Raw genomic sequence first — 72,089 nt, 5'->3', positions numbered from 1 at the left:
ATTTTTACAGATCATGTATATGTTGTTATGTATGGGATTCCACAGGTTTACAGGAGGTATGTAGGCTTGCTACGGGTCCCGGCGGCCTTAAGCCGATCTGGATCCTAGCGCCGGTAACGGGTCGGATTTCCGGGTCGTTACAGAGTGGTATCAGAGCCCTAGGTTCATATGGTCGGACCTAGAGTGTCGGGCTCATAGATGTTCTAGAAGGTCAAGCACACTAGGAAAATCATGTCCACTAGGATAGGATGTAGAGTCCTGTCTATATGATGATGTGATATGCCATGATGATATGCATGTGAATAAATGCTATGATGTGATGCTATGTATGTGATGAGGGTTCATGTGTTTCCACATGAACCATATGATGCTAATGACTGCTTATACTATGTGCTGTTTTTCAGAAGATAGAATGAGAGGAACTCGTCGATCTGCACGATTGACTGGAGTGCCACCTCAGGACGAGGGCGCTGATGCCCGTCCTCCAACATTGCCTAGGGCAATGTCCAGTAGGTCCAACAGAGACAGAGTAGCTAGAGACCCTAGAAGGTCTTTGGATCTGGGTAGAAGCAGATCAGTAAGGGGAACAGTGCAGGGAGGAATGTCTGAGGATATGGAAGTAGATCAGAGGAGGGATGGCAGTCTCGGTGTGAGCATGCCGGAAGAGGGCATGGGAGAATCAGAAGGAGGCACTCAGGCCTCGAGTTATGTCCAGCCAATCACTACCCACCCTATTCACACCATCCAGGGTATTCGATGGGAGGTACATCGGATTACCCCAGTTTTAGCCCTTATCCTCCACATATGCCATACCCACCATACTCTCAGTACCCCATGTACCCACCTCCACCTCCCTATACCAGTACAGCAAACCCTACCCCAGGGGATGTTGCACCTCCACCACCACCAGTACCTACTGTCCCGAAAACACAAGTACCCAAACCTACCTCATCTGGAGGGAGCAAGGTCAAGATGACCGATTACATGAAGTTGGGTGCTCCTCAGTACAGAGCAGGTGATGACCCATTTGAGTATCTGAGCAGGGTCAAGACTATTACAGATGAGATAGGGGCTGATGACAGTAGAGCCATTCAGATGGCTGGGTTCACACTGGAGTGCAAGAAGGCACGTGGTTGGTTTAAGAACTATGTGAACCCGAGAGCGGACAGTATGTCCTGGGAGGAGTTCGCAAATGAGTTTGCAGGATGGGCTTTCCCTGATAGCTCTAGAGAGCAGAAGATGATAGAATTCGAACAGTTGAGGCAGACTGAACAGATGAGTGTGGAGGAGTACACAGACAGGTTCCTGGAGTTGTTGCCATATGCTGGGCAGAATTTGGACACAGATCAAAAGAAGTCAAGTAGATATATTATGAGGCTGCACTCCAGGTATTCCTCTTTGATACAGTCAGCAGAGAGGGAGAGTTTCCATGCCATAGTGGATATGGCTAGGAGAATGGAGGCTAGTGCTATCGTTGAGGGGAAGGTAAAACAGTCAGTGGCACAGTCTTCTGGTTCCAAGACCCCAGGTGGGGAAAGGTTAGACTCTTCTTCTCTGAGTGCAGCAGTTGCAGGCAGTAAGAAGTGGGACAGAGGCCACAGAAAATCTAAGAAGAATAAGTTCTGGAACAAGATCAAGTCAGGTCTGGGTTTAGGCAGTGGCTCAAGCTCTGGCGCAGAGGTTACAACATGTATGAGATGTGGGAGACCACACAAGGGAGTATGTCTGGCAGGGACAAACACATGTTTCAGATGCGGACAGGCGGGTCATTTGGCTCGAGACTGTCCTAGAGCAGCCTTTGCAGCACCGTCTCAGCAGACAGCCTCCGGCAGTGTGGTGCAGCCAGTGGCTCCAGCCGCAACACAGGCCAGTGGCAGAGGCAGAGGGAGAGGGTCAGCCTCTTCATCAGCAGGATACAGAGGTGAAGGTCCATCAGCTCCGGCACAGATCTTCACTATGACTCAGCAGGAGGCCAACACATCCAACACTGTGGTGGCAGGTAATCTCATCATTGGTTGTTCTGATGTGTATGCCTTAATGGACCCGGGTGCATCTCATTCTTTTATTGCTCCGAGAGTAGTGGAGAGGGTAGGATTGATGGTCTCTGGGTTAGAGTGTCCCCTATGGGTCAGTGGACCCAAGTGTGACCCGTCAGTGGCAGAGGCAGTCTGCCAATGTAGTCCAGTTTTCATAGAGGGAAGATGCCTTTCCGCCGACCTCGTGGTTCTAGATTTGACAGATTTTGACGTCATTCTAGGGATGGATTGGTTATCGACCCATGGTGCTACCTTGGACTGTAGAGACAAGGTAGTCAGATTCAGAGATCAGGATGGGTCAGAGGTCGTCTTCAGAGGAGACAAGAGGGGTACACCTAGAGGTCTGATCTCAGCTCTTCAGGCTCGTAGGTTGCTTAGGAGGGGATGTCAGGGGTTTCTAGCTCATGTGAGGGAGTTAGATAGTCATGTCAGAGAGCCCGCCTCAGTGCCTGTGGTGAGTGAGTTCTTAGATGTTTTCCCAGACGAGCTGCCAGGGTTACCACCTGCTAGGGAGATAGAGTTCGAGATTGAGTTAATGCCCGGTGCTAGACCGATCTCTATCCCTCCCTACAGGATGGCACCAGCTGAATTGAAGGAACTGAAGGAACAGTTGCGAGAGCTGGTAGATAAGGGTTTCATCCGACCGAGTACTTCACCTTGGGGTGCTCCGGTTTTGTTTGTGAGGAAAAAGGATGGATCCCTCAGACTTTGTATCGACTACAGACAGTTGAACAAGGTCACTACCAAGAACAAGTACCCTTTGCCGAGGATCGACGATCTATTCGACCAGCTAGCAGGAGCAGGTTGTTTCTCCAAAATAGATCTGAGATCAGGGTACCATCAGTTGAGGATAAGGAATGAAGATGTACCGAAGACAGCTTTCAGGACCAGGTATGGGCACTATGAGTTCCTTGTGATGCCGTTTGGGTTGACCAACGCCCCTGCAGCATTCATGGACCTCATGAACAGAGTATTCAGTCAGTACCTGGATCACTTCGTTATTGTCTTCATAGATGATATCTTAGTGTATTCCAGAAATGCAGAGGAGCATGCCCATCACCTGAGGACAGTTTTGCAGACCTTGAGAGAGCATGGCTTGTATGCCAAGTTCTCCAAGTGTGAGTTTTGGCTTAGGAGCATTTCATTCTTGGGGCACATTGTGTCAGAACAGGGTATTGAAGTAGACCCCAAGAAGGTAGAGGCTGTAGCTAACTGGCCTAGACCCACCACAGTGACCGAGATCAAGAGTTTTCTGGGTTTAGCAGGTTACTACAGGAGGTTCGTTCAGGACTTCTCAAAGATTGCTGCTCCTATGACCAAATTGACAAAGAAGAATCAGAAGTTCATATGGACCGATCAGTGTGAGGAAAGCTTTGAAGAGCTTAAGAGGAGGTTGACTTCAGCACCGGTGTTAGCTCTTCCAAAAAGTGATGATGACTTCTCAGTATATTGTGATGCGTCCCGTGTGGGACTGGGTTGTGTGCTAATGCAAAATGAGAGGGTGATCGCTTATGCTTCTAGGCAGCTGAAGAAGCATGAGCTGAATTACCCCACACATGACCTAGAGATGGCAGCAGTGATCTTTGCACTCAAGATGTGGAGGCATTACCTTTATGGGGTAAAGTGTGAGATCTTCACAGATCATAAGAGCCTGCAGTACATCCTGAGTCAGAGAGAACTGAACTTGAGGCAGAGGAGATGGGTAGAGCTGTTGAGTGACTATGATTGCAAGATTCAGTACCATCCGGGTAAGGCGAATGTTGTGGCAGACGCCCTAAGCCGGAAATCACTCGGCAGTCTATCCCACATTTCAGCAGAGAGGAGGCCGGTGGTGAAGGAGTTCCACAGACTTATGAGTGAGGGATTACAGTTGGAGTTGTCTGGCACAGATGCCTTAGTGGCTCAGATGAGAGTGACACCCATGTTTCTGGAGCAGGTAGCTCAGAAACAGCATGAGGACCCAGAGTTGGTCAGGATAGCCAGAACGGTTCAGTCAGGCCAGAGTAATGAGTTCAAGTTTGATGATAAGGGGATCCTCCGCTACGGGAACAGATTATGTGTGCCAGATGACATTGGTCTGAAGGGAGATATTATGGGGGAAGCCCATAATACCAGGTATAGTGTTCACCCTGGAGCCACCAAGATGTATCAGGATCTGAAGAGAGTGTATTGGTGGCCAGCTATGAAGAAGGACGTGGCACTGTTCGTGTCAGCCTGCGATGTGTGTCAGAGGGTGAAACTAGAGCATCAGAAGCCGGCTGGAATGTTGAATCCACTACCGATTCCAGAGTGGAAATGGGAGAATATAGCTATGGACTTCGTAGTGGGGTTACCGGCGACGTCCAACAGATTGGACTCCATATGGGTGATTGTGGACAGACTCACCAAATCTGCTCACTTCATCCCTGTCAGGAGTGGTTACTCTGTGGACAAGTTGGCGCAGGTGTACGTAGATGAGATTGTCAGACTGCATGGGGTCCCGGTATCTATAGTGTCAGATAGAGGGCCCCAGTTCACCTCCAGGTTTTGGCGGAGTCTGCAGAACGCTATGGGTACCAGATTAGACTTCAGTACTGCCTTCCACCCACAGACAGACGGACAGTCAGAGAGGACCATCCAGACAATAGAAGATATGCTCAGAATGTGTGTGCTAGATTTTGGCGGTTCTTGGAGGCAGCATCTACCTTTGGTGGAGTTTGCCTACAATAACAGCTATCATGCTAGCATAGGGATGGCTCCATATGAAGCTTTGTATGGGAGGAAGTGCAGATCACCTATCTGCTGGGAGGAAGTAGGAGAGAGGACTCTTGCGGGTCCGGAGTTAGTAGAGCTTACCAGCAGGGTAGTACCCATAATTAGAGAGAGGATCAAGACTGCTGCTAGTCGGCAGAAGAGTTATGCAGATACCCGCAGAAGACAGCTAGAGTTTCAGGAGGGGGATTTGGTTTTGCTCAAGGTGTCTCCTATGAAAGGAGTGGTTCGGTTCGGGAAGAAGGGTAAGCTAGCTCCACGGTACATCGGTCCTTTCGAGGTGCTTCAGAGGGTCGGTAATGTGTCGTACAAGCTAGACTTGCCTGCTTCGATGGAGAGAATCCATCCGGTTTTCCATGTTTCTCTGTTACGGAAGTACGTGTCGGATCCTGGAAAGGTTCTTAGTGAGCCTGATATGGAGATCCAAGAGGATCTCACCTATGTAGAACAGCCAGTGCGGATCCTAGACACTCAGATCAGAAAGCTGAGGAACAAGGAAATCCCGATGGTGAAAGTCCTTTGGAACCACCACAATATTGAAGAATGCACCTGGGAGACACGGGAGTCCATGCTCCAGCAGTACCCCCATCTGTTTTGAGGTGAGTGTTAGTTGTTCTATGTGTTGCATGTATGATATATTGTATGCTATGTTGTATGTTATGATTGATGCCATGCTTTGTATGTTAGTTGAGGAACATTCGGGGACGAATGTTCTTAAGGGGGGGAGAATGTAATACCCGGCTAGACTCCGGTATCGGAATCCCTACCGTCCGGTGGGACCTCGGATGTCGGAAACCTCTAGAAGGGTAAAACTATGATTTTATGAAATGTTTTCATGTATTTCATGTTTTTAAGTAAGAAATTAAATGAGTTTTTGCATGAAAAATCTTTGGAGGAAAACCCAGGTTCGGCCGCCGAACATGCATGCTTTCGGAGGGACTTTAGGCGCCCGAAAATTTTGAGTGAGGGAAATGCAGGTTCGGCCGCCGAACTCCAAGTTCGGCCGCCGAACCTTGCATGCATGCGGAGGCACTTTCGGCCCCCGAACGTGGCCTGGCCAGCCACCTATAAAAGGGGCACTTAGCCGAAATGGGAGAGTTTTCTCCCATTTTCAGCCGCAGCAAGCTTCCGACCTCCCTCTCCCAAATCTTGTGTTTTTCCTTCAATCCCCACCATTTTCTTTGAGTTTTAAGGTTCCACAAAAGTTTTTGAGTGTTTTTAAGCAAGTTTGGAGCTTGGAAGTCTTGGAGCTAAATCCCTCCATTTTTCCGAGCTAGGGTCGTTCTTCCTCTCGATCTTCAAGAGGTAAGCTTCGATCAATGCTTCTTTTATGTTTTATGAAAGTTTTATGCAAGTTGATGGGGTAGAATGCATGTTTAGGCTTGTTGTTAGGTTTATGGGTTTATGTTGTGATTTGAACAATGTATGTTGGAAATGTGTTGTTTGGAGTGTTGTAGTTGGGGTATATTATAGTTTGAGACCCCTAGGTGTGATGTATGATGTGTATGCATGTGTAGAAACAAGTTTATGCATGTTTTGAGGCGTTTTGGAGGCTGTGGACACAAGGGAGCCAAGTTTCTGCCCTTCGGCAGAAACTCAGGTTCGGCCGCCGAAGTGACTTTCGGCCGCCGAAGTGACTTTCGGCCGCCGAACCCCCTTGTGGAGGCAGTTTCGGCTGCCGAAGCCTGCCCCCGAAACTTAAGTTTCGTCTCTGTCTGGGAGGTTCGGCCGCCGAAAGTGCCGCCGAACCTGCATGACTTTCGGCTGCAGAGGGACTTTCGGCCGCCGAACCTGCCGCCGAAAGTGCCCTGTTCAGCCATTTCTTGCATGTTTTCATGTGATGTTTTCAGGATGTTTTAGGGGGTTTTTGGGGAGTATTTTAGAGTCATATTCATGTATGTTTGGTCCCTCATTTGAGTCCACCTGTGTAGGTTCGGACCCGAGGAACCGAGACCCCCAGCAGTGAGTGTAACAGCCCGCTTACCGGACCATCACTGGCACTAGGATCCAGATCGGCTTAAGGCCACCGGGACCCGTAGTAAGCCTACTGTCAACTCTGTGTACCTGATAAATCCCATACATGATCATACTTAAGCTTAAAACTGTTACTTACTCTTCTCTTTTTTTTTTTTTCTTTGCTTGACTATCTTTTCTTTTCTTGAAACTTTTCTCATCAACTAAGCCTGGACTATGCATGCTCTGTCTGTATGCACTCGAAGAGTGATACCTGCTATGGTACCATACAGTAACTACAGAGATAGAAAGACTACCATGCACCAAGCCTAGCGCATCATAACAACATTATCTCAATCATAAAATGATCATGTGTAAAGGGATAAACATACACTAGGGCCAAGCACAATTCTATAACTCAATACATAACTTGCTATTACATCATTTCTATACATTACATGAACTCTGTACTGTACATCATTCTCATGTCCACTATTCTATACTATTACAGATGTCTTTTACCCTTGCTATCTCTTTCTCTTTCTCTTCTCTGAGGCCCTGAAAAATGGGGTTAGGGAGAGGGATGAGCTGCTAAAGCCCAGTGAGCGGAATCTATAAAAATCACATTTAAAACATGCTATCATATGATGATGCGATCACTGCACAAACATTTCACATCTCGGATTGGACATGATCCCAAAACTCCCTCTGTCAGTGCCCGGCCCCCAAAGGAGCTCACACAGGTCTTTCACTAACTACTCATGGTGCCCGACCCTATAAGGGCTCTCACAGGACTCATCCAAGGTAAATGCCCGGCCCCCAAAGGAGCTCACACAGGACATACAATCATGACAGACTTATGGGCTATTGAGATCGCCTCGGTCCAATCCACATATACAAGTAATAATGCAATGCATCAACTTGGTGAATACTAATGCAAAGCATCCTACATAAACATGGCATTAATGATGCATGAATCATGCTAAAACAGTTCTTAACTGTTCAAATAAAGTTCTGTTCCACTCACCTCTGTCAACTGCTGAGCAGTCTCTGTAACTCTAACTCTGTGGGCCTCCTTGGTCTCTCGGGTCCGTACCTACACAGGTGGACTCAAATGAGGACCAAACTTACTTAAACATAACTCTTAATATCTCCCCAAAACCCCTCTAAAACATCATAGGCATGCATAGAAAAATGGGCAAAAGAAGGCTGGACTGGGCACTTTCGGCGGCTGGTTCGGCGGCCGAAACCTCCCTCCAGAGACGAAACTCATGCATGTTCGGCGGCACCTTCGGCGGCCGAAAGTCTCGTCCAGAGACGAAACTCATGCACTTTCGGCGGCCGAACTCCCTCTTTCGGCGGCCGAAAGTCTCTTTCTCACCCAAAAGCCTAGCTTTCGGGGGCAAGGTTTGGCAGCCGAAACTGCCCCCACAAGGGGTTCGGCGGCCGAACCTTGCTTCGGCGGCCGAACCTGGATTCTCCAGAAAGGCAGAATCCGAGCACAACTCATGCTCGCAGCCTCCAAAATCCTATCAAACACCCATAACAGGCATACCAACACTTCTCAACTAGCATATAACTATCTCATGCATATAGAGGCCTAAAACCTAGCTCAAGCCTCAAAAACAACAACAAAACTCATCAAAACTCATATGATCAACATATGCTCAAACTCATGCTTATACCCCCAAAACATGCCATAAAACTCTCTAAAACTCTTAAAACTTGCTTGAAACATAAGGGGAGGTGAGGATCCATGCTTACCTCTTGAAAAACTAGAGGTTTGATGATCCAAGCTTGGAGATGGGGGAAAACTCAATCAAAATCTCCAAGTGCTCAACTTTGCTTCCTTTGGCTCAAAACTCTAAAACAAAACTCAAATCAAGTTAAAACATGCAAGATTTGAGGAAAACATGAGAAATCACACCAAGGAGAGCTTGAACCTACATTTGACCCAAAAACAGAGTGTAACACTCAAATCTCGGGCAAAAGGGGCTTTTGTAGTGGCCAACCGACTCTTCCTTCGGCGGCCTAACGTGCATGCGAAACCATGCAACTTTCGGCGGCCGAACTTCACCTTCGGCGGCCGAACCTGGCTTTTGTCCCCTTGGCCTTTTCATTTCAAAACTCAATTTTCTTTACTCAAAACATGCAAACATGATAAAAACACTTAAAAAACATCTTAAAAACCTTTCTTATACCCTTAGGGCAAGCTCCGACATCCTCGAATCCCGACTTCCAACGGAAAATCCGCCGGAACGTAGGAATTCCGATACCGGGGTCTAGCCGGGTATTACATTCTCCCCCCCTTAAGAACATTCGTCCTCGAATGTTCCTCTCTAACTCAAAACAAAGTACAAACAGAACAGAACATAAAGCACATAAAGAACAAAAGAAGCTAACACTAACCTCAAAAGAGATGGGGGTACTGTTGGAGCATAGACTCCCGTGTCTCCCAGGTGCACTCTTCTATGTTATGGTGGTTCCAGAGGACTTTCACCATCGGGATCTCCTTGTTCCTTAGCTTTCTGATCTGGGTGTCAATGATCCGCACTGGTTGTTCTACATAGGTGAGATCTCCTAGGATCTCCACATCTGGTTCACTGAGAACCTTACTCGGATCTGACACAAACTTTCGTAGCATAGAAACATGGAAGACTGGATGGATCCTTTCCATAGACATAGGCAAATCAAGCTTATACGACACATTTCCAACCTTCTGTAAAATCTCAAAAGGTCCAATGTACCGCGGAGCCAGCTTACCTTTCCTCCCAAAACGAACCACCCCTTTCATTGGAGACACCTTCAACAAGACCAGATCCCCCTCCTCAAACTCTATGTGCTTCCTGCGAACGTCTGCATAGCTCTTCTGCCGGCTAACAGCAGTCTTGAGCCTCTCTCTGATAATGGGCACCACCCTGTTCGTGATCTCTACTAACTCAGGCCCTGCTAGGGACCTTTCTCCAACCTCTTCCCAACAAACTGGTGACCTGCACTTCCTCCCATACAGAGCTTCATATGGGGCCATCCCTATGCTAGCATGATGACTATTGTTGTAGGCAAACTCCACTAAGGGTAGATGCTGCCTCCAAGATCCGCCAAAATCTAGCACACACATTCGAAGCATATCTTCTATGGTCTGGATGGTCCTCTCTGACTGTCCGTCAGTCTGTGGATGGAAAGCAGTGCTGAAGTCTAATCTTGTGCCCATAGCCTCTTGCAGACTTCGCCAAAACCTGGAGGTAAACTGGGGTCCTCTGTCAGACACTATAGAAACAGGAGCCCCATGTAACCTCACAACTTCCTCAACATATACCTGCGCTAGCTTGTCCACAGAATAGCCACTCCGGACAGGAATGAAGTGAGCAGATTTAGTCAGTCTATCCACAATCACCCATATGGAGTCTAGTCTGTTGGACGTCGCCGGTAACCCCACTACAAAATCCATCGCTATGTTCTCCCATTTCCATTCTGGAATCGGCAGTGGGTTAAGCATTCCAGCCGGCTTCTGGTGCTCTAGCTTCACCCTTTGACATATCTCGCAGGCTGACACAAACTGTGCCACTTCTCTCTTCATTGCTGGCCACCAATAAACTCTCTTCAGATCTTGATACATCTTGGTGGCTCCAGGGTGAATGTTATATCTCGCATGATGAGCTTCCCTCATAATGTCTCCTTTCAAACTGATGTCGTCTGGTACACATAGTCTATGCCCGTAACGGAGAATCCCTTGGTTGTCGAATCTGAACTCTTCGCTCTTGCCTGACTGAACAGTCCTGGCAATCTTGACCAACACTGGATCCTCATGTTGTTTCTGAGCCACCTGCTCCAGAAACACGGGTGTAACTTTCATCTGTGCAATCAAAGCACCTGTACCAGTTAACTCTAACTGTAGCCCTTCCTCGACTAACCTGTAGAAGTCCTTCACCACCGGCCTCCTCTCTGCTGTAATGTGAGATAAACTGCCTAGTGATTTCCGGCTCAAGGCATCGGCTACAACATTTGCCTTTCCCGGATGATACTGGATCCTGCAATCATAATCACTAAGCAATTCCACCCACCGTCTCTGCCTCAAGTTTAACTCTCTCTGACTCAGGATGTGCTGTAGGCTCTTATGATCTGTAAAGATCTCACATTTCACCCCATAGAGGTAATGCCTCCACATCTTGAGTGCAAAGATAACAGCTGCCATCTCAAGATCGTGTGTCGGATAGTTCAGCTCGTGCTTCTTCAACTGTCTAGAAGCATAAGCTATTACTCTGTCATTCTGCATTAACACACAACCTAATCCCACTCGGGACGCATCACAGAATACTGTGAAGTCCTCATCACTAGTAGGCAGAGCTAAAACCGGTGCTGAAGTTAATCTTCTCTTTAACTCTTCAAAGCTCTCTTCACATTGGTCAGACCATGTGAATCTCTGGTTCTTTCTGGTTAATCTGGTCATAGGAGCCGCTATCTTAGAGAAGTCCTGAACGAACCTCCTGTAGTAGCCTGCCAAACCCAAGAAACTCTTGACCTCTGTCACTGTGGTGGGTCTAGGCCAATTGGCTACAGCTTCTATCTTCTTGGGGTCCACTGCTATACCTTGATCTGACACTACATGCCCCAAGAATGAAATGCTCCTTAGCCAGAACTCACACTTGGAGAACTTGGCATATAAACCATGCTCTCTCAAGGTTTGCAGGACTATCCTCAGATGATGGGCATGTTCCTCTGCATTCCTGGAATACACCAAGATATCATCTATGAAGACAATAACAAAGTGATCCAGGTACTCTCTGAAAACTCGGTTCATGAGATCCATGAATGCTGCAGGGGCGTTAGTCAACCCGAACGGCATCACTAAGAACTCATAATGCCCATATCTGGTCCTGAAAGCTGTCTTAGGTACATCCTCTTCCCTGATTCTCAGCTGATGATAGCCCGATCTCAGATCTATCTTAGAAAAACAACCTGCTCCTGCTAGCTGGTCGAATAGATCATCGATCCTGGGGAGAGGATACTTATTCTTGGTAGTGACTTTGTTCAACTGCCTGTAGTCGATACAAAGTCTAAGGGATCCATCCTTCTTCTTGACAAACAACACTGGAGCACCCCAGGGTGAGGTACTCGGACGGATGAAACCCTTGTCTACCAACTCCTGTAGCTGCTCTTTCAACTCCTTAAGCTCTGCTGGTGCCATCCTGTAGGGAGGAATAGAGATCGGTCTGGTACCAGGCACTAACTCAATCTCGAACTCTATTTCCCTATCAGGTGGTAGTCCTGGAAGCTCATCTGGAAACACATCTGGGAACTCTCTGACTACGGGCACTGAACTGGGGTCCCTAACCTGACTGTCTAGCTCTCTCACATGAGCTAGATACCCCTGACATCCCCTCCGGAGCAACCACGAGCCTGTAGGGCTGATATCAGACCTCTAGGCGTGCCCCTCCTATCTCCTCTGAAGACAAACTCAGATCCATCCTCATCTCTGAACTTAACTACCTTGTCTCTGCAGTCCAAGGTAGCACCATATGCAGATAGCCATTCCATCCCTAGAATGACGTCAAAATCTGTCAACTCTAGAACCACAAGGTCAGCTGGAAGGCATCTACCATCTATAAACACTGGACTATGTCGACAGACTGTCTCTGCCAACGATGGATCACACTTAGGGCCACTGACCCATAGGGGACACTCTAACCCAGACGTCATCAAACCCACTCTCTCTATGGCTCTGGGAGCAACAAAGGAATGCGAAGCACCAGGGTCTAACAAAGCATACACCTCAGAACACCCAATGAGAAGATTACCTGACACCACGGTGTTAGAAGTGTTTGCCTCCTGCTGTGTCATCGTGAAAATCCGCGCCGGAGCTGACGGACCTCCACCTCTGGGACCTGCAGATGAAGAGGCTGACCCTCTCCCTCTGCCTCTGCCCTGTGTCATAACTGAAACTGGTGGCTGTGGCATGCTAACTGGAGCTGTCTGCTGGGATGGTGCCGTGAAAGATGCCTGAGGGCACTCACGAGCCATGTGTCCCTCCTGGCCGCACCTGTAACATCCTGTAATCCCAAAGCGACAAACTCCTCTGTGCGCTTTACCGCACCTACTACACACTGGAACCTCTGAACCTGAACTCATGCCACTGCCTAATCCCAGACCTGCTTTAATCTTGTTCCAGAACTTATTCTTCCTCGACTTCTGAGTGGACCCACTCCACTTCTTACCACTGGAAGTTGCTGCACCCTGTGAAGAGGGATCTGACTTACCCCTACCTGGGGTCTTAGAACCAGAGGACTGTGCCGGCTGCTGTTTCACTGTACCCTGTATAATGGCACTAGCCTCCATCCTCCGTGCTAAATCCACCACGGTGTGGAAACTCTCCCTCTCGGCTGCATGGATCAAAGAGGAATACCTGGAATGCAGTTTCATAGCATACCTCCTAGCCTTTTTCTGTTCCGTATCATAGGCCTGTCCTGCATACCGCAGCAACTCTATAAACCGATCAGTAAACTCATCAATACTCATATCCTCTGTCTGCTTGAGCTGCTCAAACTCTATCAGCTTTAGCTCTTTCGAACTATCTGGGAATGCCCACCCGGCAAACTCATTAGCAAACTCCTCCCAAGACATGTTATCCAACCGAGGGTCCACATAGACGCCAAACCATTCCTTCGCCTTCTTACATTTTAAAGTGAACCCTGCCATCTGAATGGCTCTGGTATCATCTGCCCCTAACTCATCTGCTATCATCTTGACAGCTTTAATGTACTCAAACGGATCATCTCCTGATTGGTACTTAGGAGCATCTAACTTTAGGTAATCAGTCATCTTTACCTTGCTCCTCACAGATGGGCCAGGTTGAGGTGTTTGGATAACTGAGGCTTCTGGTTGTACCACTGGTGGTGGTGGGGGAGGTGCAGAACTTTCTGGTGTAGAGTATGCTGGACTGGGGTAAAAAGGCGAGGGTGGATACATGGGATATGGTGGATATGGGGGGTAATACGGTGGATAAGGCATATATGTGGGATATGGGTGAAAACTAGGATAATCCGATGTACCTCCCATCGAATATCCTGGGCCCTGTGGGTAGGGCTGATAGTGGGGTGGATAACCATACCCCGAGGCCTGACCGCCTCCCTGTGATGATCCCACATCCTCCTCTGTAGTGCCAACACCTAACCCTCCATCCCTTCTTGGATCCACATCCATCTCTTCCCTTGTATCACTAGATCTTCTTCTCGGTTCTGTCTCCCTCCTGCTTTCATCAAAAGACCTTCTAGGGTCCCTTGATAATCTTTCTCTGCCTGCCCTTTGGGACATAGCTCTTGGCAAAGCAGGGGGACGCCCTTCCATACCCTCATTCTCGGGCGGAGCTCCAGTCAATCTAGCTGATCGACTGGTTCCTCTCATTTAGCTTCTGAAAACATAACAGACACTTTAGCATCATATGATCCATGTAAAAACATGAACCCTCAACTCATAGCATAGCATATCATAGCAAGCATTAAATGCACATGCATAAAATCATGGCATTACACATCAAGACAGGACTCAACATCCTATCCTAGTGGACATGATCTTCCTATTGTGCTTGCCCTCTAATACAACCTCTTTCCGATGTGAGATATCTCTAATCCCTGAGCATCTTAGCTCAGCACACCGTACTCTAGAGGCCCTATGCTCTGATACCAATCTGTAACAGCCCGCTTACCGGACCATCACTGGCACTAGGATCCAGATCGGCTTAAGGCCGCCGGGACCCGTAGTAAGCCTACTGTCAACTCTGTGTACCTGATAAATCCCATACATGATCATACTTAAGCTTAAAACTGTTACTTCCTCTTCTCTTTTTTTTTTTTTCTTTGCTTGACTATCTTTTCTTTTCTTGAAACTTTTCTCATCAACTAAGCCTGGACTATGCATGCTCTGTCTGTATGCACTCGAAGAGTGATACCTGCTATGGTACCATACAGTAACTACAGAGATAGAAAGACTACCATGCACCAAGCCTAGCGCATCATAACAACATTATCTCAATCATAAAATGATCATGTGTAAAGGGATAAACATACACTAGGGCCAAGCACAATTCTATAACTCAATACATAACTTGCTATTACATCATTTCTATACATTACATGAACTCTGTACTGTACATCATTCTCATGTCCACTATTCTATACTATTACAGATGTCTTTTACCCTTGCTATCTCTTTCTCTTTCTCTTCTCTGAGGCCCTGAAAAATGGGGTTAGGGAGAGGGATGAGCTGCTAAAGCCCAGTGAGCGGAATCTATAAAAATCACATTTAAAACATGCTATCATATGATGATGCGATCACTGCACAAACATTTCACATCTCGGATTGGACATGATCCCAAAACTCCCTCTGTCAGTGCCCGGCCCCCAAAGGAGCTCACACAGGTCTTTCACTAACTACTCATGGTGCCCGACCCTATAAGGGCTCTCACAGGACTCATCCAAGGTAAATGCCCGGCCCCCAAAGGAGCTCACACAGGACATACAATCATGACAGACTTATGGGCTATTGAGATCGCCTCGGTCCAATCCACATATACAAGTAATAATGCAATGCATCAACTTGGTGAATACTAATGCAAAGCATCCTACATAAACATGGCATTAATGATGCATGAATCATGCTAAAACAGTTCTTAACTTTTCAAATAAAGTTCTGTTCCACTCACCTCTGTCAACTGCTGAGCAGTCTCTGTAACTCTAACTCTGTGGGCCTCCTTGGTCTCTCGGGTCCGTACCTACACAGGTGGACTCAAATGAGGACCAAACTTACTTAAACATAACTCTTAATATCTCCCCAAAACCCCTCTAAAACATCATAGGCATGCATAGAAAAATGGGCAAAAGAAGGCTGGACTGGGCACTTTCGGCGGCTAGTTCGGCGGCCGAAACCTCCCTCCAGAGACGAAACTCATGCATGTTCGGCGGCACCTTCGGCGGCCGAAAGTCTCGTCTAGAGACGAAACTCATGCACTTTCGGCGGCCGAACTCCCTCTTTCGGCGGCCGAAAGTCTCTTTCTCACCCAAAAGCCTAGCTTTCGGGGGCAAGGTTTGGCAGCCGAAACTGCCCCCACAAGGGGTTCGGCGGCCGAACCTTGCTTCGGCGGCCGAACCTGGATTCTCCAGAAAGGCAGAATCCGAGCACAACTCATGCTCTCAGCCTCCAAAATCCTATCAAACACCCATAACAGGCATACCAACACTTCTCAACTAGCATATAACTATCTCATGCATATAGAGGCCTAAAACCTAGCTCAAGCCTCAAAAACAACAACAAAACTCATCAAAACTCATATGATCAACATATGCTCAAACTCATGCTTATACCCCCAAAACATGCCATAAAACTCTCTAAAACTCTTAAAACTTGCTTGAAACATAAGGGGAGGTGAGGATCCATGCTTACCTCTTGAAAAACTAGAGGTTTGATGATCCAAGCTTGGAGATGGGGGAAAACTCAATCAAAATCTCCAAGTGCTCAACTTTGCTTCCTTTGGCTCAAAACTCTAAAACAAAACTCAAATCAAGTTAAAACATGCAAGATTTGAGGAAAACATGAGAAATCACACCAAGGAGAGCTTGAACCTACCTTTGACCCAAAAACAGAGTGTAACACTCAAATCTCGGGCAAAAGGGGCTTTTGTAGTGGCCAACCGACTCTTCCTTCGGCGGCCTAACGTGCATGCGAAACCATGCAACTTTCGGCGGCCGAACTTCACCTTCGGCGGCCGAACCTGGCTTTTGTCCCCTTGGCCTTTTCATTTCAAAACTCAATTTTCTTTACTCAAAACATGCAAACATGATAAAAACACTTAAAAAACATCTTAAAAACCTTTCTTATACCCTTAGGGCAAGCTCCGACATCCTCGAATCCCGACTTCCAACGGAAAATCCGCCGGAACGTAGGAATTCCGATACCGGGGTCTAGCCGGGTATTACAGTGAGCCAGCTGCTTCAGAGTCTCTTCAGAGCTAGCCAGAGGTGAGTGGAATAAACTTTAAGTTTTAAAGCAAATTAATGAAATGTTTTAGCATGATACACGCATCATGAATGCCATGAGATATATTAGGTTGTTTGCATTAGAATTCATGAATGTGTTGCATTGCATACTTTGTTGTTGATGTGGATGAATGTTGAATGATCCATTAGCCCTTGTATGTCATGATAGCCTATGTGAGTCCAGGTGTGCCTGCAACGGCTCTACGCCCCTGGCACTATGACAGGTTATGGAAGTCCGGGTGTGCCTGCTACGGCTCTACGCCCCCGGCATGTATAAGTAAGAAAGATAGGGGCTAAATGGTGACAAGTTCATCCTTGTTGTGAAATGTTTGTGTTATGGCGCATACATGAAAGCATGATTTAAATTGATGTTTTATTATTCTGCTCACTGGGCTCGAGTAGCTCACCCCACTCCCTTTATCCCCAGAGTTGCAGGTACAGGATAGATCGGGAAGTCGGCTAGAGTGAAGTTAAGTCATGTATGTTGTAATAGATAGTAGTGGACATGAACATGATGTAATGAGTATTTATGACCATGTAATGTAATGAATGATTTGATGATGTATTGAGGATTATAGTAGTGCTTGACCTAGAGGTGTGTGAATCCCCTTTATGTACAGAGTGTTTAATGAGTAATGATGTTAATGACCATGATTATCCAAGCTGATATGTATGATGATGATACCCCATTGGAGTATTTGATGAGGACTCCAGTGTGGGGTTTATGTATGATTTTGTGCATGCACAGGTTTTGCTTGGATAAGAGAAAAGAAAAATTTTTACAGATCATGTATATGTTGTTATGTATGGGATTCCACAGGTTTACAGGAGGTATGTAGGCTTGCTACGGGTCCCGGCGGCCTTAAGCCGATCTGGATCCTAGCGCCGGTAACGGGTCGGATTTCCGGGTCGTTACAAAAGAGTACTTATTATTATTTGTAATTTCTAAAATGTGATTTTTAATTATCTATAGTATTGATATAGGACTGATTAGATTTTTTTATTAGATTTTTTTAAGTTAAAATTTTTAACCAATAATACTTTGTTAAGATGAAATTTGAAAATGAAATGTTAGAAACTAAAAACCCTTGTTGATAATTATTATTTTTAACCAATAATGCTTTGATACTTTAACCAATAATGCTTAGTTAAAACTTTGAACTAATAATGCTCGATTAATATACATTGTCTACTTAATTAATTATATTAATATACTTTGATAATTATTATCATCTTTTATATTGTATGCTTAGTTATATACAAAAAAATTTTATAATTATACTTTAATTTTAAAAAGTATATAATTTTCACAACTCAATTTATCATGTAATACTATAATTTTAAGGAATACTTATTATAATAATTAATATTAGTTATTTGTAATTATACATTAATTTTATGGAATCTTATTATAATAGTTATATACAAAAGATTTTTATAATTATACTTTAATTTTAAAGAATACTTATTAGTTAATCTTAATTATTTGTAATTTTCAATAGTGTAATTTCCAAATATTCATAATAGTTTAAATTTTATAACCTTATAGTTATTTTTAATTTTTTAATAATGTATGAACTTGCTCATGAGTTTACTTAATGAATTAGTTCACCGGTTTACTTAAACAATATTACTCACGAGCCTATTTAACAAGTCTGCTCGCGAGCCTACTCTTGAGTCTGCTTAATGAGCCTGCTTGCGAGCCTGCTCAACGAGCCTATCGCGAGCCTGCTCAATGAGCCAGCTCGTGAGCCTAAAAACAAGCCAGCTCGCAAGCCTTAACTAGTCGAATACTATTGAGCTCAAACTTGGCTCGTTTAGGTGACGAGCCTCAAAATTGAGTTCGAGCTCGGCTCGTTTTTTTAAACGACCCAAGTTCAGTCGAGCTTTTATTGAGCCGAGTCTCGAGTAGCTCACGAATAACTTGGTTCATTTACAGCCCTATAAGAGATCCCTTTATATTAAAATCCTAAAGTTTTAGTATAATAATATTTATTTATTTAACTAATTAAATAAATAAATTACAATTATGGTCCATAACTCTAATAAATAGACCATATAAATTTTAGATAATTTTAATTAAGTTCTGATTTAGTTTAATTAGTTAGATCAAAATCATAATTATTTCATATTATAGTTTTATTTCAATGTCAATTTATATGCAATCAAATCATATTTGATTTAATTTCTCGTTTTATTTTCTCATAGAGTTCTAAATATATTATCAATAAATATAATTGACTAAATTAATTAATTTAAAGGGCAAGAACATTGTCTAGCAATATGTCAAGACTACTCAAATATTCAGAATGTCAAAAGTGATTTGACTTAACCTTTCAGTGCATAATTTGTCAGTATAATTAATATCTCTTTATCACAAATATCTTTATTTAACATTTAATACATGAAATGTGTTTGCAACATTAAATCATATTAGATTTCATCTATTAGTTATTGATCGATTAAATACAATTCTAAATCTCATTTTCTAATTCATTTCACTTTACCTAAGGATTTCATGATCAATACTAGTAAATAACAAATGAGACATTCTCTAATTTAACCTTCGGTGATGAATTTTATCTCAATTATGTAAATACTTTCATAAAGTTTTTAATATATCAAATTCATTCACATCCATTACTTATGAACCAAGTAACGTGTAAGATAAATCAAAATATAAAAGTTCATATATAAGATTATTTATTGATTTCAAGTCAAATGATCACTTACACAACCATTACTTAAGTAATTTATAGACACATGATATTTTCCATATAAATTTCTCGTGTGGGTCAGTTCAGTGCACTTATTTATAAAATAAACACTTATATATTATTTCTAGCTATCTCACATATCTCAACCTATAAGATCAGTTACTTCCTCTAAAAGGAGATAACATAATATGTAGTAGTCTCAGCAACTCTAATAATTATCCAATCATAATATGTACCAGTCTCAGCAGCTCTAATAATTGTCCAATCATAATAAGGATATCGACTAGGAACATTTAGAGACATTACTTAAATGTAATAGGAATCTCACAATTATAACTATATTATAATTTCTTTTGCATATTAATATAATCTCATAGACTTTATTTTTACTCGAAATTTAATTAAATTAACACTAAAGATAAATAGTAGCATTTATATAATATATTTAAATACTTAAAATACATAAAAAATAATATCCAACTACAATCAACACATTGACTGTAGAGTATATTACTAACATATTTTTTGTTGATTCTTTTTCTATTGTTTAGTCCTATGTTTTTAGTTTTTTTTTCTTTTGTTTTGAAAATTTTATATTTTTCTGGATTATTTTGCTATTTCTCTCATTATTTTCTTTTCTAGTGCCAAAATCTATCTAATTATGTATGTTATGGGCAGTAGGCTTTTCTTATTTGTTCTTGAGTGCTTTTGATTATTCTTTCAATTTTCTGTATTTTGATCTTTATGCAGACATATTAACATAGTTTTTTGTTTTGGAATAGGACCTAAAAGATGGTTGGGGTTTTTCCGTTGCTTGTTAACCGAAAATCCCTTTCCTTGTTGAAAAAGGATTACTTTCCTTCATTCACTAGGATTCCTTATTTGCCTAATTTTCTTTTTATGATTTATTAACTGCTGGATACTCAGTATTTATATTATTTATTTGCTTTTTATTTTTATTATATTATTTTTGGTAAGTTTTATTAGAATGGAATTGTATAAAAGTTGTAAAGTCAGATATCTCCCTTAGCCAAATTCGATGTAATGGCCGAACCTATCAGTACTTGAAACATGGACTTTTTCTACCTTTGGAGAGCAAATAGACCTACTTTAGAATTTCACGAAGTCCAATTCAAAGCCCAACTTTAAAGGCCCTTGCAAAGGATATTCAACCTAATAGGCCTTACAATATGGCCTTTTAGCTTTTTTTAATTATTTTAACTATTTTATGGGATACAACTTTTTTTTTCTCCTCTCTCTTTTCTTTAGAACTTTAGAATTATAATTCTTTCTCCTCCCTCATATTCTTTGGATGCTTTTACTTACTTTACTCACTTTACTCACCATAATATGTATGAAAATGAGTTTAGTAAATTAGGAATTTGCTTGGTAAACTCTCAAAAGAATTTTTCATGTTTGAGACATGGTTGGCATGATTATAAATTATATCTCACTTTGGCATGAAAATATTTATATAGTAAAATCTTTAAGGCAAGTAAACCATGAAAAATGGACTTCAAATACATGTTTAGAAACCTAGTGATTCCTTTTCTTTATGATGTGTCGAATTCAACTTAGAAACTATGCATGTTTAGGAATTCCACTTATGCGCAAAGAAGCAATGGCATGAAAAATAAGCATAGGAATGTATAATTAGAGCACTTGGTAATCATCTCACCTTAAGTGAAGTAGAAATCTCACATGCTCAGACTTATTAGATTCGCATGAATTGAGTCCATGTTTGATAAAAAGTGTGTGTAAAATTAGAATGCATCTTGCCTGAAAGGTATTTCCTACCAAAATACTAAGATAAGATATAAGAAATGCGTGTAAGAGGTTTGTTCTAAGCAGTAAAAGAAAGGGTGTCTAACACATTTCCTATCTTGTACCCACTATCTTAAACCTAAACCATTGAGTTATGAAATATGAAGGATAATTGACCTCTACTAGTGGGTAAGTCGCTCAAATGCATCATTCTCTTTGTCTTTGTTCTTAACAATGTGGTGACTCTTACTTCCTTTCGCTTTTCTTCGAACAAATAAACAAATATGAGTCCCATGACAGTGTTATAGGAAGATGAGAATTTGACCAATGGGACTGCGTTCCAAACTACTAGCCACATTGTGCAAATAGTTTCAGGTTAGGTGGAGTCGACTTAATATTGCTTCTCTTGTAACACTACCAAAAAAGTGAAATAGCGACAAAAATTTTGGTCACTAATTAAAAAAATTGATCGCTATTTGAAAATAGCGACTAATTAGCGATCAAATGAAAATGTTGGTGTTTGACCGGTTGCTGAAAAAATAATAAACAATTAGATTTCAATCACTGAAGTAGCAACCAATCAGGGACTAAAATATGGTCGTTAATTGGGTGCCAAACTAGCTTTACCATTACAAATTATGGTTGCTAATTTGGTCACAAATTGGTCGCTAAATCTTTAGTCACAAATTTATCACTAAATTGGTCGTTATTCAAAAGTTGAACATGTCTTTTTATTTTTCTTTTAAAATATTTTATGATCAATTGAATGATTATTAATTAAAATGGATCGCTATAGAATCGTCATGTTGGTCGTCATTTAATTACTATTTGGTTGTTAAATACCTTGTTTTATTTAGGCCACTATTTTCAATTTGGTTGTGGTTATGAAGCTAATTTGTCACTATTTTTTTCTAATATATTCATAAATTTATTGTAATAACAATATGTAATTTTATATTTCATTCGGTATAAACACTAATATAGTCCAATACTAAAAGTATAAATATTAAAAGTACTTAATAAATTTGAATAGTATGAAATAGTTCAAGTATTTAAAAATTAAAACAATTTAATATAGTTTAACAACAAAAGGTATCTGAACACATAACATAACTTAATAAAAAAATTATGTCTTCAAAAGAGTAACAAAGTACATACATGCGATTCACATAATAAAATTTTAAAAAATAAGCAGGATAGCTAATGGAGACATCCCTTCCTCTTCAGCTTTCTTCTTAAAGCAGCCAATTTGTGCAACTTATTTGATTTCTTCAATGTATTCATTTATTTTATCCTGTATAAGCTATGGAAAAATTACAATACTAAAAATAAGCAGGACAACTATGAATACTATGGATGTAAAAAATTAACATCAAATTTAAACCCTCCTATTTTGGTTTTTAACTACAAAAAGAATGTGTAATACTAATAAAAATTAAGAATCTGATTGGAACTTGAATCTAATTTGACATGCTTCACATGGCTTCTTCTTAGTAATAATCTAGAGTATTATGCAACAAGAATAATAACTAAGAAAATTTCATAAAACCTAAACATATGACACATATGACTAAATCCATTGATTGCATCCAATGAATAAATGCTTGCTTGAATTCATAGAAATTATTACAGGTGATAAAGTCTCATACTATATAATCATAATATATCATAGATTCATATAAATTTTGTCCAATTTAAGAATAAATGCTTTCAATTTAAAAAGTAATTTTTTTAAAAAAATATATTTTCAATTTAATCCATTGCTTTAGTAAAATAAGAATAAGAAAAAAAAAAGATCCACATTACATGGTTCTTTTGCCAAATTCAGTGATTAGATATGTAGTCATATATTTCCTACAAAAAAATAATGTAAATCCTAAATATATTTTAATCAGCTAATTATGAATCATGATAAAATAGCAATAAAAAAGAAAGTCTACTTATTTCATGTCAAAATATCTTTCCATATGTAAAATTGTCAAAACATATGTGGCATAATAAATTAATTAAATAATAAAATATTTGGAGGAAAGTAGAATATTCTGCTCCTATTGGAGTAGAGCAAAACTGCTCATGCTACTATTGTTGCTGCATGAGCAACTGCTGCAGTACACATCAACTGCTCATGCTGCGCCAGCACACAGAAGCATAAGCAGTCAGTCTGCTCATGCTTCTGTGTGCTGGCGCAGCTTGAGAAAAAGGCTCATGTACTATTGTGTATTGTTACAGCAATATGAGGTGCAGCCTACATGCTGAGTAGCAATTGATGTGCAAAAAAAAATACAAATCATTTTCATTAGTAAGTCATTTTTAAGCTCAAGAGTTTTTGAATTTGAACCCCAATTGAAATCAATTATACAAAATTATGAGATTATAAAATTTAAGAACAAGCATGTGCACTGACTTAAATTACAAAAGTATAATAATATTCATCATCTTTAGATTTTAAGTCTGAATTGATGAAGTTTATATTTTTTAGTGTTAAATAAATGAGTAATCAGTATGGTGAATACCCTAAAAGAAGATTAAATCAAATAATAATTCTTTTAAACTATTATCTTTTTACAATTTTAGATATATCAATTTATAATTCTTCCTAATAGTAATTAAAAGTAAAAAAAAAAAACTAGGCAAATCATAAATTATATCACTCTTATAGACACAAAAATAGAGAAAACTTCATTAATTGACAAAAATCCAAACTCCATATTGATTTTATTGAAATGGGAGTTCAACTCACAATAATATCTTGGGATACAACATTTCCAGGTACAACCACCTATCATTTTTTATCATCTTTTCTCTCAATAACTTTTACTTGTCCAAATTACTGTTCTTATATTCTAATATCAACCTAAAAAAAGCCGATAAACAAATATATTAATTTATATAACATCAGTAAGAGGCATTAATCTTTTTCTTTTTAGCAAAAAGAAGAAATAAAATAATAAAATAAGATTAAAATAATCCATCATCAATAGCAAGTTATGGAAGTTGAAAAACATTTGAAAGACCAATGCATGAACACCAAGAACTTAGCATCTAAGCCAATTAAACCACCTAACCACCTATATGGGTTGAAAGGAAGGAGATATCAGATTCCAATTCTTTAATATTAATACACACTACAATAGCAGCATTGATGCGGGAAGATGAATAGTGAGAGTAGACATGGCCATGGACCGATTTGATTTATTTTTCAAACCGATCCGATTTAAAGCGATTTGATACTATTTTGATTTTTTAACAGTTTTGATCTGGTTTCGGTTCGGTTTTAAACTGATAATGGTTTCAGTTCTTCACCGTTTTAGTTTTGATTTTTAATTAAGTCCAAAATATAAATAGACAATCCGATTTTGATTTGAAAAATATTTAAAAGTAAAAAACTCAAATAAAATATAAAGAAATAAATGTAAGTCTTAAATATTATTGAATATATTTTTATTAAATAAGTAAAATGTTCAAAATATATCCATTTACATGATAAAAAATAAAATAATTTAATATATAATATAAAAAATAAAATAATTTAACATATAATATAAAAAATAAAATAATAATATATTTAAATGTAAAAAATATTTTTTACAAGTTAAAAATAATTTTAGTTTAATTATTTGACTACTTAACTTGTTTATGTATTAATTTTAAGTAGCACAATTTTATAAAATAATTTATTTTAAAAAGAAAAAATTGAATTGGACTACCGGTTCGAACCGATCGATTCCAGTCAGGTTCTAGTTCTAGTTCACAAAAAAGAGACCGTAATTGGCCCCCTAGTCTAAGGTTCCAATCCGGTTCAGGAATCGAAATTGGTTGATCGGTCCAGTCTTGGATTTGACCAGCTCGGTTCACGGTCCGAATCGGACTGTGGCCATGTCTAACTGAGAGCACTGTGAGTTGATTAGGTGAGACTATTTTAGAGCCTTCTATACATCATTAATAGGCAACATTGTCTAGTAGGAACCTCTATTAATTTTACAACCCAATTAAAGCCATAGTGAACAAAAAAATATTGTCATTTTTTATTTATCGGGTCCTTTCTCTCCCTTTTCACACAAGCATTTTGATACTTTTTACAAAAATAGAGTGAGCAAGTGAGACAGAGAGGGCTTGTGAGAATCCATACTTTATTTTAAATTAGTAAAACCTAGATCTAAATAACTATTAACTCCATACATTGAAGCAAAAATACAGGACATAAATGAACTCAAACAAAAAATTGACGACACCATATCTAAAAAATTAATTAGATTAAAATGAAAATAAAAAATGTAAAATCCTTCATTGGGCTCAACTTCAAAAGGTATACCATTTTAGATATGCATTAACAGAGGAAGATCTAAATCTTATCGCATCAAAAGATGAGGCGAAGACATGATCTAAGGGTTAGAGATGTTGCCGGTGCTCATGGTAGTGAAATCCCTAAAGTTATCAAGAGAAAAGGTAGAGACACGATTTATATATTGTAGATGTCGTTGATGCTAATGTAAATAAAATCAAAGCTGGAACCAAAGCAACATAACTCTCCTATTTGAAGTATGAGAAGGTGGCGTCGAATACCAGTGAAGTATGAGAAGGTAGCGTCGAATACCAGTGAACGATAGCTACCCTAGAGAAATGATGGAAAGACAAAAGAAACACCAAGCAAGAGGATAAAGAATAAAGAGAAATAGTGTCGTTTTGGAGATGAATGCAGAGCAAGGATGACATTTGTACAACGAAGGGAGAAAAAGATAACTGAGAACCTATTTGAAGAAAGGATTGGTGAAAGATTTGAAGAGCAAATGTGTAAATCAATCATCCAAAATCAATTGCAAATTCTACAATGTGCGTGGAAATCCATACTTTATATTATAGAGAATATTTAAAAAGAATGGCAATTAAAGTAATGGCGGCTATTTGGTTGCTAATTGGATGCCATAATAGTTACTAATTAGTCGCTAAATATGATATCATACTCTTACCATAAATATATAACTACAATTAATCGTCGATATTATGCACCACTTATTCCGCCATACTTAGCAACCATTTGGTATTTTATCGCTATTTATCAATCAAATAGTAACTAAAAATTGATCGCTAAATTATTTTTTAAATAAAAGTCTCTTTATGTCTAGTGTTGCAATTTGATAGTTGATTGGTTACTATTTAGCGACTAGAATTATTTAGTCACTATTTTACCATTTTTTTTTATAGTATAAGGTTGATCCAAGCTGGTATACATAAACTTTCTTCTTTTTGCCATAATACATTTGACCCGAGGCTAACTCTGCTAATTGCTTAGGGTCTCTTGCTAATGGAATTGATTCAGTAAGTTCATTTTCTTCCCAAACTACCTGAAGCTAATTATTTCGTGATTTTTATGGTGTTGGTTATTCTGGCAACTTTGTGATTGTGAGCTAATTTGTTTATTTTCTCTTTTTTATTGAAAAATACAATTTTAAAATTTAAAATTATTTAAATTTTCAAAAAAAATAATGGTACAAAGAGATAAATAAAGGAAAATAATTCACAAAATGGAGAAAAAAATAATGAAAATGGAAATTTTTTTTATTGTCTAAATTAATAAAATAATACAATATCATTATAATCTGATTTTTTATTAAATTAGTAATATTAATATAAATTTTTAAAATTATACCACTTTTATTTTATAATTTTTATTCATCTTTATATTTTTAAATGTTGTAAAATATTATTAATTTTTTATTTATATATTATAATTAATGTATAAATTAATTATTATAATTTTATTTAATTTTTTTAAACGTAATTTTACATTAATTATTTATTTTTTAATAAAAATTCAAACAATTTCTTAACATTTAATTCAAATAATATAATATGTTATTAGATATGATTTCATTATTATTAATAAAATTTAATGTTCTCATTTTATTTTACTATTATTAGAAAATTAATAGAAAATTTTATCTTTTAAATAAAATAACTATTATTTTTTAATTCATGTGAATAAATATAGTGAAAAAAACTCTTACACCGATAAATTATTAAATATATATATATTTTTTAAGATTCATATTATTATATAAAATATATATATAAATAAAGAAGGTCTTATTATTTCAGACTAAGAGACTCTCTCTTTACATTTAAGTCTAAGACCCTAAGTTTTGTACTGAAGGATATTACAAATAAAGCGAGAAAGCACATATTAAATTTTAAAATTAGTATAAAATACGGCTAATATGATAAATAATCATATTAATTTGTGTTGGTATTTAAAATAATATTAAAATTAAAAATAATAGTAATTTTATAAAATAGATAACCGATGATAATAGTATGATAACTTACAATAACATCTTAAAAGTAGTTGATATCTGTCTGCATAAAATTAATAAAATAACTTTACTTTCTTGTATCTCCCTTCCCTGTCCTTGTCCTTTTACGAAGATACCCTTCACCAGATGACATCCTTGCACTTCCCATGGAATTTGATAGGACCCAAAATCGTCAATTCAGGAAAGTGGAGAACAAGAGTGCAGGATCACAATATCCCAAGTAGAAGTGTACGAGACAATCGAGGCATGACATAACTGCTGATAATGCCATCCAACCGTACACTTTGGTGACTGAACAACACACTTGAATTATTCGCAACCATCCATTTATTGGACCTTTTAAGAAATCAAAACATAGTGGCGGTCATGATTATAGGAAATAGCATAATACATTCATTTGCGATGCACCGGATAAATAACTGTGAGAAGCGGACGGGTATTCAAAACTCCTGTCTCCTTAACGGAACAAGAGCCTTTTCATCTCAACCGTTGGTTTAAGGTTTTTTTTTTTTTTTAATGTATTGTGTAATCCAAGCCATCAATCCTCATTGATTCATGTCGACAGTAGGATCTTAGGCTTTTTCTCCTGATGGCCGTTGGATCTAAGTCATAAAATTTTGGTTGACGATATTTAATCCTCTCATCGTCATTTTCTCATACTACCGTAAGCAGATTCAGTGAGCAGAAGAAATCTATTCACAAGCCTCTCAGAGAGTTAGATTAGAGAGAGAAAGATTCCGGTCAAGCTGGTTCTCGCCGGCGACGACGACCTCTCCGCCACTGCTGCCGCCACCGCTGACTTATTTCTACTCTGAATTCTAAGAAGTGATGGACTCGTTTGAGCCAGATAAAAATGGTTCGCATCAGGACTTGCCTCCTCCTCCACCGCTTGTTCCGCCGGATGTTGTTCCTCTCAGGGTAGAGCCTGAGCCGGTGAAGAAGAAGGCTGTTAGGGTTCCGATAGCTAGGCGTGGTCTTGGATCGAAAGGGCAGAAGATTCCACTTGTTACTAACCACTTCAAAGTGAATGTGACTAATGTTGAGGGCTATTTCTTCCATTACAGTGTAAATTGCATTTCTTTGCCTCAGTTTTAAGTTTTTTTTAATGCATGCTTCGGTATGTGGTAAATTGTAGCTTCAGTTTTGGGTATTTTGTTGAAAACAGGTTGCTCTCTTTTATGAAGATGGTCGTCCTGTTGATGGAAAAGGCATTGGAAGGAAGGTTATTGATCGAGTGCAGGAAACTTACGATTCTGAGTTAGATGGAAAGCAATTTGCATATGATGGGGAGAAGAGCTTATTCACTGTTGGTTCTCTTCCGCGCAACAAGCTCGAGTTTACTGTGGTTCTTGAGGACATCTCGTCTAACAGAAGCAACGGAAATGCAAGCCCCGAAGACCATGGCAGTCCAAATCAGAGTGATCGAAAGAGGTTACGACGACCATATCAGTCTAAAACATTCAAAGTAGAGATCAGTTTTGCTGCTAAAATACCCATGCAAGCTATTGCAAATGCACTTCGGGGACAGGAGTCGGAGAACTCTCAAGAAGCGATTAGGGTACTGGATATTATATTGCGTCAGCATGCAGCTAAACAGTAATTTCGACATTTCTCTCTCTCCCTTCCTCCCTTTGTCTCTCTTTTTAATTTCCCCATCCATCTGATTTTTGACGGTTTTTCAATTGTCTATTACTGCAGGGGCTGCCTCCTTGTTCGCCAGAACTTTTTTCATAATGATCCAAGGAATTTCGCAGATGTTGGGGGTGGTGTTCTCGGCTGTAGAGGGTTTCATTCAAGTTTTAGAACCACTCAGGGCGGCTTGTCTCTGAATATTGGTAGCAATGTTCAACTACTGTGCTATGACGTTTAAATTTTAGAAATTTTTCTTGAGTTTGTTGCCTTTCTGTTTAGATGTATCTACAACCATGATAATTCAGCCTGGTCCTGTTGTGGACTTTCTAATTGCCAACCAAAATGCGAGAGACCCCTTTCAACTTGACTGGGCAAAGGTAAGAGAACGTCGTGTATATTGCTGTCAGTGTCATTTTGTTTTTCTTTTTCACTTTTGGGGACTTGATTCCTTGTTCTCTTGACAGGCAAAACGAACTTTAAAAAATCTGAGGATCAAGGCTAGGCCGTCCAATCAAGAGTACAGGATAACTGGTCTGAGTGAGAAACCTTGCAGCGAGCAAACGTAATGCCGTTATTTTTTGGAAAAAAAAATGCATACTATATTGTGCTCTTAATGCCTTTTACTTTGAACTGCTTGCATGCTATGTTGTATTCCTTTTTGTAGCTTTCAACTAAAGCAAAAAAGTGGGGATGGCGAACCTCTTGAGTTAACTGTTTACGAATATTTTGTTAATCACCGCCGTATAGAATTGAGGTATTCTGCGGATTTGCCATGCATCAACGTTGGCAAGCCAAAGCGTCCTACTTATATTCCAATTGAAGTGAGCCATTTAATGTGTTCTTCAGTCTGCATGTACATTAACTCCTGTTATGGTGGATAATGTTTCTTTTGCTAATTGGTTTCTTTTAGCTTTGTGATTTGGTTTCCCTGCAACGTTATACAAAAGCACTTAATACGCACCAAAGAGCTTCTTTGGTGGAGAGATCAAGACAAAAACCACAAGAAAGGATGAGTACATTATCAAATGTTGGTGTTTTCCATGAATTTTTCTGTCTTGTATCATTTTTTGACCTTTATAAATATATAGTCATTATTACTGTTGTTGCAGGCTCTGAAAAATAGCAAATATGATGCTGAACCTCTGCTAAGATCATGTGGGATTTCTATAAGTAATAGTTTTGCCCAAGTTGATGGGCGTGTTTTGCCAGCACCAAGGGTATATGTCTAACTTGTTTGTGCCATTTTGGTCAGTTAAACCATGAGTTGTGTTTCTATAATTTGAAGTCTGGTATAAAGTTTACCATTGACTTCTGGGTTGCTCCTTGGCAGCTAAAAGTGGGCAATGGTGAGGATTTCTTTCCCCGAAATGGGCGCTGGAACCTTAATAATAAGGTTTTGTTCCCTCTGCTTTTTGACTATGGATTTCTTTCTTTTCTGATTTTAGCATGCATTTTCTTTCTTTTCTGACTTTAGCATGTATTTGTTTTACAGAGACTTGTGGAACCATGTAAGATAGAGAGATGGGCTGTTGTGAACTTTTCAGCACGTTGTGATGTTCGTAACCTGGTACGAGATCTGACAAGATGCGCGGAGATGAAAGGAATTGTAAGTTGCCCCATTTTGTGTTAACTTATTAACATGTGTAACCTAGCAAATAATGAAAATTTTAAGTTGGCCCATTTTGTGTTAATTGTTAACATGAATAACCTAGCAACTAAATTTTTTTCTTTTTGTTGTGTTTTCTAGTCCGTAGAGCCTCCTTTCGATGTATTTGAGGAGAGCCCCCAGCTTAGACGAGCCCCACCTACAGTAAGAGTGGAGAAAATGTTTGAGGAGATTCAGTCTAAGCTCCCTGGTGCACCGAAGTTTCTTTTGTGCTTACTCCCAGAGAGGAAAAACTCTGACATATATGGTTAGTGATTTGATCTTGTCCATTTTCAATATGACTATCCTTTTGGGCATTTCTTCTATTTACCGAAAGTCATTTCAATCTCCAAGGTCCTTGGAAGAAGAAAAATCTTTCTGAGTTTGGAATTTTCAATCAGTGCTTGGCTCCGCAGAGGGTCAATGACCAGTATCTTACAAATCTTCTCTTGAAGATCAATGCAAAGGTGATATTTGTGTTTTCTCTTGATCTTTTAGGAACTTTGCTTTCTTCAAACCCGCTTCTGGTATGTAAAGCTTTCTTTCTGGGACATTTTTGAGGGCCTGCCTATAAATTTATCAATATTCTTGAATTTATGCAGCTTGGCGGGTTAAATACTTTGTTAGCAGTGGAGCAAACACCTTCTATCCCTTTGGTTTCTAAGGTTCCTACAATTATCCTTGGGATGGATGTGTCACATGGCTCTCCTGGGCATTCTGATGTCCCATCGATTGCTGCGGTACTGTATTGTTATTGTTAGTCACTGCTTATACTTCAGACTGAAGGAATGCTTTGAGAAATTAAGCTTTAGACTTACTGTAAAATTCTTTCTCATGTAGGTGGTCAGTTCCAGGCAGTGGCCATTGATTTCTCGTTACAGGGCATCTGTCCGTACACAGTCTCCAAAGGTTGAAATGATCGACTCTCTGTTTAAAAGGGTATCTGAGACCGATGATGAAGGAATGATTAGGTGAAATGGAACTTATAATCTTTTTTCTGATTATAGAATGCCATGCTCAAGAGATTGTCAGAGTTGTAATTTTGACCTTGAACTTTTTGTAGAATGCCTTTTTGATGTGTTTTTCTTTTTTCAACCTTTTCCAGGGAGCTTCTGTTGGACTTCTATACTAGTTCAGGGAAAAGAAAACCTGATCAGATCATCATATTCAGGTATAGTTTTCTTTTACATTTGGCAATGAATGAGCCAGTACAATGCCTTGTTTTCATTTCTGGTAGATATATGCTTCTTTCTGTCAGTTAAGGTATGTAAAATAACAGAAAAATCTTGGGGTGAAACAAACATGAAAGAGTAATTAATTAGAACACGTGTTATCTGGAAAACATATATGTTGATATTTGGACTAGCTAAATGAAAGGGTAATCATTTAAGCTATGCGTTGTACGAGAATCTTGGTGTTGACCGAGTGTTGTAATGCCCATGGATTTAAATTGCAGTTGTGGCCACGTTTACAGTCGTGGTTGCAGTCACAGGCGAGAGAAATAGGCTTGTAATGGCCGGTCGTAATGTAACGGTAACGCCTATCATTACACAATTTTTTATAAAAAAATTTGTATAACTCCTAAAATTAGAAGATATTTAAAGTTATGAGTATAACTAAGATACCCAATCAAATAATAAGCATTAGTACATCAAATAAAGACATTAAATCCATCATTGCTAAGCATCTTTAACAACAATTAATTTATAGCAAAAATAACAATATAGTTGGCATGGATAGTAAAAAATAATTCTTTGTACTCCAAATTTGACAAAAAGAACTTGACATCTAATATTATTTATTTAACAAATAAGTAAAACAAAGATACATAACTCAAATTTTATGAGATATAAATGCATAGAATTAGAAAGATAATTGATGATCTTAGATTAAGAGAAAAGAAGTGAGACATTTATAGAATGTAGTTAACTTTTGATAGAAATTTGATAAATGTGAGATACAACAGTATAAAACTTCCAATCTAAGAAAAGAAATTTGAATTTTGTCTATGGCTTTAAAAAAAAGGTAATGGACTGTTACCATTACTTTTATTTTAAATAATGGTAGTTACTGTTGTAAAACGGTCATAACAGCCATTACTGGAACAAATTTTTCCTGCCCTTTAAATAACGGGTGTAAGGGTAATGGGAGGGTAAAAAAAACTATAAATAATGGCCTTTGTTTAATACCATGGTAGTGCCTCTTTGTGGCTGGAAGTTTTTCGGTGTAGTTGATGTTACACTACAAGCTATGGTTACCACTTATTATACACAATTATGTTTTGAGTATGTAATGATGTAGGCCAGTAGGTTTTTGTCCTGCTGCATCAATTAGTTTTAAGCTTTTATGGATGAATATGCAGTTTGTTTGATTTGGTCATTCTTAGCAAAAATTTTCTGATTTGTCAAAAATTTAATGGTTTGTGTGATTTATTTTCTTGATTTTTTTATTTGTTCCATAGTCCCATGTTTCTGTAATTTCCTTACTACCGTGCACTTTTTCCTTCATGTAACAGTTGTCCCTTTTAAGCTTTTTTGGAATATCTCTCACTTGTTTTTGCTTACCGCTCTGGTATCATTATTCATGTTAGTTGAGTGCATACTTCAAGTTTATCCAGTCTTGATCCCTATGCTTTTGTATAGGGATGGTGTCAGTGAATCTCAATTCAATCAAGTATTAAATATTGAACTGGATCAGATAATTGAGGTTAGAATTGATGCCTTCAAATGACAAGTTGCCTTACTAGCTGTATATTTTTGAATAAATTTTGTTAATGGAGAACTCCATTTCACTTGTTCCAGGCATGCAAGTTTCTTGATGAGAAATGGAACCCCAAGTTTGTTGTCATTGTTGCCCAGAAAAATCACCATACAAAATTCTTCCAGCCAGGAGCTCCTGAAAATGTTCCACCTGGTTAGCCTCTAAATGACATGTTCCCATACTTCTAAATGTTATCATAGATTCTGAATGAGGATAATACTTGTGTGCTTGCAGGTACTGTCATAGACAACAAAGTCTGTCATCCTAGGAACTATGATTTCTATCTCTGTGCACATGCAGGAATGATTGTGAGTATCAACAAAATGTTTGATATTTTATAAAATAATGCTTTGGCTGACGTGGTCTGATTGCAACTTTCATGTTCTTCCCTAGCATACATTTAATTAAATTGCTATGCCACTACTGGAGGGTAATTTTTATACATCATCTCTCAACTTTGGAAGTTGCACTTAAGTCCATCTTAAATTTGTTACCACAAAGTCCCTAATCTTTTAAAAATGTTACATAAAAATCTATCAAGCCATTTTCTGTTCATTTATCTAGCAGAGTTGATTCGTAGCAGTGTCAGAGTGTAAAAAATAAAAAATATATATATATAAAAATTGAAAGTACCAAATAAAATACTAATAACATCTATCTCTCCTCACGTATTTTTAATTTTTTACACTGATATTTTTACTTATCAATTTTGCCTGACTAATAAATGAGATATGGTGCAAGGGACTTTTATGAAACGCTTGTGAAGATGAGTGAGATTTTTATGTAATGTTTTAAAAAATGCGGTAATACCCTTTCGCCCTTTGTTCCTATGCTATTCTGTGTTTAGGAGTTAAGCACTTAGCCATGGATTTTAACTATCCTCTAGAATTAGAAGGCAAGCATCCTATGAGTTTTCATATTTGGAAAAGAGTAGGAACTAGAATTGCCTCATATTTTTATCAGACTTATTGGCTTCTTGTTTGTGATTTTTTTATGAATGTGGTCCATCCAATGATGACAACTATGTTATGGAAGTTTACTTTTTGCAGAATACTCGAACAAATCCTTGCAAGTAATTATAATTATTTTCAGTAATGCATCTTGTATTTTCTTGTTTCTTTATATTGTGAAACCTTTCTTTGTTTTTATTTTTTATTTTTTTTTTATGTAACCAAGTTCACAAAATTATTTTCTAATCTGAAAGAGGATAAATGCTGTAAAATTTGCGACAGAAATTACTGTGTTGAATGATAAGATGTAAATATTTTAAGATGTTGATGTATCCACATATTTCTTTGAGAACTATTTTCTTGAGTGCTCATGATGTGACCTTGTTAATTGAATTAATTAACAAAATTTATTTATTTTTTGCTTGATATTCTTTTTGGTATCTGTTAAAAGTTGATTGTTTTTCTTGATCATGTCTGCTCCAGGGAACTACAAGGCCCACACATTACCATGTTTTATTAGATGAGGTTGGGTTTTCAGCAGATGATCTTCAGGAACTAGTGCATTCTCTATCATATGTGTGAGTAAATCTTTAGTTTTGCCAAAACTTTGATAAATGCACATTTTATGATATTGATAGGATCATGGTTATTCTAAATGATCTTTGTGCACGTAATTTTCAGGTATCAAAGAAGCACAACTGCCATATCTGTAGGTATGTGTAGACTTTCTATACCGGTATTATTTTTGGTAGGATATTTCATTGAGAAGATGATTATTGCGGTGCCTCACCTGCCCCTTGGGTTTTGGCTCCATATAATCTATTTAGTAACTCCTGTTAGATAAAAAGGGTGTTGTAATATCAGCAACCCCTGCTGTGCTTAAAGCTAGCTCATTGAACTTGGTGTCCTCTATTTTCTCTGGCTATGTTTTTTCAGTTGCGCCAATATGCTACGCACACCTGGCTGCAACCCAGATGGGAACATTCATGAAGTTTGAAGACACTTCTGAGACATCCTCGAGCCATGGTGGTGTAACCTCTGCTGGAGCTGTTCCTGTGCCTCAGCTGCCAAGATTGCAAGAGAAAGTATGCAATTCTATGTTCTTTTGTTGAGGCATTTGAGCCGGTATCTTCTTGCCCTAGTAAATATGAAGATGCGTTGTGTACATGGTTTTGGGGGGGGGGGGGGGGGGTTTGATGCTCCTTTCTCGATGAGGAGCTGAACCTCTAGGGCCAGTTAATATTTATAGTTTGTCGGACAGAACTAGCCTGCACTAGGCTTTTTTATTTTGTTGACTTTGACTGCGTCGTGGTTCACCTTTTGGCGCTGCTTGTAAGTAAGGGTTAACAAGAAGACTTGTTTATAAGTAGGACATGGTTTGCTTTCAGTTCTTTTACCGAGTCGCTTGCATCTCTTGGTTGGTGGTTAGTAGAGGAACAAGTAGAGATTAGAAATTGGGTAAGGTGAATATATTGCCTTTATTACGGAAGAGAAGGTAATCATATAATTTGCCTGGAAGATGGTTGCTCCCCAATTTATTATTTAATCATTCAACTCGCAAGGCTTTGTGCCTGGCATGGATAGATTGGCAACATTGGCCACTGATTGGAGTTGGTGACGCCAAGCCTAAGAAAAGTTTAGCTGATAAGTTTTAATCCTTTAAACAAATCAATTGCATTGCAGTTTGTAAGAGTAAGTCAAACTTAATGTAAATCCAACACCATGTCGACACCATTGTATGATGATCTTTTGATTTTTTTTTTTCTTTTTATTTCTTGTACCATTTAATTTTATAATAAGTAGCATGAGATCTTTGATTTTTATTTATTTATTTATTTCTTGTACGATATATTTAATTTTATAAATTGTAGCTTAAGTTTTGATAATTATAATAATAGTTGTCATTTTTCTCTATAATTGAAGGAAGAAAAATATAAAATATAAAGTATTCAATATATTTATTTGAATGAATCAATCGTGATTATGTTCAAAAATAAAACTTTAGAACCATCATTTATATTTTGTGAATTATATAAAGGATTTCAGAGTTTAAAATATATATCTTAACTAAAATGTTTCGCATTTGTTCGATGAGAGCATATAGAGACTAAAATGTTAAAGCTTATTTTCTCATTTTCCTCTCTTACCATTTTTCTTACTTAGGATTATATTTGAAGAATTACATTAATGAAATTGGATTATTCACATGGTAATATATTTCAATGTCCAACATCTCTAGGTTAATTCTCATTTTAAATTTCACAAATTTTATATTTTAAATGGAGTGAGTATGTGATCGATACATACTTAGAGATCGGTTGCATGTATAGCAACCTGTTATGATAATATATACATAGCAACCTGTTATGATAATATATGATGTAGTATGTAGTACTTTATATTATTGATCACATTCATATTTTTTATAATTTTTTTATATTCTAATTATATTTTTATATCAAAGATAGACATAATTGAATAGTATTTGATAATCTAGTTCATCTCACAGTTCTCTTTAATCTTAATTTAATTTATTAATTAGAAATATTTTCTTAAATTGAATTTTTCATAATTTTTTTACCAATAACTTAAAATAAAAAAAATTTATTAAATCTCGATTAATTAATCAAAATTTGAAGCTTCATATAATATCGAATAGAAAATTATACTTGCATTACTGTATTAGACAATTAACCCTAAACCCTAAATGATATGAATTGCATACTACAATACTAACTCTTTGTTTTCATATTTTTTTTATATTATTTAATTTTTGTGCATATGATAGTTCAGATAGATAGACATATATTTAGTTAGGCAGACATATATTTAGTGTCTAATTTTGAATTCACATATCTATTCAGAATCATTCTTAATAGAACTTGATGATCTGAGATCCAATAGAATAGGGTTTTACAAGGGTTTTGTATTACTGAATAAGGCCCATAAGGCCCCCTCTTTTATGAGGAGGGGACTTCTCTTTTATACATTGTCTTGCTTGCTGGTGACGTGTAAAGGTCTCTCCAGGATTGGGCCACGCGTCTCTGCCATGCGGATTCGGAGGTACTAGGGTATCAGCCGCCTGCTCCATGCGTAACGGCCTCTGATTCTTCTCGTGCGTACGTTCGAGCGGATCTGCCAGGCTGTCTGGTGAATATTTTTCTGGATCCTGGGCTAGGCCGAGAGTTGGGCCGGACGCTAAGTCTGAGTGGAGAGGGCCTGCTTCGTGTGGGCCGGGCCGGCTTGAGTGAAAAAGATGGGTCAAGCCCGGCATTGAGGGTTGGATGAGCCAGGCTTGTTATGTATATCAGGTGTGTGGGCCTCTACGTCATGGGCCTTGGGCTGTGGTCAAGCCCCTGGCCCGGGGTGAAGGAATCCAGCGGTCATCAGAACTCATATATGATGCTAAGATAAATTAATAGAACTCATATATGATGCTAAGATAAATTATCTATTTAATCGCATATGATTAAATTCAATCCTAAAAGTAATATTAATTATAATTGGCTTATTTTCATCTGTCACTTAAATAAGAAAGGCAATTGCCTTTGCAAAAAAGTCTATATTTTATTTATTGGATATATTTTTTAAATTTTAATATATATATATATACTAAGAGATACAATGTACAGTCACTTTCTAACACTTTCAATCTTATTAGTAATACTAATAAAATATAATAAAATATAATAATTAATGATTAATTAAGGAAAAAAATATAATAAATATTTTTTAACTAATAGGGTAGAGAGCATTAAAAAATCACTTGAAGAAATGACTATCCTTGGCAATACTCTATATACTAATATGTATATGAATTTATAAAATAATTTAAACATAAATAAAATTATCATTAATAATAATTTAGACATAAATAAAATTATCATTAATAATATAATGAACGTGCTTGGAAAATTTTCATATTGCATGTATATTAATATTTATGAAAATCCAATGATTTAATCTTTGCATAATAATATTTGTAAAGAGATTTATAATCACATTATGTATAAAATATGTCCTTTATCTTTACTTCTGTCTTAATGATATTTAATATTAAGTCAAAGGCCCTTTTAAATCCTTAATTGTGAATTAGTCCCATAATTACTTAAGTCTTATGAAATTTTTATCTTTCGACAAAAAACTCTCTGTTAAGAATGTATAAATTTTCATGTATTTCACAATTATTAATTCCTTGAAATTTTTCTAAGTCTTTTTGGGATGCCATGTGATGATCGCTGGATTTCTTCACCCCGGTATAAAGGCCAGGCCCATGAAAACAGTCCATGATCCGAAGGCTTCAATATTCCCCTCGAGAGCCAGGTCCAGCCCGCTCAGTCATAGGGCCGGACTCCGCCTAGACTCCTCAATCAAACCGGCCCAAACCTCTCGGCCCAGTAATCAGGCCCTCACCAGGCTCAACTTCAGCCCTACCATTCAACCCAGCCCGGAAAGGGGAAAATGACCAAGATGCCCTGCTGGTAGGTCCTTCCGCATGCGTATCAGAGGAGAATCATACGTATCAGAAGAAAATTAATGGCCGTTACGCATGGAGCAGGCGCCTGACACATCCGTACATACGGAGCTAGGCGACAGAAGACAGCTAGCATTGTGGCAGAGAGACAGATATATATATCACGGTAGAGGCCACGCTCAGGGGGCTCTCTTCTTCTTCCTTCTCCTTCCTGGACACCATTTTTATTCTTTCTGTAACCCTTGCCTAGATATACTACTCTGAGCCATAAAATCTGACTTGAGCGTCGGAGGGCCTCTGCCGGGGCACCCCCGGTAGGCCCCTGACCATTCTTTCTTATTTTACAGGTCCCTTCACCAGATAGAACATGGAGAGACCCATTAGAGAGCCCAGCAAGAAGGGACCCAGAAGAAAACCGGATCTATTATGGACCAGGAAGAGGAAAATATTTATCAAATGGCGCCGTCTGTGGGAAACGAAAGAGATTTTACTATCTCTAAAGTTTCCAGATCCACCCATTGAGATCCACATAAGGTACGAAAGTTTGAGCAGATAACCCAGCTGAATAACCCAGCTGAACAACATAGCTGAAAAGAAAGACCCAGCTGGTTCAAGAATACTTTGATAGCCTTTTAGATAATTTATTTTAATATTTATTAAATTTTATTATTACTAACTTTTTCTTTGAGATCTGACAAGGTGAAATTTCATATTGAAATATTTGTTTATCAGTATAAATTTTAATCTTTTCTGTAAAAAAAAAAAAAAAAAAAAAAAAAAAAAAAAGGGGCGGGCAAGTTGGCTATAAAATCTCAGGTTAGCAAGTTAGAGAGAAACCTAATAAAGGAAGAATAGGCGAGGTCGGACTAACATTTCAGGTCGGAGGCATGAGGTCGGATGGGACACGATCCACAGCCATCCAACTTGATTGCAGACAACGTCCCTCAAGTATCGGGGTGACCTGAAGACAATAAGAAGTGATCAAACATCCAGGCAGATTAAGGTGGATGAACTCAGACTTCAATGGTTTCGCTGACCGGAGTAGCAGGACTGAAAAGAAGCTTGACAAATCCAACAATCACAGTATTATTACTTGTTGAGGTTGGATCCGTGCTCGAACTTAGATCTGTGACCGAGGTCGGAGCCGTGTTTGAGGTCGGGCTCACATCCCAGGTCGAGTAAAATAATGTTGCCGAACTCATATTCAAAGGCGAAGTAAAACAGATGAGTATTTATAGAGCAACCTCGATCGATCAAGCAATGCTTGAACTGTCCCGAGGCCGCGCCAACGAAGTGCTCGACCGTCCATCTGGTGCCATCGGAAACCGCGTAAATGGAACTTCCCACCTGTGACATCCACGCCTTCGTCATCTCTATTGCCCGCTGTTACAGTACCAAATCCTTTCAATTCGCTTTCTCTGGATTGTTGAGGTGGGGGATTGAGCTCGGCCACCTGAGCCCGGTGACCTGAGCGGTCTAAAAAACGGCCAGAGCGGATTGCTCGAGCTCTGGACCACCGGTTAAGCCGAGAGCTTCCCTTCAGCTTCCGAGGCTGAGGCTTGTCGTCTGAGGCAGAACAGGCTTGGGTTGCAGGTAAAGGGAGCGATTTAAGATTGGGCCGAGGTCCGGCAAGTGAAGAGGACAGCGGTGCTAGACGAAGGCTCAGGCTCGACGGTCTCAAGGTTGAGAAAGAAATCATCTTTGCTAATGCGTCATTCTCTGCCACGAATGGGCTGCGATGTGGAATACAGTTACACGTGGATCTCAGCCATTGGGAGTATTATCATAAATGCCTTCACTTCAAGAGTTTTTAAAGAAGAGGAAAACTATTTGAGTCTATCAGGCAACCGTGTAACCACCCCAGCCACGTGTGGCTGAGAATGACCCTTCGATGCTCAAGGTCGGAACTCGGTGCGTCGTCCAACTTGAAGACGAGGTCGGTGAGGTTACGAGGTCGGCAATCCTTCAACCTCTTATTAACAGACCTGCTCTAGTACCAGGACGCTTGATCGAGGCATCGAGGAATCTGTATAGTTAAGACCGTAGGTCGGAAAATCAAAAGCTCAACAGGTCGGTCAGGGTATCAGGTCGGCAAGCCTTCAACCAGAACGACAAGCATTCAAAATTGAATTGTACAAGCCGACGATGCTACCCGATTGGCAGATCTCAAGAGAAGGCTAAACAGGTTGGGTCCTCAGCAACCATTTTGCTAAAGCCCTATATATATATATATATATATAAAAGGAAAAGAGAAAAAGAGAGAGACAGAGAGAAGAAGAAGAGAAATGGAAGAAAACTAAAATCAATTAGCCACTAGCCAAGCCAGGTGACGTGGGTTCGTAACCCAAGGGGGTGGGTCCAAGAGGGAGGCCCGCTCAAGCGATTTCTGCAAAGTAAGCGGCGTCAACGCCCGGTCAGCCTGTACCTCCTCCACAAATTCATGCACACAATTGATTTAGTGGTGCGGCGAGCGGATCGGCGTAATTTCTGGCACGACCTGGAGTTTGAATCAAGGTATTCAAGCGCTCATACAATGGAGGATGCCGCGTGAGGCTGGCTTCATAGAGTAGAGGCTACCTGGGTCTACACAATCAGATGGGAAACTTTGGACCACCAGATCTTAAGAAGGGCCTCCATGATGAATTGGGTCTTTTGACTAATTAAAAAACCATTAATCAGATACCATGTGAGCAGATCGGCGTGAACCCGCACACCATGGATTAGCGTGAACCGGCACTCACTCGATTTTCGAGAATCTGCACTGCTGGCTATATTTTGGACAATCATGCCAATTAATATTGAAATAAGGTACACAACTTGCCACGTGACATTAACACAATTACTGTTTGAAAAATTTACAAAGCCCTTAATTACTTATCTTAAATACTCGTGACATATATATGCTCCAGTTACCCGAATCGTACTTTGCTGTGTATATTTATTATTTTGCTTCAGAATTTCAAGAATGCCTTTAGTTATTGGCAGTCATTTTTAAGTAAATATTATCAAATACAAATGACTTCATAGATCATTAAAAGACATGTTTCGCATGTAAATAGTAAGACTAAATTTAATCAAAATATACCTCTATGAGTTCAGATATCTTGATAACTGCCTATGTTCTATAGATTGAAAAATCCTGGAGAAAATTTACACATGCAAAAGTATTGTTCGCTGCATCTCTAAAATTGCATGAGTTAATACCTGCATGCATCTGAAAAATGAAACCAAGTGACACGTGCGACATATTATTAATTGATGAATATCATTGAATTAACAACGAGCATCCTTGTTATATGTGCTCTGTGCAAGCTCTTATTTTGCAGAAAAATTCAGAAAAATAAACAAGACCTCAGTTAGGCACAAAACCAGCTGAGATGACGAAGCGACAGTAAGGCCATAGAGCCCGAATTACAAAGAAGACTCCGGGATCCCCTAAGAACTCCCGGGTAACCAAACAAGACCGGGATCCCCTAAGAACTCCCGGGTAACCAAAGAAGACTCCGGGATCCCCTAAGAACTCCCGGGTAACCAAACAAGACCGGGATCCCCTAAGAACTCCCGGGTAACCAAAGAAGACTCCGGGATCCCCTAAGAACTCCCGGGTAAACAAACAAGACCGGGATCCCCTAAGAACTCCCGGGTAACCAAAGAAGACCGGGATCCCCTAAGAACTCCCGGGTAACCAAAGAAGACTCCGGGATCCCCTAAGAACTCCCGGGTAACCAAACAAGACCGGGATCCCCTAAGAACTCCCGGGTAACCAAAAAAGACCGGGATCCCCTAAGAACTCCCGGGTAACCAAACAAGACCGGGATCCCCTAAGAACTCCCGGGTAACCAAACAAGACCGGGATCCCCTAAGAACTCCCGGGTAACCAAAGAAGACTCCGGGATCCCCTAAGAACTCCCGGGTAACCAAAGAAGACTCCGCGATCCCCTAAGAACTCCCGGGTAACCAAACAAGACCGGGATCCCCTAAGAACTCCCGGGTAACCAAAGAAGACTCCGGGATCCCCTAAGAACTCCCGGGTAAACAAACAAGACCGGGATCCCCTAAGAACTCCCGGGTAACCAAACAAGGCCGGGATCCCCTAGAACTCCTGGGAAAACAAAATAAAAAAGGCCGGTGAGGATCTTAAAAGACCTCCCGGAGCATGAAGACCGGGATCCTCTAGAACTCCCGGGAAAACAAAGAAGACCAGGATCCCCTAGAACTCCTGGGAAAACAAAATAAAAACGGCCGGTGAGGATCTTAAAAGACCTCCCGGAGCATGAAGACCAGGGTCCCCAAGATCTCCTGGCAAAAGAAGACCTCACTGAGGTCCTAGAAAAGGAAGACCTCAATAAGGTCTTGACAAAAGAAGACCTCACTGAGGTCCTAGCAAAAGAAGACCTCACTGAGGTCCTAGTAAAAGAAGACCTCACTGAGGTCCTAGCAAAGGAAGACCTCAATGAGGTCTTGACAAGGAAGACCTCAATAAGGTCTTGACAAAAGAAGACCTCACTGAGGTCCTAGCAAAGGAAGACCTCAATAAGGTCTTGACAAGAGAAGACCTCAATAAGGTCTTGACAAAAGAAGACCTCACTGAGGTCCTAGCAAAGGAAGACCTCAATGAGGCAGAAGACCTCAATGAGGCAGAAGACCTCACTGAGGCAGAAGACCTCAATGAGGCAGAAGACCTCAATGAGGCAGAAGACCTCACTGAGGCAGAAGACCTCACTGAGGCAGAAAACCTCACTGAGGCAGAAGACCTCAATGAGGCAGAAGACCTCACTAAGGTAGAAGACCGGCAAAGATCTCAAAGATCTCCCGGAGCAAAAATAGCCAGAATCCCCAAGATCATCCGGTGCTACAAGCAAAAACAACTCATAAAGAACATAGTTCTGATCTCACATAAAAGATTGGGGCACGGGACCATAAATGAAAAAGCTAAACTCCGACCTCCCAAAGGAGCTCAAGTCATCAGGTAGAGAGACTTTAATCTCACACAACAGCCAAAAGTACCAAAGCATCATGCCGATCTCAAGAAAACGAGCGCAGTACTGGTAAACCCGATAAGACAGACCGAATTAAGGCAAGGCGATTCCTAAGCAAACTGCATACCAAAATACAAAGCCAAACAGAGAATCAGGGGCAATCATAAGAGGCACCGACCTCGAGAATTGACCGCTCACACTAAACCAACTCAGCTGGCCTAGAGAAAGGTCCAGGCAACAAAGAGCCCGCAAAACGCCCGAGAGAAGACAGCCCATAAATACTCAGGGGCAAAAAACATACACGAGAGTCCAATGCTCAGGCAAAAATAATAAAAAGGCAAGAAAGGGATACTTTTGACAGGAGCAGTTCTCAGACCACACGGTCATGAATAGAGTTTAAAGATTTATTCCCTCACCAGTCATGGAATAAACTGCTGAGGAGATAAAGGGGCAATTGATGATCGCTGGATTTCTTCACCCCGGTATAAAGGCCAGGCCCATGAAAACAGTCCATGATCCGAAGGCTTCAATATTCCCCTCGAGAGCCAGGTCCAGCCCGTTCAGTCATAGGGCCGGACTCCGCCTAGACTCCTCAATCAAACCGGCCCAAACCTCTCGGCCCAGTAATCAGGCCCTCACCAGGCTCAACTTCAGCCCTACCATTTAACCCAGCCCGGAAAGGGGAAAATGACCAAGATGCCCTGCTGGTAGGTCCTTCCGCATGCGTATCAGAGGAGAATCATACGTATCAGAAGAAAATTAATGGCCGTTATGCATGGAGCAGGCGCCTGACACATCCGTACATACGGAGCTAGGCGACAGAAGACAGCTAGCATTGTGGCAGAGAGACAGATATATATATCACGGTAGAGGTCACGCTCAGGGGGCTCTCTTCTTCTTCCTTCTCCTTCCTGGACACCATTTTTATTCTTTCTGTAACCCTTGCCTAGATATACTACTCTGAGCCATAAAATCTGACTTGAGCGTCGGAGGGCCTCTGCCGGGGCACCCCCGGTAGGCCCCTGACCATTCTTTCTTATTTTACAGGTCCCTTCACCAGATAGAACATGGAGAGACCCATTAGAGAGCCCAGCAAGAAGGGACCCAGAAGAAAACCGAATCTATCATGGACCAGGAAGAGGAAAATATTTATCACCATGGAATTGAAGTTGATGTTGTTACTGCAAGCCAAGAAAATTGTTGTTGCCTCTCTAAGCCTTAGTAGTAAGAACCCATACGCCTTTTTGGCATGGGTTTGATAATTGAATCTTTTACTCTTAAATAAGTCCTATATACTATCATTTTTTGTATGGTTGCTGCAATATTGGCAATTCATTCTTCCTCTTCCATTACTAGACCTCACCATCATGAAGATCGATCTCGTTGCAGCCTACCAATCCTTAATCTACAGTTGAAGAATATAAATTTTGTTGTGTACTTGAGTCCTTTGCTGAATTTTTATGTCTATTCATTTTTATAGCAGAACTATATTTATTATGGGATTTCAGTTAGTGACAATATTGGTGATCTTGGTTACTTCCTCTACCTCCACCACCACTTAATGAGAACAACCCAATCCAATTGTCTCTTGTGAGAGAAAATTCATATAACATCAAACTAACTAACAGGGTTTTTGACTTGTGAATAAAGCCTTGATATGAAATGGGTATCTTTACAAATTCTTGAATTTTGAAATTTCATTGGGAGAGAATTGTTCTTATATTTTATTTTTTTATATTTTGTATGCCTTGTATGTGATTCCCTCACCCTCTCCACTTTATGCTATTGTTGTTTCTTTTAGGGTGGAAAAGAAGAGAGAAGGCTTCGTAAAAAAATGAAAATTATATCCATCAAACATTTTGTATTTCTTCATTCTGCATTAACTTTTTTTAAAAAATATATATATAAATGTGTTAATTAATGGAAAAAAGCACTTTTATAACATCCGTCAATCATATATGGTACATGTAATTGTTAGGAGGCTCATATAATATGATATTTGAATAATTTAGACCTAATTAAAAACTAATAAAAAAAATCACGTGACATTTTCAATTTTTCATCAAAATTGAATTGATTTGATTTCATAGGTAAATATATGATAAATTTTTAAAATTTACTCTAATTATCTTAAATTAAAAATTAAAAATTAAAAATTAAAAATATAAATATAAATTGATTTAAACGTTTGAATAATTTAAGTTAATATTTCATGTTTCTAAAATTTTCCAACTTCAACATTAATCTCCCTTTAAAAGTTTGGGGCAAGCCAATAAGCTAATTCCATCGGTCTAAACTTCCTCTCATCTTCCAATAAATAGTCTACCTTCCCCAGTTCTACTTTCCCTCGAGAATATATTGAAGGTGAGGCTTATTTATTTGGCGAAAAATAACTTACAAATATAATTTTAAAAAAATAATAATTTTCTTTTAAAATATTTGTCAGAAAATTAATTTTTTTATATTCTTTGATTGTAATTTTAAAAATAAAGGATATTAATAAATTTATATAGAATAATATTAATAAAGCTTTCAAATTGTAAAAAAAATCATATTTCTTAAAAATTATTTAATTTTGTTTAACCAAGAAAAATATTTTTTATTGCTTAATTTTTTAGTATTTGAAATGTCAAAAAATTGTAAACAATACAAACATTTTCCAAAAAATAGTCGGAGGTTGAGTGAATAAATTTCTAGTTTTTTTTTTTATTATTATTAATTTCTTGCAAAACAAAGCCTAATAGGGCTGCGCTTATTACAAAATTCATTTTGAACTTTTGAATTTTGTATTTAAAACTAAATACGTATTATTTGTTAATTTAATTACTATTTTAATTCTTGATTTTTTTTCTTATTTTTTTTATTGTAAGTGAAAATAGTAAATAACTTTAATATCTAAAAAAAAATTCTATCAGCTATGAGTTAATTTGGACTCAAAAGTGAATTCAAATTTTTATTTTTTGGGGCTAAAAGCTTGAATTGAAGATATTTTTGACTTTACTACAAAATTGAAAACCTTATTTGGATTTTTAGCCTAAGTTTTCTTTTTCAATCTTTTGTAGCATTTAAACTGGTCAAGACCTTAAAAAATAAACACAAAATGATGGCTGCAAAACTTCTTCTAATTTCACCACCAAGATTATTTGCCATCTGTATTCGCAAAAAGAAGTCTAAAAAGATCTTAAGAATCCATTTGTTTACAAAAAATTAATTTGCTCATCTTCTTTTTTGTGAGAAGGAAATTATTTTCCTTAAACATCATTTAATATTTTCTTAAATTATTTTGAGTTTCACCAAAAATCAGGAAATGGAAAAAATATTTTCGATAAAACAAACAAGACTTAAAATTAGATATTTTTCCAGAAGGTCTTTGACATTACCAGTCTACAACCAATCATCTAAACATGTACAGACAAAGGTCTCAAGCAAGATGATTGTGCTTATTGTGAACCAGTTAGTTCACAAGCTGTTATTTGACATCAGGTATTCTGATACCATAGGTAATACCACATAACTGGAGACACACACATGCCATATTTACAAGATCTTTGCTTACTGATCTTCGCACGGTAAGCACATCCCTGGAATTCCATCATCTTTGTCGTCGTCATCATCTAGTAACCTCCTTGAATGTAAGCGTTCAAGCGGTCCAGCTCCTCCCGGTGCTCAGTCACTACAGCACGGACAACATCTCCAATGGAGACCATGCCGATCATTCCCTTGTCATCAATGACAGGAATGTGCCTGATGCGATTATCTGCACCACCATATTAAAGATTCCAACTTAAAAGTTCTTGCTTCTTACTTTCTACACAAGAATAAATCTCTGAACTAGTGTTTAAAAACATCCTAAAGAAGTAAACAGCAAGTAATAATACCTGTCATCAATTGCATTGCCCGCAGAACTTTAGTGTCCGGAGTGACTGTAATAAGCTTGTTCTGCAGTCACCAATTTATATTTATATATAGATTGATATGAATACTAGATGGAAGCAAACACACCTAAGATAAACCAATAGTAGTGTACCTCTTCAGTCATGATGTCCCCAACCTTTGTAGACTTGGATGATCTTCCCTGGACTATAATCTTCCTCAGGTAATCTGGAATAAAATTAACTATATTATGCCTTGCAACACATTGTTTGGCAGTACATCATCATCCCAAAAGGGAAAAATAAATTCAACAAATGGCACAAGCTCCTGTTGCTTTCTATTAGACTCGAGAACCCAAAATATGTTCTGGGCACAATCAACCTCCTCTAGCCGGAATTTAAATGGACAAGCTTCATTGTACTCTGACATGGGTTTAAAAAATGAAAACAATACTTTTTCCCTTAACAATTTTTTTTTTGGACATCATTCTACTTAAAATGAATAGCTTAAAAACTTGATACTGGTGACCAGAACTACTGTGCAAAGTGTCATAAGAAGAATCACAACTAGCCCAAATTGCTAGCTCAGAGACTTAAACTTGCAAACACTTTTAGAATGCAAATCACGTTCAGCTATAGGCATCAAACTATAGTTGGAAACTAAGAAAATTTCTGTACTAGCCTTATCAAATTGCAATAGGTTCAATCTATGGTCATTGGGCCTCCTAAGAAGATTTACTAAATTCATCTGTGTTCCAAAGGATTTTAATTGCTAGATTTATTGCCAGTAAATGCACAGAATAACAAATTAAATGCAACTACTGAGAAGAAAATATCAAGAACCTTTACATATTATAATTTCTAAATCCATAAAGGTTTATGGTATGTGAAAAAGTTCCACACTGCCCAAATACCTCTTTCTGTGATAATTCCTGCAATTGATTTCTGCTCTCCAGGTTTAACAACCACCAAGGCTCCAACATTGTGATGTGTCATCTACAAGGAAATTGCTCTAATTATGGATGGAGTAGGATGGTTTGCGAGCAAAAGCAATTACAACAACAGCAGCAGCAGCAATAACTTATAGCGAAGCAAAGATGCATACCGACTTGACAGCATCATAAACACTGTCCTCAGTGGTGCACCAAAGCCAAGAGCCATCAGCACCTTTCCCTTTGGCTTTCAAGATGTCAGAAATGGTAGTGCTTTCAAAGCTTTGCTCTTCCATACGGGCAGATGAGACAGACTCAAAACGAGAAAACAAAATAGGCCTCAGTACTGGATTTGCAACACGGAATCGTTGCAAAACAGCATTTTTTACCAAATTTCCATGGGACAAAAATGCATTAACTGCCCCTTGCATTTTTCCTGTAAAACAAGAAATTGATCATATTCAATTAGAGTGACTGCAACATCTCAGGATAAGGAAACGCAAAAATGCCCAAGAATGTGAATAAAAGCCTATGCCCATAATTTTAAATACATATAAAAGAAATGAAATAATAAGGAATAAGGGAGGGCTGACTTCGGATGCAAATTCAAATAAGTCTCAGCAGTCAGCAGTGTACAACAATTGACGAATACATAATCAAATCTTAAAAATCAAAATACTCCACGGTCAATAACTTAAATGGGACACAGAGATCTTAAACTAAACACAAACGCACACGCAGCAGCAGCAAAGATCTAGCAACCCTATATGAGGCTATTTGTCTATCTACCTATTTACCTATTACTAGGAAATAATCAGGGCAAAACCCAGTAATTTCCGATCATCATCAGCACCATAAATGAACAAGAAGTAGAAGTTATCAATCAAATTGTACCTGATTTCCAGGGAGCACCCACAAGATCACCTAGGTGAAGAAGAGGAAGAAGAGAAAGATTTGAACTTTCGGCTGAGGATGAAGAAAGCAAAAGCAACCCTAGATCAGAAATGCCAGTGACAACGAAATATGTATATATATATACACACACATACAGAGAGGGGGAGAGTGATGTGGTGTGCAGCCTATGATATCCATTTTTTGGTTTTGGATAAAATATCACAATCGCAACATAACCTTTATTAATTATTATTAGTAATACTATCAATCAGTCCAATTTAATTACTTTACACCTTGTTTGGAAAAAAATTTTAGGAAAAAAAAGGGAGAGGGAAAATGAAAAACACTTTTTTATTATTTTCTTTAAAAGAATAATTATATGTTTATAAATTTACTATCATACTTTTTTTATTATTTATGTAGAGATATGTGTAAATTTAAAATAAAAAATATATGCCTTCTGTATTTTCTCCACAAATTGGAGAGAAAGCAGCTAAAGGAAAAAATAAAAGTTATTTTTCTTTCTTCCTTTATTTTATTTTTTTTTTCAAAAAAAGAAATTACCTCATTATTTTTCTTAATTATTTTTTTCTTTTATTTTTCACATATCCAAACATAGTGTTAATTTTTTTTTTATCATTCTTGACAAAATTTAAAATCTATATAGGGCATAATACTTTTCATTTGTGCAGGAAAGACTCAAATGTGAAAAATTTTAAATTAAGCATAAGGTGATTGGCAAACATAGTGTTAATGTTTGATAATGTAAAGTTTCTATCTTCACAAAATCCAATTCTCTGCTTATCTGGGCTTATCTTTGGGCTTTGGTTAGCCCATCACATGATCATGGTGACTCACCCATACTAAGTTGCATGCATTTTATATGTTTCAGACGTGTGTTCTTTTCTTATAGTTAAATAAAAGCCAATTGATAAAAAAAAAATTAAATTTTTGAAAAATTTGATGATTTTATTTTAACGTTTTAATTTTACAAATTTAAGCCAAAATTAAAAGTTTTATAAATATTTTATTCTAATTTAAAGTTCCAATTGGAGGGTATGTTTGGAAACAATAGTAGTTCTTTACTTTCTTTCTTCTTTTTAGACACGTCTATGCAGTATTTAACCTCCTTTCTATGTTCACCTCATTCTGCTCCTTCGATAATATTTCATTTTGCAGTTTATTTATTTTGTTAAAAATAATATCAAATACATTTCTTTTCCTTGAACCAAATATAAGCTCATCATTATGCTAGAGGAAGAAATCACAGTTATTAACCTGCAATAACAACACCTAAACGACACTATACCCTCTCATTAATTCATACGATATAAATCATTAAAAATACAATGTATATTTTTCTAATATATGAGGACAGTGAAAGAACCTCCTTCTTAGTTGTTTCGAGTGAATGAAGTCATCAATGCAGCAACTTCATCGTGATCTGGACAACAAATTCTTAGTGCTCTACTCGTTGAAGAAGATGCAACTTGATGACTGATGGGCCATTGGCACCCAGACCGTAGTCAATCTCTTGTAGGAGAGTCAGACCCAAAATCCATCAGAGCCTGCTACGCCAACTGGCCTATTAGCAAGCAACCCAGTCCACAATCGAGCAGACCGGGCTAACTGGGGCCCGGACTCATCAAAGAGGGACCCAGCTCATCTGACGTGATGGGACAGTAGGGGGACAAACCCAACTATACCACGACCCTATCAACACGAGTGCTGAAGGGGAATTAAATGGCCGCCTGACAATGATGAGAAGGCAGGTACATCAGTATGTATGGCTCTGTATGATAGCGACAGATGGCACTGTAGCAGAGTGGCAGTTATGCGTCAGTAGAGAGCAAGGGAAAAAGAAATAAAAGAGGAAGGCGTGAACCATTCAAACTAATCTCACTCGTACATATCAAAACCCTACCTCCTTCTGGATCTTAGATCATCAATTGGCGTCGTCTGTGGGAACGAAGGAGATCTTCTCGTCACTGGAGTTCTTATCCTCATTACACCCACTGAGATCCACATGGCCAATCATGGCGAAAATGGCACCGGAAGCGCCCCAAACAATTTGAGCTCTGCTCGGGAAGAACCGCAGTTCTCATTCTCTAGCTCTATGGTGCCACGAGATGGTGAAAGACCCAAAAATCACCACCTACATCAAAAAGCCATACGGTGAAAGTCGGATAGAGGAAGATATCGATATAAAGAGAAAGAGCAATGCAGGGGTGATTCGCAAATCATGGAAGAAAGGCGTCATAACTGAGTTGCACGGTCACTTCTTTAGCTCAAAGCATTTTCATTACTATGATTAGTTATAAAATTATGATTGTAGATGAAAACCTTGTGTGTATGAGACTGAATATGATAGTATACTAAAGTAGTTTAAAGGCATGAATTTAAAAATGAAAAATATTGAGAAAAGGATTATCTGTTTATGCATGCTGTTGAGAAAAAACTGTAAAATAAATCAAGCATGTAAATTATTATTTAGTGAATCCTTTGAATCACATAAAAAGATAGGGTTGGTCAAAATTAATATTTGCGTTCACTTGTAATATACCATGTGCAAGCTTCTACTTTGCAGAAAAAATGTTAAAAAGAAATGAAGAAGACCCTAGTGAGGTAGGTCACAAAATCAGCTGAGGAGAAGAAGACTCAGTGAGGTAGGTGACCAGTCTCGGAACATAACCGCCGGCACCACAAGACCGGCTGGGAAGATGAAGCTCTCAGTGAGGTAGGTAACTGGTTTTGGAACATGACCGCTGGCACCACAAAACTGGCTGGGAAGATAAACTCTTAGTGAGGTAGGTGACCGATCTCGAAACATGACCGCCGACACCATAAAACTGACTGAGGAGAAGAAGACCCCAGTGAGGTAGGTGACCGGTCTCGGAACATGAACCCTACCTCCTTTTAGATCTCAGATCATCACAACCTCATTGGATTCCCTGAAGAAACCACCACATATATTTTCGAAGAAAGCATATGAAATAGAGAGGTATTAGAGTGTAGGAGAATCTGAAATTTGATTTAGAATGTTTCAATTTAATTTTTTTAATTGAAATAGAAATGATTTATATACTCTATGGTTAAAAAGCAATCATGGTTTACTTATGTATCGCGGAAGGGTTAAATGCTATAGAAAATAAGTCTTAAGAAGAAGGCAAAAGTTAAACAAATTATAATTATTTCCACCAAACTTACGTTTCTTTTACAATAAAAATAGGATCCACTTTTAATAATAAAAAAATCAGTTGTAACTCTAAGTTAGCAATGATACATATCCCAATTGAATTTCAAATTAGAATAAAATCTTTGATAAACTTTCAATGTTGGCTTAAATTATCAAAATTTAAATGTTAAGATAAAGTTGTCGAATCTCATAAATATTTTACTTTTTAAGATCAATTGCCTATAAATAAACTAGTACATTGCCTCTACTTTGTATATTATTAATAATATTACTCTATATATTATAATGACATTAATTTTACTACTATATTGATTAACATATAACAACAATATGAATAATTGATTCTATTGATATATAAAAAGATAAAGCAACAATATAAATTATAAGTATTAGTAAAAAGTTCTTTTAATAACCATATTTGTTATTTTAATATTTTTTTAATAACCATAAATTTGTGTAAAATATCTACGGACATAATTTTATAACAGCAATATGATTACTACATATTAGTGCTACAATATTATAGTTTTAGAAATTTTGTAATCAAATTATAGTGGTTACTGAAAAAATAATTATTAGTAACAATAAATATTATTACTAAAAAATTAAAATTAAACAGTAAACAAAAATTTTACCATCTTTTATTTATTTTTCACAATTTCCAAAGTTATTAATGATAAACCTTTATCCAAAAAAAAAAGTCTGTCTATTTTATTAATTATTTTTGTAATACTGAAATAGATCTGTCACATTAAACGTCTTGAAAATTTTCATATAATATGAAAAGTCAAGAATATAGGCATTGTCATTAATCTTCTGAACAATCTAAAGTGAATCAATTTTCTTTGGGTCAAACTTTTTCTATCCTCCACCATGTTCCTTATGCAAATACACCATAACTTGATCACTGATGTTGAAGGACTTGAAACGCCTATATTTATCAGCTGCAGTTTTATATTTATCATTAGCTTTTGTAAGACATTGTTGTACCTATTTGAAAACATCCACATACTGATTTGCCAAGTTGTTTGTTACTATACTGTTATGAAAACTTGTAGGAAGGGCAATAAGATCAACTGTACGCTGAAATTTTTCTGTACACAACTACAAATGGTGACATCTTTGTAGAGCTGTGGACAAAATTGTTGTATGCAAATTTTACTTGCGCAAGAGCAAGATCCCAAGCAGTTTTCTTACATTGTAGATGCAACGCAGAAGATTACCAAGAGTGCATTTTACCACTTTAGTTTGGCCATTAGTTTGGCCATTAGTTTGAGGATGAGCAGCCTTGTTGTATTAAAGTTCAGTCCCATTCATAAAGTCACCCAAAAGTGAGTTAGCAACTTCACATCTCTATAAGAAGTAATAGTCTTAGAAATGCCATGTAAACGAACAACCTCCTGGAAAAATAGTTTTGCAATATGAGAAGCATCATTAATCTTCTTGCAAGGAATAAAATGCGCCATTTTGGAGAACCTGTCAACAACAATAAAAATAGAATCAAATCTGCATTGAGTACGTGAAAGACCAAGAACAAAATCTATAGACAAGTTGATGTAGAGCAATTAGCCTTGGATGTTATGGAAGACTTAGATCGGGCTTAACTTCTGCTTACGACATCCATTGGAGGCCCGCAATAGTTTTCCGGAAAGGAAATTTTAAGACGAACGACTTTAAAAATGCACCAAGGGTTGTAGGCCTGTCGCAAAGTTTGAGGTCCAAATTTTATCGTTTAGGGGTCAATTTTGCATTTTAATCATTTTTGGAGTTTATTCATAAATTTTTACTTACGATTTTTGCTATTATAAATAGCACTTTTCTTGGCTGTTTGAGGACTTTTGAGTTTTTGAGAATTCTTTAATAAAATTTTAGCTTCTAGCCTTTCTGAATTTCGTCTTAATCAAATGATATTGATTAAAACTCCTGATGGAGTATAAATCGTCCTATTTCAGTAATTGTCCTGTTTCAGTTGGTATCATATTAAAGTTCATCCATGGCCGACAACCAAGAAGTACGACTCGTTGCAATTGAGGCATCCTTGGCAGAATTGAGGGAGATGATCGGACAACTAACCCTACAATGAGGTAACAACCAACCCACCATAGTCGAACGCCCACAGCCAGTTCCAAATCCTGTGGTCGCAAATCCTATGGTTGCAAATTTTGTGGTTGCAAATCCCCAACAAGATTATGGGAGATGTCTCAACTAGCTCGATGAAGAACAAAATTATTACAAAGGTCGAAAGGATTATCATGAATGTTACAAGATAAAGGTAGACCTTCAAAACTTTTATGATTTATTGGATGTAGAATCTGTCCTTGATTATTTAGCTGAGGTTGACCAGTTTTTCAAAGTTATGAACGTGGAAGAGGAATGAAAGGTTCTGATTGTGGCTTATAAATTAAAGGGTGGTGCAGCAACGTGATGAGATTCTGTTCAAAACGAACACTATCAAAAGAGGCTTGAACTTATATGAAATTGGTTGTTGATGAAGCAAATGATTGAACAACGGTTTTTGTCTAGTGATCACGCCCACGTTTTGTGTAATCGATATCATGATCACTGTACACAAGGGAGTCAAAAGGTGGATGAATATACAGAGGATTTTTGAGGTTGCGGGAGAGATGTGATAAATATGAGAACGAAACTCAGTAGGTTACTCATTATCAGAGGGGACTGAATCACAAAATTCATTGTATGATGGGAGTAGCTACGATTTTTACTTTGGCAGATACCATTGAGATGGCAAAAAGAGCAAAAGAACGTGTTGAATGGTAGCCTCGATATCAATCTAATCAAAATTTTAATTACATAAATTTTAGCTTGACAAAAACTTAGCAATATAGAGGTAATTATAGCAAGCAGCCTTCTAGGGTTGCAAATTCTGGCAATTCTCAGCCTACTATGGAAGAAAGGAGAGACAGTAAAGGAAAGATAGTCATCAATACAGTAGACAAAGGAGGCAAAATCAATCATTATCAGAAACCAATCGGAGACATATGCTATTGCTACAGGTAACCTGGACATCGATTGAATAATTATTCAGAATGTAGAGGAGTTAATAATAATTATCAACAGGTTAATATAGTTGAGGAGGTGGTTGAATCTGAAGAGGAAATGGATGAAGATGATGGGTCTATTACTGGTTCTGAAGATGGGGAGGTTACCTATGTGGTGAAGAAAATTTTATGTTCGACGAAACAAGAGGGTGAGAAGCAAAGGAAGAAGATTTTCTAGGCGAAGTATTGAGTGGAAGAAGCAATTTGCAAGCTAATTATAGATAGTTACAGTTGTGAGAATCTGATAAATAAGCAATTGATAGAGAAACTGCAGTTGCCTACACAGCCTCACCCTTCGTCATACAAAGTTGGGTGGATTAAGGAAGGTTCGACAATTGAAGTCAATAGAATCTCCAGCATGCCTATTTCTATCGGTAAATCTTACACTTAATCTGTTAATTATGACGTTGAGAATATAGATTGCTGCGGAATTTTATTAGGTCGTTCTTGGCAGTTTGATATTGATGCATTGCATAAGAGGAAGGAAAATTCATACATGTTTACATGAAATAGGAAGAAGATTACTATTTTGCTTTCTAATTCTGCGAAACATTCTAAAGTGGAAGGAAAAATTATTGTTGTTATTTCTACGGGAGTGCAAAGGTTATCAAGCGTAGTTGAAAAATCTAGAGGCACACTACCTTTATTGGTGAGAGTAAAAGGTGAAGTAGAGGATGCACAATTTTTACCACCACCTATCAAAGAGCTGTTGGAGGAGTTTCCTAGGGTAGTGAAGGAGCCTTCAAAGCTTCCATCTTTGCGAGATATTTAACATCGAATTGATCTCATTCTTGAATACAAATTACCGAATCTGCCTCATTATAAAATGAGTCCAAAGGAGAGTGAGATCCTTCAGGAACAGTTTGAAGAGTTATTGAAGAAGAAATTCATTCGGGAGAGCATTAGTCCTTATAGAGTCCCTGCCTTATTGGTTCCAAAGAAATATGGAACTTAGAGAATGTGTGTGGATAGTAGAGTCATCAATAAGATTACAGTTCAATATCGATTTTCTATTCCTTGCTTGGATGACATGTTAGATCAGTTATTAGGGTCTAAAGTCTTCTCAAAGATCAACTTTAAAAGTGGCTACCACCAAGTTGGAATTAAGGAAGGAGATAAATGGAAGACAACCTTTAAAACTAAAAAATGTTTGTACGAGTGGCTAGTTATGTTGTTTTGTTTGATAAATGCACCTAGCACGTTCATACGACTTATGAACTAATTTTTGTGCCCTTTCTTATGCAAATTTATGGTTATTTCTTTTGATGATATTTTAATTTTTAGTCGCAGTGAAAAAGAACATCTACAGCACATCTATCAAGTCATGACCACCTTACAAAAAAATGAGCTGACTATTAATTTTAAAAAATGCATTTATATATTGAAGTGTGTTCTGTTTCTTGGTTATATTGTTAGTGTAGAAGAGATATATATTGATGAGAAGAAGGTAGAAGCCACTCGGAACTAGCCCATTCCTAAAAATATTTCAGAAGTTTGCAACTTTCATAAATTTACTACTTTTTATCAACGGTTTTATCAGAAATTTTAGAAGTATCATTGCCCCTATCACAGATTGTTTGAAGAAAGAGAGAGTGTAGAAATTTACTTGGACTGGAACTGCCAATAAAAGCTTTGAAGAGATTAAAGATAAGCTTACTTCTGCCCCTAATCTTGCTCTACCTGATTTTGATAAACTATTTGAGATTGAATGTGATGCTTGTGGAGTTGGGATTGGTGATGTGTTATCGCAATCTAGTAGGCCTATTGCCTTCTTTAGTGAGAAATTGAATGATGCTAGAAAGAAGTGGTCTACTTATGAGTAGGAATTGTATGCAGTGTTCCGCGCCTTTAAGACGTGGGAACAATACCCGATTTATTATTCACACAGATCATCAATCTTTGATTCATTTTAAAACTAAAAAACATGTGAGTAAGATGCATGTTCGATGAGCAACTTATTTTGGAGTTTTTTATTATGTCATAAAATATAAGACTAACCATAGTAACAAGGTAGCAGACGCTTTGAGTAGGAGCACGGCTTTGTTGATTACAATTAGTTAGGAGGTCATGGGTTTTGAATTTCTGAAGAATTTATATACTGCAGATGATGATTTTATTGATATATGAGTAAAGGTCCAAGCTCGTCAATCTGCTGATGGATTTTTGATACATAATAGATTTCTTTTTAAAGAGTACAGATTATGCATTTCTCATCCTTTTCTATGTAAAAAAAAATCGATTCGAGAGGTCCACAGTGGAGGTTTGAGTAGTCATATGGGGCGTGATAAGACTATTGCTAGTTTAGAGGAGCGTTTTTATTGACTACAATTGAAAAAAAATATATGTTGGATGGTACAGAAGTGTCCAGTTTGTCAAATTCAAAAGGATCAGCCGTAGAATATGGGCTTATACACTCCATTACCTATTCCAGAATACCCTTGAGAGAACTTGTGATGCGAAGTAATTTGTCTTGAATTTTATAGAAGATTTGGACCGAGTTTAATTTCTGCTTACGACGTCCATTGGAGGACCGCAATAACTTTTCAAAAAATTTCGAGATGAATGACTTTAAAAAATATGACAAGGGCCGCAGGTCTGCCACAAAGTTCGATATCCAAATTCTATCATTTAGGGGTCAATTTTACATTTTAATTATTTTTAGAGTTTTTTCGTAAATATCTGCATAAGGATTTTTGTATTATAAATAATATTTTTTTAGCTATTTGAGAACTTTTGAGTTTTCGAGAATTTTTTAATAAAATTTTAGTTTTTAATATTTCTGAATTTCGTCTTAATCAAATAATATTGATTAAACTTCTTAACAAAGAATAAATCGTTCTATTTCAGTAATTGTTCTGTTTCATTTTTAAAATTAATTATAATTTTATATAATTTTGAAATTCAATTTTATAATGGTATATAATTCAATATATCAATATAATTGGTATTTTTTTAAAATTTTGTATACATTGATTCCACATGATATATAAAATTTCCTTTAAAAAAATGAATTATCTATGGTAGAAACAAAATATGAGAACTTATTCAAAATGTAAAGGATAGGGGGACAAACTTCAAAGTCTCTTAATGTTTCTTAAATCTAACCTTTTTAAAACTTTAAATTACAATAATAATCCTCCAAACTGATTCTAGATAAGAGAAGAAATTTGAAATAATTAATATTGATATATAATTGAGGAATAAATTTGAATTTATTGCGGAAGTAAAATTAATGTCTAGTAAAACAAATATTGCTTCTACAAAGAATTTATTAAATGCCCACAATTCCTATTGGCACTGTATTCTTTTATGTATCACTAATATCAATTATTTATAATACTGCAATATAAAATTAAAATTAGTGTCACTATAAATAATAATAGATAATAATTAAATATTAATTTTTATTATCCTTATATCTTTTTATATATCAGAAGTAATAATTATTTATATTGATATTATATATTAATTTTTATAATAATAAATTAAATCGTTATATCTTTTTATATATCATCAATTTTTTAATATTTAATCCTCTAAAGTTTTTTAAATTCAAAATTTATCTAAACTTGCCATGTTCGTTAAATGTTTATTGATAGGTGTCTTCTAGAAAAAGGGTAATTATCTTAGGGACACTAATTATGCCCATGTCTTTGGGTTGCTCTAGTCCTTTAAGGATACATGAACATCCAAAGCTGGGCCATGCGTCTCACTTTTTATAGTGATGTGAACTAGATTTGAATGCTTCCAAGTCGTCTTCTATTCTCTTTAGGTTCCTAGGTTGTCAATTTGAGTGATGGATGTGCAGTATGCGTGTACTCTGGTTACCATCCTTAGCCTTGTCTTCCATGGAATACAACTCTAAGACTTCCTCCCTAGCTGCACAGATGATGGCATTTTCCTTTGGATGGCAGATCCTTCTCTTGGGTCGGATCCAAATTAATACCTATGGTTTCTTTTTAGGCCTTGGGTCTTTGATTTTGATTTGGGCTAAAGACATTATAAGACTCTTTATTTCATTTGGATCCTTCTTGTATTGTGTTTAGGAGCCTCTTTTCCCATCAATGAATGGATTATGTTGGAAAAACCTCTACTAAAATTTCGCCAGAGTTTACTTGAAAATTGGACATTTTCTACTTTTCAAAGACAAGAAATTGAGCCCACATAATTATTACATATACCTCCTTTAACGGTATATTATATTCATTTTTCCTTCTTTCCTTTCTCTTTTTTTTTCAAATGAATTGGTATCTTGATTAATTTTGTAAGAATTCATTTGAAATCTTCCTTATAAAATAAATCATGTCAAATAAAAAAATAAAGAAAAAAACAAATTACAAAAGGTCGATTTGGTATTATTGTATTCTATTTCCTCTTATTTACGAAGTCTCAACATGTTGTGGAGTATTATTTCTTCATATACAAGATATACATAAAGTTATCTATATAATTCATGATTTAAACATGTAATGGAGGTGTGCGGTTTCGGCTCTAATACTGATTTTTTGTAGGAATCAGAATCGGAACTAAAAATCGATTCCTTGAATTTTTTGAAACCAAAACCAAATTTTGATATGATTTCAGTATGATTTCATGCATTAATTGTTCCGATTCAGTTTTTATATCGGTTATTTTTTTATTTTAATTTCAGCATAATTTTTAATTTTTATAATAAAATTTAAATTCAAACAAAATAATTAAATACTTTTAACATTATACTAATATTATTTATATTAAATTAACAAGATTCACATTCCAATTTTAAAATAATATCAAATATCTACTGTATTATATAATATTTTTATCTAAAATCTATGAAGACACTAAATAACAAAACATAATAGTCTTTCTACTACAATTTTCAGACACTTAAAAGAAGAAGAAGAAAAAAAAAAATTTCCTCACTTTCAAAAATTTTGTTGCAATATTTCCAAAAATATAAATCTCAAAAACGAGTTTTATCATTTTTCTGATATATTACAAATGTATTTAGTTTTTTTTTTATAATTTATTTATAACAAAATTACGTAATTTAAAATAAAACTATGTAATATTTAGTTTAGCTTAATAATATTTATTTAAATAGTTATAAATATTTTAGTTTAATTTATTTATAATTTTATCTAATAATATTTTATTATTATATAATATAATTAATATATATATATATATATGAATAATAATAACAATTATAATTATATATATATATATATATATATATATATATATATATATATATATATATAAAATTGATTTTAGTAATTTATATTCTATTAATATAATTTTAAGAATAGTGTATCATATAATTTATTTAAATAAAATAAAGTATAATTAAATTAGTTGAATTATACTCTTATAAATTTTTAATAATTCACTAATGATTAAAATCTTATAAATTTTTAATAATTGACTAGCGATTAAAATATTATCGCTACTGATAACAACTATAAATACTTATATACATATATAAATTTATATATAATTATTTTAATAATTTATATTCTATTAGTATAATTCTATTAACACTGATGTAGTGTTTAGTTAAGTTTGAAAATTCATTAATAGTGATTAATAAATTGGATTAATTAATTAAATTAATGAAAGTGTAATTAATTATAATTAAATAATTAATTGATAAATTAAGTAAAAAGAATTCAATTTAATTCATTAAATGAAAAATTAATACATGTATACAATAAATGTGATATTCACTCTAGCAAAAAAAGATTGACACATGGTTGAGGGAGAATTTGGGGTTTACTTAGAGTTATGGGGTTGAGGCTTAGGTATTTAGTGTGGAAGACCACTTCCTCCCTTTTAGAAAAATTGAGAGCTCCATCTCTTCTCTATTTTCTTCCTCTCCATCTTATTCTTCCTTGGCTGAGAGAAATTATTTTTCTGATGTTGATAGGAGTTAAGTGTTAACTCAAATGACTCATTCCACTTAACTTATGAGAAAACCACCGTTTTCCTATATTTGGCTAAGCTCAATATATAATTTTTCAATTCTTTTCTCCTTTCTTTCGCATGCTTTCTCTTTCATATGCTTTCTCTAATAGTTAACATAATATCAAAGCTATCATCACTTGTGTAACTCTGAAATTGAAACTTCATCTGAGTTTCCATAAAATACTATAAACTCCTAAATAATCATGTTTTTTGTTTATGTAGATGACCTGTTAATTTTTGCTTCTGATGTTGATATCATAACTGAGGTGAAAAATTTTATTCATGCTGCATTCACCATTAAAGTTATGGGGCATGCCAGATACTTCCTTGGAGTCAAATTGGCTAGATCTGAAAAGGATTTTTTCCTTAACTAGAGAAAATACACTCTGGATATCCTCAAAGATGTAGGCCTATTGGAAACTAAACCTAATGAATATCTAATGATCAAAAACCTCAAGCTGGATGCATACACGGGTCTTGTACTCCCTAAACCAGAAAGATAGAGGGGGCTCGTAGGTAGGTTACTCTACCGTAATTTAATAAGACCATATATCAAGCAGGCTATTCAAGTATTGAGTCAATTTCTCTAACAGCCTTGCATGCCACACTGAATGACTGCTATTCACTTGCTTAAATACCTTAAAGGAGTTCCAGCCAAAGGACTTTTTTTATGGCCAAAACAGTTGCATTGTACGAGCATACTCAGATGCAGATTGGGCAAATTGCCTTATGACTCGCAAATCTCTTATTGGGTACTGTGTTTTTCTTGGTTCAACTCTCATCTCTTGAAAATAAAAAAAATAAACCACCATAAGCAGGTCTTCAGCTGAAGCAAAGTACAGGAGCATGGCTTCGATGGTTTGTGAGCTACAATGGATCTCTTACTTACTCAAAGATTTGCATGTCCCTCTTCCTCTCCCTATCCCTCTTCATCGTGATGGCAACAATACATATATTCAAAAATTCAATCTTAGCATATCGAAATCGACTGTCATGTGGTTGGATAACAAGTTCAAGTAAGTTTCATCCTTATCACTCCTGTACCTCTACCTGCCAAACATTAGTTGGTAGATCTTTTTACCAAGCCTCTATCCTCTCCCTCATTCTTCCAATTTTTGTCTAAGATGGGATTTGTCAATATTGACCCATCTCCATCTTGCGGAGCTGTAACACGTGAGAATAAGTTATACAGATAACTGGCAGGAAAAGAAAATTGTAAACAGTAGATGAGTTGGCAACATTTGATTGGTAAAGTTAGTTAGAATTTTGTGTATATTAACTCTTTCACCTAAAAAGCTCAATATATAATTTTTCCATTCTTTTCCATGCTTTCTCTAATAATTAACAAAGTCCCATAGTTATTAATATAAAATATTGATTTTCAAATAAATATTTAATAAATTATAATTACTTTCGAGATTTTAATTTTAAATTATTTTTATTCTGTAATTAATGTACTTTAAAAATATTTTTTATTTTATAAATAAAAGTTGATTTTACATATTAATAATACAAATTAAAAAATTAAAAGCAGTTTTGGTTTTAGTTGACTTAATGAATTAATAAATTCCAAAATCTAACATTATGTATTGATATAAACGAAATTTTAATTTGACCCTTCAATTTTGAAGGCCTAGCTCTGTGGAAGCTTTCAATTTCGTTTGGTGATATATTTCTCCGAGAAGTCTTGACCACAAAATTTTACTTTTCCTTCAATTATCTTGCGCGCTATTTCTATTATTAGCTTAGATTTGTATCAGACTTCATTATAGAAAAAGAAAATCTCATATTTGGCAAATGGAAAATGAACTCAACAATCGTCTGGTTTTCTGAATTGATGCCGAGGAAGGCTAGTAATGGGCTGTGAAGGCAATGAAGAAGGCGATGGTGGTTGAGAGAAGGGAAATTGTTTTCTGGGCATTTATTATTTATTATGGATCTGTAAATTGTTAGTATTAGGATCTATAATTATTTAACGCTCTATTTGCTCTAAAAGAGCAGTGATAGAAATTTTCATCATATCACTAGAAAATCAACAAGTATGATTATTTATATTTCTTTACTCAGCAAATAATCACCAAGTCATTCACAGATATTAACCTGTGTAAAAGTAATAATTAACGACGTCAAACAGACAGATGGCCAAATTTCACGGGGCATGTAGGAAACATATTTCTTCAGAGGTCATTTTCCTCGAAAATGTCTTAATCCTCAAGACTTTTCGTTGTACTATCACCACGGAGTGGCAAATATTTATTTAATTTTTCATAAATTTTCAGGATTTTTTTTTATTAAAAAGATAACAAATCCAAAAATTTTAAAATTTTCATCCCAAATAAAGTCTCATGTAATAAAATAATTTAATTTAATTTTTCAATAATTTAGTTTTAACTTTATTTCAAATTTAACATTTATATATTTTCCTTAAAAAATAAGAAAAAAAATTGAAATATTATATTGATGCTTTGCAATAAATTTTTTAATAAAAACGATTTGTATATATTTGACTTGAAAAATATAGAATTGAAAATGTCAAAGTAATAATTTTGTTCCAAGTCTAGCATTTTTAACGTATATAAACGAGAAACTTATGACGTTTTTGACTCTGTCTTTTGTACTTTATTAATTATTTTACTATTTCATTTCTTTTTTATTTATTTATTTTTATACAGCTTCTTTAATAAATATCAATAAAGAATTGACAAGTCCTACCTCTGCTGCTCAACATTGAGTCCATCCGTTTTACGAATCCAAACTCCGCTTCAGCTATGGCTTCTTCTCTTGCTTGTCTTCTCTTCTCTTTGTTTTTGCTTCCATATTCATTGCTCGCTCAAAGTACAGATAATGTAGTGGTGGGAAGATCACTCACTGCAGGTGATAATGGAGCACAACCATGGATTTCACCTTCAGGTGATTTTGCTTTTGGGTTTCACCAGCTTGAGAAAAAAGATCTTTACTTGCCTGCTATATGGTATAACAAAATTCCCACCAAAACCATAGTCTGGTATGCAACTACTGAATATGAACCTGCAGTTGCACCACCAAGATCCAAGCTAGAGCTCACTGCTGATCGAGGGCTTGTTCTTACTAGCCCTCAAGGCGCAGAGATCTGGAAATCTGGTATCAATTTGGGAGAAGCTGCTAATGGTTTCATGAATGATACAGGAAACTTCATATTATCAAATTCAGGTTCTGAAATTTTATGGGAGAGCTTTGATTATCCAACTGATACATTGTTGCCTGGACAGACACTGGAGAGGGGTGGCCAAATACTGTCTTCTAGACTGACAGAGACCAACTTCTCCCGGGGAAGGTTTCAGTTTCGTTTGATTCCAGATGGGAATGCTGTGCTTAATACCAACAATTTGCCCACTGGTTATACATATGAAGCCTATTTCTGGAGCAATACTGTAGATTCTAACATATCAAACGCTGGGTTGCGAGTGGAATTCAATGATTCAGGTTACTTGTATGTATTGCGAGCAAGCGGTAAACGAGTGCTCCTCACTCAAGGAAGAGTTGTCTCAGCTGCAGAAAATTATCACAGAGTAACTCTCAATTTTGATGGGGTCTTCGTACAGTATTCGCACCCCAAGGATTCCACTGGCAATGGAGGAGATTGGTCTGTTATTCGTGCGATGCCAGATAATATCTGTACTGGCATTAACGGAAAAGAAGGAACTGGGCCTTGTGGCTTTAATGGTGTCTGCCAACTGGGCACTGATCAGAGGCCAATTTGTAGCTGCCCAGAAAGATTTTCCTTAATTGATCCAAATGATGCTCATGGAGGCTGCAGACCCGATTTTTATTCTCAATTTTGTGAAGAAGATGTGTCTAATTTCCCGGAAGATTTTGATTACTTGGAGCTAGAAAACACTGATTGGCCAACTTCTGACTATGAGAGGTATACGCCTTATAATGTGGAAGAGTGTCGGAAAGCTTGTAGTGAAGATTGCTTCTGCAACGTAATTGTGTTTAGAGAAGGAAACTGCTGGAAGAAGAAGCTGCCGCTTTCAAATGGTAGGCGAGATGGAGATGTTAATGGAAAGGCATTTATAAAAATAAGAAAGGGTAATTATACAATAAGAGGAGGTCCTTCTCTATCACCCAATGAAAAGAAGAACAAGGATAGTTTGGTCCTTATGTTTTCTGTGCTCTTAGGAAGCTCTGTGCTCATCAACATTGTATTGAGCTTTTATCATTTGTTCCTCGTCCACCTCAAAAAATCCAAAAGGATCCCTCAAGTTGCAGAAACAGCTGCAGAATCCAATTTGAGGTGCTTTACCTACAAGGAGCTCTTTATGGCAACAAATGGCTTCAAAGAAGTTGTAGGAAGGGGAGCTTTTGGCGTTGTTTATAAAGGGATAGTAGAAATGGGTACTAAAGTTCCAGTTGCTATCAAGAAATTGGACAAAATAGTTGAAGAAGGTGAGAAAGAATTCAAGACTGAAGTTAAAGTGATTGGCCAAACACACCACAAGAATCTAGTCCAGCTTGTAGGATTTTGTGATGAGGGACAACATCGGTTATTAGTGTACGAGTTCATGATCAATGGAACGCTGGCAAACTTCCTTTTTACAAAGGCAAAACTCAATTGGAATCAGAGAACCCATATAGCATGTGGAATTGCTAGAGGACTTGTATATCTACATGAAGAGTGTAGCACTCAAATTATCCATTGCGATATCAAGCCTCAAAATATTTTGCTAGATGACTATTACAATGCCAAGATTTCGGATTTTGGATTGGCAAAGCTTTTGTTGTTGGAACAGAGCCAAACGTTTACTGCTATCAGAGGAACCAAAGGATATGTTGCACCAGAATGGTTCAGGAACATGGCTGTCACAGTAAAGGCCGATGTGTACAGCTTTGGAGTCTTATTGTTGGAGATAATTTGCGGTCGGAAGTGTGTGGATACAGAAGTTAGTGTAGAGAGAGAACTTCTAATGGACTGGGCTTATGATTGCTACCAAGAAGGAACAATAACTGATTTGGTTGAAGATGATGAGGAAGCCATGACTGATATGAAGAAGCTTGAGAGGTTTGTGATGGTTGCGATTTGGTGCATTCAGGAAGATCCTGCTTTAAGACCAACCATGAAAATGGCTGTCCTGATGCTTGAAGGTATTGTTCAAGTTACTCCTCCGCCGTGTCCTTGTCCATTTAGCACGGTGGTTAGTTGAAAATTCATCCCTTCAGACTCTAAGAGCAAGTTCTAGCATATTGAGATTTTTTTTTTTTTTGAAAGTATAGCATATTGAGATTTAATTACCTTTATTTTCCTTTCTAGTTTAAGAAAATTTGCGTTCATTACGGAGGTTGTTATTGTTGTTAAATTCAAATGAATTACCAAATACAAAATAATCATTAACAATCATTATTATATTTTTAATACAAAAATTGTGATAGAAAAATTTTATCTAGATTTAATTTACTAGATCCGTATAATTGAACAATACTTTCTTTCTCTTCGAATTAATTGTGTTAGAATGTTTCTCTCTGTATCTAAACTGATTTGGTGAAACTCTCTTTTCTGTTTAACAAGTCAAAATTTGAAGGAGAAATTAATGTTTGTTTCGCTGTTTGGCTTGCTAGTCATGTTGAAAATTTGAGTGTCTCCTTTTTATTTATTTATATATATATATATAATTGAGTTTTAAAATAAGTTACGGAAAGATTGGTAAATGATCTGTTTAGATTTATACAGTTATCTCAAGTGATATTTTTAAATTTATATATTTATTGTTCTAATGTGAATAATTACATATAATTTATTAAAATTATTATAAAAAATTAATTATGATAAAGTATAAAACAATTAAAGAATTAATAGAACAAATTGTATAAAATATTATCAGCTAAAATTTTATTCAATTTAAATAATTTATAGAAAAAATAAATAGACATAAATAATTAAAATATAATAAAAAAATAAAATAGTGTTTCTAATACATTAAATCAAATGTTATAAATTTTGAATATCAAACCTAAATTATTATAATTTATTCAATATAAACCCCCCCCCCCCCCCCCGATACAATCTATATTCCATGTAATTTTTCACACATTCTATTTTCAAATGGCTTGTGTTTTAAAGTTTTTTTCTTATTGTTCTCCTAACATCTAGTATGAGATGTATAACTCAACCTTTTGAATAGATAGAAGTTAAGAGGAAAATCATATGTTGGGATTTTTTGATTTAAATAATTCTCATGTTATCATTAGTATCTACCATTATTGAAATTTAGTAAATTTTATTTTGCTAAAAATATAATTTTTTAAATGAAATTTGTTATTAGATATTAATAATATATGATAGTAAGTACTAAAATTTTAATCTTCTTTGATGCAATTAAATTTGCTGATGCATGACTTTGTATTTATAATTAATATTTGAGGTCTTTACATTTTTTATCCTAAAATTGAAAATCATGCATATTAGTTGAATTTCTAATTCTCTTTTCTACCATTATCTTACGACAATAAGAAGAGATCACAAAGAATACAATTGTTTATAGAAAGAAAGCGCATCCAACACCAAACCCCATTCTCATTTCCGGTTCAAATTTAAATACATCAACAACATCATATTTAACATATTTCATGTGAAATACATATAAAATAAACATTGTGCACATAATAAATCTTAAGCAGAATATATAATTTGGATTTTTATTTTTATGTCCTAACTTTGTTACTATTAATTTTTGGCATTTTATTTTTATAAAAATATGACTGATCTTACATAATATTCATCCAAAATAAGTTATGAGTTATCATCACAAAACAGGGGCCACGTGGCAAGAATCCGACAAGTGGGAAACACAATCCCGCCTAAGGAAAGGGAGATCCGAACACTTTAACACCCGGATTACCGTCATGACTCACCCTTTCTTGATAGGTCGGGTCTTGACACAAAGTTACTGTTATCAAGCGCACTCTCGTCTCTCCTGAGATTGCGGGATTAGTAATTTATTAGCTGGCAATGTTCCTTATCAAGTAGCCGGCCATATTATTGCTGAATTTTTAAGACATGTTATGTTAGCTTCATTTTCTTGCACTATAAAACAGGAGCAATTGCAAGGACAGAGGTACGCTATCTCTAATACTACTCAAACTCCAAGTAGTCTATTACTTTCTCTATATTCTTCAGGATAATGACTTGAGCGTCGGAGTGGCTGCCGTGGGCACCCACCATGGTCTCACACTTCCTCTCTTGCAGGTTCTAGCCAATCACAATACAGCTCCATTCTGCTTACGTCATTAATCTAATCTCAGCAATATCATTTGGTTTCGTTGCTGAAAAATCCATTAAACCCTATTTTGGATTACAATCAGTTCCCTATCATTTTTTCTCATTCGAAATGGCCAGAAGCCCTACAACTATTGACAATATAGTTACCAACGAGGGAGTCATTATTTCCTCTATCCCAGATAATCAGGAGAACATGCCTCCATTGATCAACGAAGCAGACCTTAATTATTTAAACAACCAGATACTCCAGTATATCCAAGGTTGCAGGCTACTCTCGGACGGTATAAGACTCGGGAAGAGGCGTCTAAGATGGACCCTGTAAAAAGGTATGAAGTCTCTATAGACACCCCAAGAGCCCAGACGAAAGAGGTCAAATTGCAGCATAAAGGTAAGTTCGAATTCGAAGATGAATAAGATAAGGCTCCGAAGGGAGTGGATTGGAAGATAGTACAGGCCGTACAAAGATACCAAAAAGAATAGGAAGAGGATTTCAATTTAGATGGGGTCTCGCCTCTTTCGGAAGAAATACTAGCGGAAACTTTTTTCGCCAAGTTTAAGTTGTCCAGTTTAGAAAAGTATGATGGAATGGCAGACCCCCGAATTCATCTAGCTATTTTTAGGATGACCATGCAACTTTAAAATGTAAATGATTTTTTATTATGCCGAGTGTTCCCGTTAAAACTTATAGGTTTGGCTCAAAAATAGTATCAACGCCTAAGTCCATGTCTAATCCAAAACTTTACATAGTGATATTCAAATCCAGATTTATCACTTGCATACCTCTCAAAAAGCTTTTCTCGAACCTGCAGAAGATTCATTAAGAAGAGGGTGAGTTTTTAAGGAGTTTTATTTCTCGTTTCGATATTGAAGCCATACAGAGGGAAGAGTTTAATCATGAGATAGCATGTGAGGTGTTGAAGAAAGGAACTCATAATGTCAAGTTCATGGATTTCTTAATAAAAAATCTAGTCGCGACATACCAACAGCTAATAGATAAGGCCCAGAAGTATATCAAGTTGGATGATAAGATTCAAATACTAAAAGAAGACAAGAAGGAAAGTTAGAAGCTAAGTCAAAGTCCGAGAGATGAGCTCATGAAGGGAATCACAGGAGCTACCCATCTCGCGAAAGAAGGACGAACAGAGTAAGTATAAGAATTATACCCCTCTATGAAACAACCCGATCCAAATTGGCCCAAATAACTTTTGGACCCACTTTCCACTTGGCTCAAAATGGTTAATCCAAGTTATTTAGTAGTTTCGTGCTAGCTATTATATACAATTCGGAATTGCCGTAATCCGTCGATGTGGGATTGAATCCTAAGCAAGTAACTGACCATTACACTTGGTCCTGCTAAATTTGTGACGTCCTCATCGTAACTGAATTAGATACAATTGTAAACTAGGATCAGATCCTCGGGTATTCAGTTTGCTAGTACCTCGGGCGGCTCTATCTTGTCTCACACGAGTAGCCCTTTCCTCGCAAGTCCACTAGCTCCGCACAATTTGTCTGACCCATGGTGGCTCTGATACCAATTAAAACAGCACGGTCCAAACTGACCCAAATTACTTTTGAACCCACTTTTCACTTGATCCAAAATGGTTAACCCAATTTATTTAGTAGTTTTGTGCTAGCTATTATATACAATTCGGAATTGCCATAATCCGTCAATGTGGGATTGAATCCCAAGTAGGCAGCTGACTGTTACACGCTAAGTGACTCACGAACTCGTATCTTGATGTGGATCAGGAAGAATGATAAAGAAATCAGGTGGCCGCCCAAGCTCAATCCAGAGAAGGTGGAAAAATAGGACAGGACCAAGTATTGTTACTTACATAAAGATTATGGTCACACAATGAAAGAATGTCGACAATTAAAGAACGAGATTGAGAGACTCGTAAATGGCACCTGTAATACCTGGCTAGACTCCGGCATCGGAATTCCTACTGTCCGGCAAAATCTCGGATGTCAGAATTCTCTAGAAGGGTAAGAATATGTTTTTCTAAAATGTTTTTACATGTTTTCAAGGTTTTAAGTATGAAAGAAATTGAGTTTTGAAAGAAAAACACCATGGAGGAAAATCCAGGTTCGGCCGCCGAACCTCATGTTCGGCCGCCGAACCTCATGTTCGGCCGCCGAACTTGGTGGAGTTTTGAAGTCATCTTTGGCTTCCGAAGGTGGTCTGGCCAGCCACCTATAAAAGGCCCCATGTCCAAAAATGGGCGAGCTTTCTCCTCCATTTTCGGGCAAAGGTGAGTTCATGCCCTCCCATGGTTGGTTTTGAGGTTTTCCTTCAAATCCTTCAAGTTTCTAACAAGTTTTAACTTGGTTTTGAAGATTTTGAGCTCAAACTGAAGTTGTGAAGCTTGGAGACCTCCGGAACTCATTTTCTCCAAATCTCCAAGTTGGGTCACGCATTCTCTCGATCTTCAAGAGGTAAGCGTCGATCCTCACGTCTTTGATGTTTTGAGCATATTTTAAGGGGTTTTAAGGGGGTATTGATGCATGATTAGGCTAGTTGTTAAATGTTAGGGTTTTTATGGGTTAAGTATGAAATGCATGATTATTGTGTTGCTATGTGATGTTTGTTGAGGTATAGGATAGTTTGAGACCCCTATATGCTTATGAATGTGTTTATGCATGTTTAGGAGTGTTGTGTTTGAGTTTGGAAGGTTTGGTAGGCATGAATGTGCATAAGGGCTGAGTTCTGCCACTTCTAGAAGAACTCAGGTTCGACAGCCGAAGGCACTTTCGGCCGCCGAACCTGCCTGTGGAGGCAAGCTTTTGGCTGCCAAATCCTGCCCCCGAAAGTTGGACTTTCGGCTCTGGAGGGGAGTTTCGGCCGCTGAAGGTGCCGTCGAAGATGCATGAGTTTCGTCTCTGGAAGGGACTTTTGGCCGCCGAAGGTGCTGCCGAAAGTGGCTGAGTTTCGGCT

General features: G+C 37.1%; 3 protein-coding genes across 4 annotated transcripts; 2 read left to right on the top strand and 1 right to left on the bottom strand.

Moving 5' to 3' along the window:
* The first annotated feature begins 28,209 nt into the window (after positions 1-28,209).
* On the top strand, positions 28,210-35,935 carry LOC110609091 (protein argonaute 4). Of its 2 annotated transcripts, XM_021748428.2 has the most exons (21): positions 28,210-28,622; positions 28,723-29,153; positions 29,256-29,392; positions 29,469-29,566; positions 29,654-29,751; positions 29,854-30,010; positions 30,100-30,216; positions 30,299-30,406; positions 30,520-30,582; positions 30,682-30,795; positions 30,937-31,102; positions 31,189-31,301; positions 31,437-31,574; positions 31,675-31,805; positions 31,940-32,005; positions 33,477-33,540; positions 33,636-33,747; positions 33,829-33,902; positions 35,028-35,122; positions 35,226-35,257; positions 35,481-35,935. In XM_021748428.2, the coding sequence occupies exons 1-21, from the start codon at positions 28,386-28,388 to the stop codon at positions 35,654-35,656; spliced, it is 2,727 nt and encodes a 908-aa protein (XP_021604120.1). In that variant the 5' UTR covers positions 28,210-28,385; the 3' UTR covers positions 35,657-35,935. The 2 variants fall into 2 exon arrangements, 1 of the variants encoding a protein (XP_021604120.1); XR_002486960.2 differs by lacking the exon at positions 33,477-33,540 and having other exon boundaries at positions 35,481-35,607.
* Positions 35,936-47,316: 11,381 nt separating this feature from the next.
* Positions 47,317-49,871, bottom strand: LOC110604098 (CBS domain-containing protein CBSX3, mitochondrial). The gene is made up of 6 exons (XM_021742197.2): positions 49,696-49,871; positions 48,975-49,237; positions 48,784-48,865; positions 48,025-48,098; positions 47,876-47,936; positions 47,317-47,754 (listed from the first exon to the last, which is right to left on the bottom strand). Exons 2-6 carry the CDS (start codon positions 49,230-49,232, stop codon positions 47,612-47,614), a joined length of 618 nt encoding a protein of 205 aa, XP_021597889.1. The 5' UTR covers positions 49,233-49,237; positions 49,696-49,871; the 3' UTR covers positions 47,317-47,611.
* A 14,729-nt stretch (positions 49,872-64,600) lies between these two features.
* On the top strand, positions 64,601-67,136 carry LOC110607375 (G-type lectin S-receptor-like serine/threonine-protein kinase RLK1). The gene has a single exon (XM_021746477.2). It carries the CDS (start codon positions 64,668-64,670, stop codon positions 67,080-67,082), a length of 2,415 nt encoding a protein of 804 aa, XP_021602169.1. The 5' UTR covers positions 64,601-64,667; the 3' UTR covers positions 67,083-67,136.
* The last annotated feature ends 4,953 nt before the right edge of the window (positions 67,137-72,089 follow it).

The sequence above is a fragment of the Manihot esculenta genome, chromosome 2, assembly GCF_001659605.2.
Source record: "Manihot esculenta cultivar AM560-2 chromosome 2, M.esculenta_v8, whole genome shotgun sequence".
In the NCBI taxonomy this organism is placed as follows: Eukaryota; Viridiplantae; Streptophyta; class Magnoliopsida; order Malpighiales; family Euphorbiaceae; genus Manihot; species Manihot esculenta.
This window is presented reverse-complemented; position numbering and strand designations above follow the sequence as displayed.

What these genes read in the sequence shown, in the direction of transcription:
- LOC110604098 (XM_021742197.2), bottom strand. Translation starts at nt 49,232, where the DNA reads ATGCAAGGGGCAGTTAATGCATTTTTGTCCCATGGAAATTTGGTAAAA. An exon ending in TTTATGATGCTGTCAAGTCG is followed by an intron (nt 48,866 to 48,974) that starts GTATGCATCTTT and finishes ATTTCCTTGTAG; the next exon opens with ATGACACATCACAATGTTGG. An exon ending in GGCAATGCAATTGATGACAG is followed by an intron (nt 47,755 to 47,875) that starts GTATTATTACTT and finishes ATGGTGGTGCAG; the next exon opens with ATAATCGCATCAGGCACATT.
- LOC110607375 (XM_021746477.2), top strand. Translation starts at nt 64,668, where the DNA reads ATGGCTTCTTCTCTTGCTTGTCTTCTCTTCTCTTTGTTTTTGCTTCCA.
- LOC110609091 (XM_021748428.2), top strand. Translation starts at nt 28,386, where the DNA reads ATGGACTCGTTTGAGCCAGATAAAAATGGTTCGCATCAGGACTTGCCT. An exon ending in CGTCAGCATGCAGCTAAACA is followed by an intron (nt 29,154 to 29,255) that starts GTAATTTCGACA and finishes CTATTACTGCAG; the next exon opens with GGGCTGCCTCCTTGTTCGCC. An exon ending in GATCAGATCATCATATTCAG is followed by an intron (nt 32,006 to 33,476) that starts GTATAGTTTTCT and finishes GCTTTTGTATAG; the next exon opens with GGATGGTGTCAGTGAATCTC.